We start from the raw sequence: 72089 nt of genomic DNA on the forward strand, positions 1-72089 counted from the left end.
GCTGCAAAGCCCTCCTCTGTGGCCTAACAGGACTGCTCCTCCCTTCGGGGGTGGGGAGACCAAAGAGCCAGTCATTGAGTTCCTGTTAGAAATAGTCCCTGTTCCCCTCACTTTGGGAAACCAATTGGTTACTGAGCTACCACAGGCTACATCTGAGTGGAGGTTCTAGGTTATATCCATACATGGTCCTTGGTTGAATGTCAGTCTCAGAAAAGACCCTGTGCCCAGATATATTTGGTCCTTGTGGAGCTCCTATCCTTTCCCCGTCAGACTAACTCCCCTTCTTTCTTATGATTCCCTGTACTCTGCCAAAGGTTTGGTCATGAGTCTTTGCTTTGAAAACACTGCTAGTTAGAGTCTTTCAGATGCGCTCAGTAGACTCCTGTCATACGTTCAATGCACATCCCATCTGTCTTTCTAAATGAGGATTGATCATCTTACCCCATGTCCACTCAATTGATTATCTTTTTTAGGTGTATAGATTTCATTATGTTTATCATATCTTATAGATCTATATAAGTGAGTATATCCCATGTTTGTCTTTCTCCTTCTGGGATATTTCACTCAGAATGATCTTTTCTAGATCCCACCATTTGCCTGCAAATTTCATGATTTCCTCCTTTTTGATTGCTGAGTAGTATTCCATTGTATAAAAATACCACAATTTCTGTACCCATTCCAGCGTTGATGGACATCTGGGTTGTTTCCAGGTTCTGGCTATTACAAATAGAGCTGCTATAAACATGATTGAGCAAGTGTCCTTTTTGTGTACTTGAACAAACTTTGGGTATATACCTAGCAGTGGTATAGCTGGGTCTGGAGGAAGCACTATTCCTATTCGTCTTAGAAAGTGCCAGATATCTTTCCAGAGTGGTTGTACCAGTTTACATTCCCACCAGCAGTGGAGGAGGGTTCCCCTTTCTCCACATCCTCTCCAGCATGTGTTATCGCTTGAGTTTTTCATCTTGGCCATTCTGATGGGTGTAAGGTGATATCTCAGGGTCGTTTTGATTTGCATTTCCCTGATGGCTAATGAGGATGAGCATTTCTTTAAGTGTTTTTCTGCCATTCGATATTCCTCTGTCGAGAATTCTCTGTTTAGCTCTGTTCCCCATTTTTTAATTGGATTACTTGGTTTGCTGCTTTTCAGCTTCTTTAGTTCTTTGTATATACTGGATATTAGTCCTCTGTCAGATAAAGGGTTAGTGAAGATTCTTTCCCAATCTGTAGGCAGTCGTTTTGTTTTGATGATGGTATCCTTTGCTTTACAGAAACTTTTCAGTTTCATGAGGTCCCATTTATTGATTGTTGCTCTTAGAGCCTGTGCTGTTGGTGTTCTGTTCAGGAAGTTGTCTCCTGTGCCAATGAGTTCTAGGCTGTTCCCCACTTTTTTTTCCAATTGATTTAGGGTATCTGGTTTTATGTGAAGAAAGAAATCGAAGAAGATATCAGAAGATGGAAAGATCTCCCGTGCTCATGGATTGGTAGGATTAACATTGTGAAAATGGCCATACTGCCAAAAGCAATCTACAGATTCAATGCAATTCCCATCAAAATACCAACTCAATTCTTTACAGACCTTGAAAAAAAGATTCTCAGCTTCATATGGAGAAACAAAAAACCCAGAATCTCCAAAACGATCCTGTACAACAACAGATCATCTGGAGGTATCTCCATTCCTGATCTCAAGCTGTACTACAGGGCAACAGTAATAAAAACTGCATGGTATTGGCATAGAAACAGAAAGGAGGATCAATGGAACCGCATAGAAGACCCAGAACTAAATCCACACACCTATGAATACTCGATATTCGACAAAGAAGCCAATTCCATTCAATGGAAAAAAGACAGCATCTTCAACAAATGGTGCTGGACCAACTGGATGTCTACATGCAGAAAAATGAAAATAGATCCATATTTATCACCCTGCACAAAACTAAAGTCAAAGTGGATCAAGGACCTCAACATAAAACCAGATACCCTAAATTGACTACATTTATAATACCAGATATTTAAGTCCAATTAGATGGCTGTTGGTTACCCCCAAGATGTAGTGCCATTATTTAAATCTTGGGAATACCAAGTCATTCTCATCATTATTATAGTTCTGAGGATTTATAAGATAGAACTATTAACTCCTTTTTTCAGTGCCAGCATACATAACATTTTGAATAATGCAAGAGTTAGTTCTCAGGAAGGAGGTTTTCAGGTTAGTTTCAGCTCATTCCTCCAAGTCCAATGTTCAAAGAATTGCTAGCTTCGGCAATAGGGTCTTAAACTCAAGTTATGGAAGGCAACCAAGAAAATGTCAATAGTCTATATGGTTGAGGAGTCTTTTAGATTTTCCTGACAAAAACTTTAAGGTAACTTAATTGTGTGTTTCTCTCTCTTTCACTCTCTTTCTCTGTGTGTGTTTGCCTATGAGAGAAAGAGATTACATAAATTTTTGTCCATGTCTTTTTTAGTTTTTTTTTATTAATTATAGTTTATTCACTTTGTATCCCAGATGTAGCCCCCTCCCTTCCCAATCCTACCCTCCCTCACTCTTCTCCTATGCCCCTCCCCCAGGACACTAATAGGGGAGGTCCTCCTCCCCTTCCATCTGACCCTAGCCTATCAGGTCTCATCAGGACTGGCTTCATTGTCTTCCTCTATGTACTGGTAAGAATGCCTCCCCCTCAGGTGGAGGTGATAAAAGAGCCAGCCCATGAGTTTATGTCAGAGATGGTCTCTGTTCCTATTATTGGAGAACCCTCTTTTTCAAAAGTGTATAAATAGATTTTTGTTCTCTTTTGTCTTGCCTTGTTTTCAAACAATGTCTCTAGCAGCAGCCCATACAGGCTTGAAATTTCTAGGTAATCCAAACTAGAATTTCTCCATCTTCTACCTGCTGAGTTCTTGTATTAAATGTGTGTGAAACCAGAATAGATTTTTGAAAAAAGTTCAGTGTATTTCCCTTTGACTTAAAGTCCTTGTATAGCTCCTTAAATTACCAAGATATTTAGATTTATGCAAATATCTCTCTTTTATCTTCATATATATATATATATATATATTTCTTATTCACCTTACACCCTTCTTATAGCTCCTCCCCTTGCAGTTCTCCCATCTTTTCTGCTCCATTTTTTCCCCATCCACATCAACTCATCAATTTCATCAGGATTGAGCAGGTCCTTTTTCCCTGTGGCCTGGCAAGGCAGTCCTGCCAGGGGAAAATGATTAAAATGCTGTCAAGGGAGGCTATGTTAGATGCAGTCCCCACTTCCCTTACTAGAGGACCCACTTCTCTTACTAAGCTACCCATGAGCTACTTCTTTGTAGGTGACCAAGATCCAGCTCATGGATGGTACTTAGTTGGTTTTCAGTCTCAGCAAACCTCTTTGGGTCCTGGTTAGTTGGCTCTGTTGGCTTTCTTGTGGAGCTCCTGTCACCTCTTGGTCCTTTTCTTTGTCCTCCCACTTTTCCACAAGACTCAATATACACTGCCCAATGCTTGGCTATGAGTCTCAGCATCTGTTCTGAGACACTGTTGGGTAGAGGACAACTCTATCTCAGAGGACAACTCTGTCAGGCTCCTGGCTGCAAGTTTAGCAGAGCATCATTCTTAGTGTCAGAGGTTGTCTCTCTCCCATAGGATAGGTCTTTGATTGGGCTAGACATTGGTTGGACATTCCTTCAATCTCTGCTTTTACTTCTCAATCTTTATCCCTGTACATCTTGTAGTCAGGGTAGAATTTGGATCAAAGTTTTTGTGGATGGGTTGGTGTCCCCCTCCCTCTGCTAGGAGATTAGTCTAGTTAGCAGGTGTCGTCTTCAATCTTTATGGCCTCTGCTACTAAGAGTCTCTCCTAGAGCCACCCTCATATCCTCCCAGAAGCTTACCCTGGCTTAAGTCCCCAGCTCGTCACGGAGATACTCTGATTCTCAGTATTTATTTTCTCTACAGGTTTTCTGTCCTCTTGCCCTTGTTCTCTCTAGGTCTGTTCTCTACCCTCTTAACTCTCGGTGCCTCCTCTCCTGCCTTGTTCCCCCTCTTCAGCCACTACTTCTGTCTATATTATTTCCCATTCCTAGTGAGATTTATGCATCCTCACTTGGATCTTATATGTCACTTATCTTCTTTGAGTCTGTACTGCATAGTATGCTTCTCCTGTACTATATTGCTGAAATCCACTTATAAATGAGTACATACCATGTGTGCCTTTATATCTTTATATACAGAAAAATTATATAAGCAAAGGACCAAGAAGTCCACTATAAGACAGTCTTTGATACATGACAGGGAACAGTACCCATGAAATCTTAGCAACATGGTCACCTAAACAAGATATATATGTATATCTTTATATACATACCATGTGGGTCTGGGTTATCTCACTGAGATGGAACTTTTCTAGTTCCATTCATTTGCTTGCAAATTTTATTATTTCTTTATTTTTAATAACATTGATTAAATGTGCCACAGTTTCTTTAATCATTCCTTGGTTGAGGGACATCTAGGTTGTTTCCAGATTCTGGCTATTATGAATAAAGCTGCTATAAATATAGATGAACAGGTATCCATGTTGTATGCTGGAGTCTTTTGGGTATATACCCAAGAGAGATAGATCTGGTTCTTTGGGTAAAGCTATTCCTAATTTTCTGAGAGAGGGACAGATTGATTTCCAAGTGGTTGTACAAATTCACACTCCCACCAACAATGGAGGAGTGTTCCCATTTTTCCACATCCTTGCCAGCTAGAGCTGTCACCTGAGATTTTGATCTTAGCAATTCTGTCTTGTATGAGATGGAATCTCAAGGTTGTTTTGATTTACATTTTCCTGTTGACTAAGGAAGTTGAGCATTTCTTTAAGTGCTTCTTGGCTATTCAATATTCCTCTGTTGAGAACTCTCTGTTAGGTTCCGCCCCCCCCTTTTTTAAATTGGTTTATTTTGTTTATGGATGTTTGATTTCTTGACTTACTTATATATTTTGAATATTAGCCCTTTGTCAGATGTAGGATTGGTGAAGAACTTCTCCTAATCTCTAGACTGTCATTTCATTTGACTGACAATATCCTTTGCCTTACAGAAGCTTTTCAATTACAAGTGGTCCCATTTGTTAATTGTTGATCTGCATGCCTGAGCTATTAGTATTCTGTTCAGGAAGTTGTTTCCTGCACCTATGAGCTTGAGGTTCTTTCCACTTTCCTTTCTACTACATTTAGTGTACCTGGTGTTATATTGAGTTCTTTTCTGCAGATAAATAAATATGGATCTATTTGTATTTTTCTCTGACAAAGGAGTCAGAAACATACAATGGAAAAAAGGGATTATCTTCAACAAATGGTTTAACTGATGTCTACATGTAAAAAAAATATTTATCTTCTCATTTCTCTGACTTTTCTAGAAATTTCCACCACTCCATATCATCAAGGTAAGTATTTTTCTCTTGTTAGTGTTTTGAACATCACATTTCACATTTTAGTTTTTCTCATTCTAACCACTAATGATTTACATTATTTTAGTAAAATTTGCTGATAATATGGCTCTATAATCTTTTGTTGAACAATGACAGAATATTTGAAATTTTAAAGTCATTATTATCTTATATCACAAGCATAGTATTTTTATATTAATTAGAGTTTATTTACTTTGTATCCCAGCTGTGGTCCTCTCCCTTCATTCCCTCCCAATATTACTCTCCCTCCTTTATCTCCTCCCATGACCCTCTCCAAGTCCACTGTTAGGGGAGGTCTCCTCCCCTTCCATCGAACCCTAGCCTATCAGGTCTAATCAGGACTGTCTGCATTGTCTTCCTCTGTGGCCTGGTAAGCTGCTTCTCATTAGGGGGGTGTGATCAAAGAGTCAGTCACTGAGTTTATGTCAGAGACAGTCCCTGTTCCCCTTACTAGGGAAGTCACTTGGAGACTGAGCTGCCATGGGCTCCATCTGTGCAGGGGTTCTAGGTTATCTCCATGAATGGTCCTTGATTAGAGTATCAGTCTCAGAAAAGACCCCTGTGCCTAGATTTCTTGGTTCTGTTGCTCTCCTTGTGGAGTTCCTGTCCCCTCCAGGTCTTTATATCTCCTCCTTCTTTCATAAGATTCCCTGCACTCTGCCCAAGTTTAGCTATGAGTCTCAGCATCTGCTCTGATACCCTGTTGGGTATAGTCTTTCAGAGGCCCTCTGTGTTAGGCTCCTCTCCTGTTCCCTGTTTTCTCCCTCTTCTGTTGTCTGACCAGTTTGCCTTTCTGAGTCAGGACGAATAATCTTACCCAGGGTCCTTCTTGCTTAGTTTCTTTAGGTGTACAGATTTTAGTGTGTTTATCCAATATTATTTGTCTAATATCCACTTATAAGTGAGTATATACAATTTGTGTCTTTCTGCTTCTGGGATAACTCACTAAGGTTGATCCCACCATTTCCCTGCAAATTTCATGATTTCCTTGTTTTTAATTGCTGAGTAGTATCCATTCGAAGAAAAAGTGGAGAAGAGTCATGAACTCATTGGTACAAGAGATAACTTCCTGAACAAAACACCAACAGCATAGACTCTAAGATTAATAATCAATAAATGGAACCTCATGAAACTGAAAAACTTCCGTAAAGCAAAGGATATTGTCATCAGAACAAAACAACAGCCTATAGACTGGGATAGGATCTTCACCAACCCTATATCTGACTGAAGGTTAATATACAGAATTTATAAAGAACTTAGGAAGTTAAAAGGCAATAAATCAAGTAATCCAATTAAAAAATGACGCACAGAGCTAATCAGAGAATTTTCAGTAGAGGAATATCGAATGTCAGAAAAACACTTAAAGAAATGCTCAATGTCCTCATTCATCAGTCAAATGCAATCAAAAAGACCATGAGATTTCATGGTACATCCACCAGAATGCCTGGAGAAAGGGGAACGCTTCTCCATTGCTGGTGGGAATGTAAACTTGTATAACCACTTTGGATATAAATCTGGTGTGGTGATTTCTCAGACAAATAAAATAGTGCTTCCTCAAAATCCAACTATAGCACTCCTAGGCATATATCCAAAGCATGCTCACATACACAACAAGGACAGTTGCTCAACCATGTTCGTAGCAGCTTTATTCATAATAACCAGAAGCTGGAAACAACTCAGGTGTCTCTCAGTTGAGGAATGGATACAGAAACTGTAGTACATTTACACAGGCATACTATTAATATCCAATCTTTAGTGAAACTTTCTTTTTATCCAATAATAGAATTTGAATAATTATTTTAATTAATCAGGAATTATTTGTTTTTATTGTGTACTTGCTTTTTTAGATTTTGTTAGCCAGTCCTATTACGTCTTCATTCTTTTACCTTTCCGGATTTAAATTCCTTAATTTAGGTGTTCTTTTGGAGTTTGTATATGAAAGTCTTTAATAAGTAATATATTTAGGAAGTCTTTGGGTGTTTGTATAAGAAAGTCTTCAATAAGTAATTTCTGCTTTTTTAAGATGCCTGATCTTTAAAAAAATCTTTGGTCAGTCTGTATTATTAAACTATTTTACAAATGACCACAGGATTTTTACCTTGTTAAAAACATGACATCAATTTCTGTACATTATTTTTTTTTCTATTTCTGACTCTTACTTCTCTTTTGGTAACTACCTGAAAGTGGACAAAATTAAGAGATTTGTGTTTCTGAATCATACTCATAGCTTTATGGGTTTTATGAGTTTTTATGTTTTATAAATATTGAAGCCACTATACGTATTTAGTATTTATATATTGATTTAGAAGACACAGACTATATAAGAAAAAAGTGACTCATTTCCATAAAGGTATTCTCTTTTTGGTTAGAATAACATGCTGTGATATTTTTACTATGCCCCAAGTTCAGGCCTTATGTTATAATACCTTCTCTGTCTATTTTTAGTTTCTAGTCCATCACAGAATTATTTGGAATTCACTTTGAACACTGCTGTTTTAAATAGGAATATCAGTTACACCTCTCCAACACATCCAGGTTTTAACTCTTTCTGAATACTTATGGATACTCAATATTTTAAGTTTTACATGATAAGCAAAACCTACCATGAGTTTTCTGCTTGCTTTTCATTTACCCCTAAAAAATTTCTTGTACCCATTGCGAATTTTTCTGAGAAAATTTCAAGCCATATATTTTCTTACATTGAAAAGAAAGTCCTGAGCCCTTGATTTTATTAAGATAACACCTACATATCTTGGGTAAAAACATCTCATTTTGAGTAAAAATTTGGCTTTTTATATTGCTTTTATAAATTGTTTTCATACCCTGCCACTTTTTCCTAACAGTACTTGAAGATCAAAAGAAAGAAAAATAAAAGTTGTAGTAGGATACTATAAAAGCTTTCAAAGGAGACAAAATAGTAAGAAATATGTAGAAAATACACTGCAAATGTTCAGCATATATGCCACACACACAATTGGACTTATTAAATACTACAAATTAAACAAATTATACAAAACTAATATTTTCTTTTCATGGTTCATATAATAAATAATAAAGTGTTATTAACTTTAATACATTTTTGTTATAAGAACATGATGCAAAGCATGAGTGTTCAGAAATGTTTTGAGTCATGTTACTACCTGAAGTCAAATTTATGTTTTCTAAGAAAATGGTATCCATTATTAGAATACATTTTCAGCACAACGAGAGTCACATGCCATATATGGATGATGTCTTATAAATGTGGAAAGTAGAGTTCTAGGAAGGTGCACATATTATACAGATGTCTAAGCAGTTACAATGATAAAGCCAAAATATTGACAGAAAACATCTAGTAAGATAATGATTAAGTATCAGACTCAGAGAGGAAACAATATCATCAAGACCCTTGTCATATAAGCTTTTTTACAATGAAAATTAGAGGAAGACAGAAGTTTCTATCACCTTGAAAACTAGAAACATGTATGTGACTCTAAGATATTTACTTGATTATTTAGCAATCTAACCTTAGAACCAATTGGTAGGAACTCTTGTAGTTCTAACTTGCACTTGAGAAAAAAAAATTCAAAGAAACAAACCAAAGCCATTGCTGTAAAATGAACTTCACTGATTTTTCGCTGGGATGGTTGAGATCTGTAAGCTCACACCAGGCACGTGTTATTCCTTTGTAGGCACAGAGCTACAATATGGATCACCCGTTACTGTATAATATAAAATGAGACTGAAAGTCGCTATAATGTCTACCAGTGAAATTTGATAGAAAAGAGGAAAAACTGGCTCGTTCATGAAATGGAGTATCATGCAACTATATTTCAAGATAAGGTATAATAACCAGACTGTCATCACATCTTTTTTTTTCATTTATCATTTTTATTATTTTTCTCAAACCACATTATTTAAAAAATAATATTTACCAAGAGAAGGAAAAGCAAAACCTGTTTTTTAGAACAAGACATTGCTTAAAATTGGAAGGAGTAATATAATATGTTTTTTAAAAATCTTTTATTAATTATTATTACAATGTACTCACTTATAAAATACTTTATTAATTATTATTACAATGTACTTTTATTAATTATTATTACAATGTACTCACTTACAAAATATCCCTGTTTTGGCCCCCTACCTTATCCCTCCTCTTCTTATGCTCCTTCCCTATTCCACTGACAGGGAAGGTCCTCCTCCCCTTCCAACTGACCCTAGTCTATCATGACTCTCTGCATTGTCTTCCTCTGTGTCCTGGCAAAACTGCCAACTGTGCCCCCACCCAGGGGGTGGTGATCAGAAATCTTGCCACTGAGTTCATACCAGAGACAGCCCCTGCTCCCCTTACTAAGAAATCCACTTGGAGACTGAGTCTATGGACTACATCAGAGCAGGAGTTTTAGGTCCTCTCCATGCATGGTCATTGGTAGGAGTATCATATAAAATTATGTACAAAAGTTAGTTAAGGAATATGTATACCATTTGGAAATATTTGATTAAGAAAGCAATTAGTATTTATGAATATATTAGTATTTTCTTACATTTCTGGAAATGTAATTCTAAATCTTAAAATGCATGACATTTTTTGCTTATACAAACAAGATAAAATATAGACAATAAAGGAGTAAGACCATTCCTTAGTAAGTAGTAAGAGACTATTTTATTGCCTAGAATTTACTCTTTAGATTTTATATAAGAATCATGCAAATATTTTATATAACTACAGAACAAATTTAATCATCATATAGACATAAAAACAAATGAACTTTAATTTCCATTAGGCTTATTGCTGAAGACCTTTTTGCCCAGAGTTTTTAGTTCTGTTGCTCTCCTTGTGGAGTTCCTGTCCCCTCCAGGCCTTTTTTTTTGTATTAATTACACTTTATTCATTTATTATCCCAGCTGTAGCCCCCTTACTCATTCCTTCCGTCATCTCCTTCCATGCCCCTCTCCAAGTCCACTGATAGGTAAGGACCTCCTCCACTTCCATCTGACTCTATCCTATCAGGACTGGTATAATGTCCTCCTCTGTGGCCTGGCAAGACTGCTCCCCACTCAGGGGGAGGTGATTAAAGAGCCAGTCACTGAGTTCATGTCAGAGAGAGTCCCTGTTCCCCTTACTAAGGAAGTCTCTTGGAGACTGAGCTGCCAGGGGGAACGTCTGTGCAGGGGTTCTAGGTTATCTCCATGAATGGTCCTTGGTTAGAGTATCAGTCTCAGAAAAGACCCCTGTGCCTAGATTTCTTGGTTCTGTTGCTCTCCTTGTGGAGTTCCTGTCCTCTCCAGGTCTTTCTATCTCCCCCTTCTTTCATAAGATTCCCTGCACTCTGCCCAAAGTTTAGTTATAAGCCTCAGTATCTGCTTTGATACTGAGGGTAGAGTCTTTCAGAGACCCTCTGTGGTAGGTTCCTGTCCTGTTCCCTGTTTTCTCCCTCTTCTAATTTCCATCGCATTTACTTTTCTGAGTAAAGATTGATCATCTTACCCAGGCTTCTTCTTCTTGCTTAGCTTCTTTACGTGTACAGATTGTAGTATATTTATTATATATTATGTGTCCAATATCCACTTATAAGTGAGTATATAGTAATCCAATTAAAAAATGGGGTACAGAGTTAAACAGAATTTGCAATAGAGGAATATCAAATGGTAGAGAAACACTTAATGAAATGTTCAGCATTCTTAGTCATCCAGGAAGTGCAAATCAAAACAACCCTGTGATTTTACCTTATTCCCATCAGAATGGCTAATATCAGAAACTCAAGTGACAACACATGCTAGATAGCTAGACAGGATGTGGAGAAAGGAGAACCCTCCTACATTGTTGGTGGGAGTGCAAATGCAAACTTGTACAACCACTTTGGAAATCAATCCAATGCTTTCTCAGAAAATTAGAAATAGTGCTGTCTTAAGTTCTATATCCTAGGCATATATGCAAAATATGCTCAAGTATACAACAAGAACATTTGCTCGACCATGTTTGTAGCAGCTTTATTAGTAATAGCCAGAACCTGGAAACAACCCAGATGTCCCTAGACTAAAGAATGGATACAGAAATTATGGTAAATTTACACAATGGAATACTACTCAGCAATTAAAAACAAGGAAATCATGAAATTTAAAGGATAATGGATAGAACTAGAAAAGATCATCCTGAGTGAGGTATTCTAGAAACAGAAAGTCACTTGAGATTTTGATCCTAGCCATTCTGACTAGTGTGACATGGAACCATAGAGTCCTTTTGGTTGTACGTTCCTTTTTTTTTGTCTTTTTAAAAATTCATTTATATATATATATATATTTAGCATATAAAGTAATGGCATTTTTTATTAGTTTTTATTATTATTTTTTTTTATCAGTTACATTTTATTAACTCTGTATCCCAGCCGTGTCCCAATCCCTCATTCCCTCCCAGTCCCTCCCTCCCTCCCTCATCTCCACCGTGCCCCTTTCCAAGTCCACTGATAGGGGGGACCTCCTCCCCATTCATCTGATCCTGTTTTATCAGGTATCTTCAGGACTGGCAGCAAAGCCCTCCTATGTGGCCTAACAGGACTGCTCCTCCCTTCGGGGGTGGGGAGACCAAAGAGCCAGTCATTGAGTTCCTGTTAGAAATAGTCCTTGTTCCCCTCACTTTGGGAAACCAATTGGTTACTGAGCTACCACAGGCTACATCTGAGTGGAGGTTCTAGGTTATATCCATACATGGTCCTTGGTTGAATGTCAGTCTCAGAAAAGACCCTGTGCCCAGATATATTTGGTCCTTGTGGAGCTTCTATCCTTTCCCCATCAGACTAACTCCCCTTCTTTCTTATGATTCCCTGTACTCTGCCAAAGGTTTGGTCATGAGTCTTTGCTTTGAAAACACTGCTAGTTAGAGTCTTTCAGATGCGCTCAGTAGACTCCTGTCATACGTTCAATGCACATCCCATCAGTCTTTCTAAACGAGGATTGATCATCTTACCCCAAGTCCGCTCAATTGATTATCTTTTTTAGGTGTATAGATTTCATTATGTTTATCATATCTTATAGGTCTATATAAGCGAGTATATTCCATGTTTGTCTTTCTCCTTCTGGGATATTTCACTCAGAATGATCTTTTCTAGATATCACCATTTGCCTGCAAATTTCATGATTTCCTCCTTTTTGATTGCTGAGTAGTATTCCATTGTGTAAAAATACCACAATTTCTGTATCCATTCCTCTGTTGATGGACATCTGGGTTGTTTCCAGGTTCTGCCTATTACAAATAGAGCTGCTATAAACATGGTTGAGCAAGTATCCCTTTTGTGTACTTGAACAAACTTTGGGTATATACCTAGCAGTGGTATAGCTGGGTCTTGAGGAAGCACTATTCCTAATTGTCTGAGAAAGCACCAGATAGCTTTCCAGAGTGGTTGTATCAGTTTACATTCCCACCAGCAGTGGAGGAGGGTTATCCTTTCTCGACAACCTCTCCAGCATGTGTTGTCACTTGAGTTTTTCATCTTGGCCATTCTGATGGGTGTAAGGTGAAATCTCAGGGTCATTTTGATTTGCATTTCCCTGATGGCTAATGAGGATGAGCATTTCTTTAAGTGTTTTTCTGCCATTCAATATTCCTCTGTTGAGAATTCTGTTTAGCTCTGGTCCCCATTTTTTAATTGGATTACTTGGTTTGCTGCTTTTCAGCTTCTTTAGTTTTTTGTATATACTGGATATTAGTCCTCTGTCAGATAAAGGGTTAGTGAAGATTCTTTCCCAATCTGTAGGCAGTCGTTTTGTTTTGATGATGGTGTCCTTTGCTTTACAGAAACTTTTCAGTTTCATGAGGTCCCATTTATTGATTGTTGCTCTTAGAGCCTGTGCTGTTGGTGTTCTGTTCAGGAAGTTGTCTCCTGTACCAATGAGTTCTAGGCTGTTCCCCACTTTTTTTTCCCCAATTGATTTAGGGTATCTGGTTTTATGTGAAGAAAGAAATCGAAGAAGATATCAGAAGATGGAAAGATCTCCCGTGCTCATGGATTGGTAGGATTAACATTGTGAAAATGGCCATACTGCCAAAAGCAATCTACAGATTCAATGCAATTCCCATCAAAATACCAACTCCATTCTTTACAGACCTTGAGAAAAAGATTCTCAGCTTCATATGGTGAAACAAAAAACCCAGAATCTCCAAAACGATCCTGTACAACAACAGATCATCTGGAGGTATCTCCATCCCTGATCTCAAGCTGTACTACAGGGCAGCAGTAATAAAAACGGCATGGTATTGGCATAGAAACAGAAAGGAGGATCAATGGAACCGCATAGAAGACCCAGAAATAAATCCACACACCTATGAATACTCGATATTTGACAAAGAAGCCAAATCTATTCAATGGAAAAAAGACAGCATCTTCAACAAATGGTGCTGGACCAACTGGATGTCTACATGCAGAAAAATGAAAATAGATCCATATTTATCACCCTGCACAAAACCAAAGTCAAAGTGGATCAAGGACCTCAACATTTATATTTTTATAAGTTACAGTTTATTCACTTTGTATCTCAGCTGTAGCCTTCTCCCTTATCCCCTTCCAATCCCAACTTCCCTCCCTCATTTCTTCCCATGCCCCTCCTCAAGTCCACTGATAGCTCTAAGTGCCTTCATGAAGAATTGGTGTCCACGATGGTGGCACAGGATCCAAAACTCCAAAATTTGTGATTGGAGGGGCAGCTGAAACCATATCATTGACATTGAGACTTCCTGGGAGAGGGGGTAGCAAACTAGTAGCTGGGACAGTTTGGATCCAGATCACCTGTGTGTTAGTATTTGGGGAGCCTGCTTCTGGATTACCTAGCAACCGATGATGTCATCCTGTGTCACTGGTTAGGTAACCACACCTGGCAGGCATGGTTACCTTGCTCCTTTAAGGGACCAACCTACCATTTTGTCTTCATTTTGGCTCTTCTTGGCTCTTGCCCTCTCTCCTTTCTCTGTCAGGGAGTCTGCCCTCCCTTCTTTCCCCTATCATGTCTCTCTTTCTCCTTCTCTCTCTCTCTTCATCTCTATCTAATAAACCTCTTCCATATAAAATCTGCTATGCACTCCATCGTCATTATTTTATTTGGTCTTAACATTGGGGCTTGTGTCGAGGAAGGGCTCTCTCCTGGTAGAACCTGGTCTGGTCATGCCAGGGCATTTTTCAGACCATGGATGCCTGCAACAAATTTCAAAATTCTGTTTTACAATATATGTAATTCAACCCCAGCTGTATAATGCTAAAATTTCAAAGTTATAAAGGTTTATTCAAAGTAAGCTAATTTAAAATGTACATCTATCTGCCTATGTTTTTATCAATTCCTAAATTAATAAATGCTGTTCCTACTACCATGAGCTGCCTATGATCCGGATTCACCACTAGGCTTTCTGGCTAATGGCTTTGATATATATAATTAATTCAATTATAATTTTTAAAATTGCTTTATACTATTCTACAATATTGTTGTTTATAAAATTCATAACTCAGGGTTTACTATGTACAGGTTTTAACCAATATTCTAAATTAAGATCTATTAATTTTAGAGGTATTTATGTTAAAACTTGGTCATTGTGCTGTATCTTTACTATCAAAAGGTTAAAATATGCTTGGTCTTTTTTTTCTAAAAATGATATTATTATTAATCTCTAGTATAGCCTGGACTTTTATAAGCTATAAATATTTTTTAATTTATTTATTTTTATTATTTATAAAGCATTCTGCCTCCATGTGTGCCTCCACACCAGAAGATGGCACCAGATCTCACTGTAGATGATTATGAGGCCACCATGTGGTTGCTGGGAATTGAACTCAGGACCTCTGGATGAGCAGCCAGTGCTCTTAACCTCTGAGCCATCTCTCCAGCCCAGCTATGAACTTTTATATCCTAAATCATACATAAAACTACTGTGTTCTCACTTTAATGGACTAGATTTATGACTTTTACGGCTCCAACTTAACAGGGACAAAACCTAAAGCCCTAATATTTAATAATTAATAACTGCAAGTTAATAGTCATCTCATAGATGTCCAAATATATTCATATTCCTACAGATGCAAACATGGTCTCACTGTCATCTTTAAAAAACAGCTGAGTATGGTCCTTGAGTCACCATACAGGAGTTGGTAAAAATAGTAAGAGAGCAGCTTTCCTGACAGTCTCATATACAGCAAAAAGTATGCTCTAGACCTTGGCTGCTGCTCTGATGTAGTTGACATTCCTGCACAAAAACAAACAAACAAACAAAAAACAGAAAAACAAACAACAACAACAACAAAAACACCAAGAGGTCCACAATGCCCCATCCCACAGGACTATAGCCAAGACTCAATTTCTCCAGGCAACTATTTCAAATGTAGCCAAAGGAGATACTGGTCCTGAAACTGCCTCAATAAGCCATGGCTTCCTGCTGGCAGGCTGGCCTCTGGAAGTCGAAATGTCCCTTGCAATTTTGTCCTCTGTGCCCAGCCATGGAGGCTCAACCAGCACAAGAGCCATAGACACTTCCAGTCTTCCAGATTCTTGGCCTGGAGGAGGACAAATGGCTCCTTGATTCAGTCACCTCCACCACCCTCACTCAGCCCAGGGTAACATTGCAGGTCTGTTTTGGCCTCACAATGGGATCCCACGGATATGTTGCCAACTTCTGTCTTGGGAGACTTCAGATGCCTTCTCAGTACTCTTCATATGCAGGAGACCAGGCCTTAAGCCCGAGTCCTAGGGTTGTTATTGTAAGGTCTAGACAAAATATGCCTTGTTGCCAGACTCAAGAAACAGGCCTAAATAAAACCTTTTACCATCCCTTTATTTAGCTAAAGGACAATAAATGTTCATAGCCATCTCACCTATGTCTCATGGTAAATAACTGGGTACAAAGACCCAAAATAAATGTTGTTTGAGGGTCTAAAAAATATCTTAAGGTTGGTAAATGGAAGTTATATATGTTTGAGAGTCTAAGAAAATTTCTTAAGGTTGATAAACACCAGTTATACATGTTTGAGAGTCAAAACACGTGTTCTAAGGTTGGCAAATACAAGTTTTAAAGGATGCAAGGTCTAAGCTGAGTTAAGGTATCCTAAATAGTCTAAAAGGCTTAGTATTTTCTCCTGTTGCTATGCTACTGATGTATTGACTGTCCAGGGCTTTGACCTTTATCAATAGAGCTCTAGTTTATTTATCTAACTCTGATACTAAATCATTCCACTATACCACCCACTATCATAGTTTCAAGTTCAAGATTTTAAATCCCCATAATGTATGCTTTTCCTAAAGGTTAAGGTCGAGTGAACTTTTGTTCCTTCTACTTCCTGAAAGGCTTCTGCCTTTTCAGAGCTCACCTTAAAGAATGTTTATGCTGTCAACACAAACGTGTATGTCTACTGCCTTTTCTGCAATGTATATTTCAGTGCAGATTACAATTGTGATGCTAACGTGTCTGAAGTTTTATCTCCTTTGTAAAATTTAAAAGTAATTCTTGTATGCTGCAGGAAATTGACCTGAATCCACCAGATAAGTACTGCACTATTGCCTATCTCAGAGGGTGGGATTCTTCTCTTTTCTCTGGTTTTGGGACTTCCGTTCCTGGCTACTTGATTACTCCTCCTATATACATCATGGACTGTATTGGTGAATTCCCCTCATTTGCCAGCAACTGGATTGGTTAGTTTCCCTCATTGATCAGTATACATCACCTCTTTTGGTAGGGTAAGCTTGACCGTTGAGCCTCTGGAAACTTACTATTACCTTTTGAGATGGGGGGTTCCCCCAACCATGGTCTTCACTGGCTACAGTTGACTCATTTTGCTGACCTCCATTTAGGACTTCCTCTTTCCCTTAGAAGAGATTTTTCCCCCTACGTGGACAGTTTCTTCCCCTCATGCTCGTCTACGAAAATTCTAGTGCTAGGTAAACTGTGTCTCCTAAGGGCAGCTGTGCCCTTGATCTCTGGCCAAAGCTGATAAGCTGTTGGATCAGGTAGACCCATTTCTACTGGATCAGACCTTGCTCTTGGGATGCCTTGACATGTCACTGATTCCTACCCTCCCAATGGCAATAGTCCATTCATCTGTTCCTCTAGATAATCCTCTGGGATGTCTTCTGGAGAATTTTAGGTTTCTACACTTAATGCCTGCTTTAAGGGCCTCTAAGCTTACACACTTCTGTAACCAAACTTGGTCTCAATTACCTTAGATGACAGATAGAAAACAAAGCCTTTTAAATTATTACCAGTGATTTGGTAAATGGAGGTTCCCTCAGATAAATGGAGGTTCCCATGTTCAAGTCTATTTGATCCAAACCTTCCACCTCTGTTTGCTCTCCCAAAAGTTTTAAATGTACACCTAAAGGATTTTCTCCATAACCTACTTAACTTTATCTTCTGTCTATCTACATGTTTCAGTGTCCTGCCAGACACAGAAGCTTCCTATATCTGCAACAGTGCCAAAGCAGCTACCAAAAGTCTTCCAGTCTGACAGACTTCCATCAAGCTGGACCTGCACTTTCCCTCCCAGCCATGGATGTCCTCACAGACCCTGGACAGAAGCAAAGCAGCCTATTCTTCCTGGACTTGGCCAACATTTCAGTCTTTGACCTCCCTAAATTGCCCCCAGTGTCAGCAGGAAATAGCCAGAAGAGAATCTCCACCCGTTATTCACTTATCAACAAAAGACTGGGATGGTATGCTCCAGGCTTTGACAAGTACCTCCAGGTTCTCCAAGCATTCCTCAGTCACTATTTACTGCATTGCACGGCTGTCAACCCTCTACTGTGAACTTTCCAGGGCAGGGGCTTCCCCTCTTCCTCTTAACCATGTAATCTGGACATTTTGTTGCTATTATTTTTTTCTTTCTCTCTTACCCCCTTTCATAACAACCAAGAGCTGCTTCCAATGGACCTAAACTTATATATTTTAACTTGTCTTATATGAGAAGCAGTGCAGGTTCCTCATTTATTTTTTTTTTAATTATAGAAAAAGGGAAGAATGTTAGTGTTATGGTGGCCTACTTCTTAGTTGCCAGGCAACAAATGATGTCATCATGTGTCCCAGGCCAGGTAGTTCTGGCATGCATGGTTATGTTGCTCCTTAAAGGGACCAACCCACTACGTTGTCCCTCTCTCAGCCCTCCTGACTCTCTTGGCTCTTTCCTTCGCCCCTCTCTCTATTGGTGTGCCTCCTCTTTCTTCCCCCTATTATGTCCTGCTCTCTCCGTCTCGTCTCTCTCTCTCTCTCTCTCTCTCTCTCTCTCTCTTTCTCTCTCTCTCTTCATCTTCTGAGGAAAGAGGAGTGGAAAGGGAAAAGAAGGGAGGGTGCAACTGAAAGGTGAGATAAGATGGGACTACAACCAGGATGTAAAGTGATTAAAAATAAATAAATTTAATAATTAAAAAACAGTTTGAGACATTTCTCTTCAAAAGTGCCATGTCTACTGGAAAATAGTGCTTTGTATTTTGATAGAAATTTTATTTTATAAGATAATTTTCAATGCTGATGGTACATGTTGTTCGGGAACCAATTTTTTAGAAATATTGTTATGTTTTAAAATGTAACCATGATGCAATATCTATACTCCAAAAGCCTCAAAATGCGGAGTAGTACAAAATATTTTTTCTCTATATTTCCAGATGTATTGTGTTCAGTTATCCAGAGTGCACAATACCTTGCCATCTTCACCTTGCAAGTAAAATACCAAGCTGAGTTTACTAAAACTAACCTGATGTCATATACGTTTGTTGATGGCATCTGTGACTAGACACGTAGCGGTGTTAGAGTCTTTCCCCAATAACTGACAAACAGCACAGTGCAGAATAACTACAAAGAGGGTAGAGTTATTAAAATGAACAGGGTTCCATATAATGTTATTAATTTGTAATAGTTTTCATCATGAAAATTTGTATACTAAAGCTAGTACATTTGTGTTTGTGTATGTATTTAGAAACAGGTTCTGCAGGAAACTGTGTAGGTCTTGAACCTATGCAATTCTTATATAGTATCTTCACTCCATGGGATAAATATGGATATAAAAGAAGAGAGCAGGAAGAAAACCTTTCATTTTATCTATCTGTCTATCTATCTATCTGTTTGTCTGTCTATCTATCTATGTAGCTACCTAACTATCTATCTATCTCTCAACTCACACACACACTCCTGTCTAACATTTCCCATCCACTGTTACACAGTCTTAGATTACTGCAATCTAAACAGACCAGAAATCCAATACTATCGGATTTTGAATTTGTTTATAAAATTTGTGGGATTGTGAGAAAACAAACACACTCTTGTGTGCCTAACTCATCCATGAGAACACAGCCTGATTGATACAGAGTTTAAGAGCACCAGCTATGTATTACTAAAGATATTGAAAGAAGCTGGAACTTTCTCCACAGATCCTGAATCTTCATCTTTATTCTCTGTTTTGTTGTTGTTGTTGTTGTTTCCCCGTCGTTGATTTAGTAGTTCCTAGATATATTTGACAAAGCACATTCCACAGGTACAGATCAATCACCTTCTCAGCCCTGAATATTTGAGACAACAGTCCCCTTACATTTCAGTTATTCAGAAACCCCTCTGTCTTTACTGTTTGGACACGGTGCCTGGTGATAATAGGCAGGCTATGATTTTCTGTCTTTGCTCTGAACTAGAATGCAAATGAAGGATATGCTAAACACAGCTGCTGCTGTGTATAATGACATTCGGTGTGTAGATGCCGCATCCAGATTCCATTTTAAGGCAGCCATCTGTCCTTTAGCTGGCAAAATAACGGAAGATTTATACCTTAATAAAACCACACACAGAAGTGTAACCCGCACTTCTTCCCGTGCCCTCCATGCAGTTTCACATTCATTAGTGAATTTTCTTCAGGCTTTTTCCGGTTTCAAGACTGTTTAGGGTGAGATGCTGAACCTGTTAAAACCGAATGCAGGGATTTAGCCTGATGTATTTTGGACTCATTATGGTTTTCAGTAAATCTTCACAGGCTGACATGAGTGCCATTAAATATAAAAGATTAGGAAACATTACTTCACTATTTTTCAAGACCCACACAGGCTCATTTTGTTCAGACCTGCAGAGTTTATAAAACCCTTTTTCTCTTCTTATTTAATTTAATATCTTGACCAACCTGTGGGTTGTTCAAGGTCACACAACCCATTAGCAAAGAAGCCAGAACTGAAAATATGTTTTCTTCATGTTCCTGAACCTTTTCATCACTCCTCAGAGTGACTTATTAACTATGTGTTGTGTTATTTTGTAATAGAGATATTAATAATAAAGATAAATGTTGAACTCCTAAATGCCAGACATTTCAGTTTGAGTCTCTGTATCAGAGTGATGTAGATATTATTCTCTCAAAGTGTGTTATACAATATAAAAATACAGAATATCTGTGTACAAGTAGAATATTTGTCCGTGTTTCTCTCCAAATACTAATAAACTCACCCATTTTTGTATTGCTCATTTTCTGGTTGTGTCTGCCATGTCCAATTGCTTATTTTAGTTGTCCCTTGTTTAATTTATGTTTTTCCCTACTAAAACCATTGACTCAAGATACCTATTTGTTTTTAATTTAATTTTAACCTTATTTTCAACACTCCTATTTTGAGAGTCTTATTAACAGAAAACATTATTTGAATTTCAGAAGCTTTGATGAACCATACTTTTGACTTTCAGAATTTTAAAGAATGAGGATATATAACAACTACATAGACGATGACTTTCCATTTCACATGTAAGAAAACATTTCTCCTGGTCATTCAGAAAATAAACAATTATGGAGGATTTACCATGTAATCAACATTATAAGGTGCATTGAAATTATAGAAGAAGTGATAATAAACCTTGGTTTGTGGGCTGTATGTTTTGTAATTCTTTTTTCATGTAAATGTTTCTTGTTTTGCTGACTTTTGAAAGGTTGAGTGTTGCAGTTAATTTAATGGTATGGTCTAATAATGTTTATTACCAGGCCTGTAATTATCATGGTGGTATCTAACCCATTATCATAATCACTAAAAGACACGGACACCTGCTAGATTTTAGATTTGTCTGATATCACCTGGGAGAAAGCAGATATTATCCCTCCAAATGACCTTTACCTCCCAGCCCCATCTCAGGATATCTCTCATCCATAATTCTATAAAGACTTGATGTTCTTAAACAAACCAAAATCTGTACACCAAAAGAAGCTAAGCAAGAAGGAGGACCTCGGGTAAGGTGATCAATTCTCACTCAGAAAGGCAAATGGGATGGATATCCGAAGAGGGAGAAAACAGAGAACAGGACAGGAACCTACCCCAGAGGGCCTCTGAAAGACTCTACTCAACAGTGTATCAAAGCAGATACCTAGCAGGATATCAAAGCAGATGCTGAGGCTCATAGCAAAATTTTGGAGAGAGTGCAGGGAATCTTATGAAAGAAGGGGGAGATAGAAAGATCTGGAGGGGATAGGAGCTTCATAAGAAGAACAACAGAACCAAAAAATCTGGGTCCAGGGTCTTTTCTGAGATTGATACTGCAAACAAGGACCATGCATGGAGATAACCTAGAACCCCTGCACAGATGGAGCCCATGGCAGCTCAGTCTCCAAGTGGGTTTCCTAGTAAGGGGAACAGGGTCTGTCTCTGACATGAACTCAGTGACTAGCTCTGTGATCACCTCCCCTAATGGGGGAGGAGCAGGCTTACCAAGCCACAGCGGAAGACATTGCAACCAGTCTTGATGAGACCTGATATTCTAGGTTCAGAGGGAAGGGGAGGAGGACCTCCCCTATCAGTGGACCTGGGGAGGGGCATGGGAGGAGATGAAGGAGGAAGGGTAGGATTGGGAGGAGGACCTCCCCTATCAGTGGACTTGGGGAGGGGTTACAGCTGGGATACAAAGTGAAGATAAAAGGTAATAATAATAAAAAGAAAAGACTTGCTTATTCTTCATCTGAGCTGCTTCCTCCATCCATGCCTGCCATGTGCTTCTTTACAAACTCAGCCATGGTGGCTCTCTTCTTCCTTCCTCTTCCTCTTCCTGTTTTTGTCTCTTCCCCAAATCCTCCTTTCCTCCTAGCCCTATAACAATAGCCAGGCCTACCTCATTCTGTCCTTCCCAGTACAGGCCTTTTAATCAAATAATCAGGAATAATTTTTAGGCAAGGTTACAGATATCATTTTGAGGTATGTGAGTGCCCATACTCATACTGGGCAATAACATTGGGGCCAATAATTATCATCAGAATATACAGCACCAGACAAACCCTCAATAGTTGGGGTATTTGTGACCTGCTCACCATCAACCACAGAGTTATATTCTTACTGATGTCAAACCACAGAGTGTAAAATGCATCTACTGAATAAGAATCTCTTAAGATGTAGTCACTGTTATGATTAGAAATGATGTGCTTGTTTCCATGTTGACAGTGGATGGCGTGTTGATGGTTAACTTTGAATATCAGCCCAATGGTTTGTAGCTATGGAAACGCCTCCTGAGCATGTCAGTTCTTGTGAAGGAGTTCTTACCCTAACTTAAAATGGTAATGCTCTCTCTTATTGTGGTCAGCTCTGCTCCGTGGCCTGCTATGATATATGGAATAATTTGGAGAAAGCTAATTAAGCACCAGCATGTATCTTTTCAGCTCCTTGACAGTGAACATAGGTGTCTCACACTCTTGTCACCATTCCTTATCCACTGTGATGAACTAGAAACCTCAAACTGTGAAACAAAGATAAACTCTTCCATCCTGAAGTTCCTTTTGTTAGGTCACCATGGAGCAAATGTATTTAATCACTGTGTTAGCTTTCTGTTGCTCTGTCAAATAACCCAGAAGAACAAATTTAAAGGATTTACTTTGGCCCAATGTTTGAGCTCTGATTTGATCTTTTGCCCCTGGGCTTTGGTGAGCTAGATCAACATGGCAGAGGGATATGCTCATATAAAGATCTATTGCAAGTGGCATTGAACTTTGAAGTATACATCGTATTTTCCTCCTTTCTTCATGAAGTTCCCACCCTATGTTTTCCACTAAGTGCTAATATCGTTTTAAAATTTTAGTTAGTTAGTTAGTCACTTTACATACTAGTCATTGCTCCCTCTTTTCTCTCCTCCCAGTTCCATATTCTCTTCTTACTCTCCCTATCCTCCTTTCCCTACCCCTCCACAGCACATCAAGTCACATTTTTACTGAACACAGCTTCTTCCAGGATGGCCTAGCAAGGCAGCCCAGTCAGAGGGAAGTGATTGAAAAGCATGCAACAGAGACCATGTCAGAGACCTTATTGAGGGTTCAGGTTTAAGATTTAAATAAAACTATTCTCTAAGTTTATGTTTGTGCAAATATAAAGTAGACTTCTTTTTTTCACCTAAAACAAAATTTCCTCTGAGTGGTCTTAAAATATCCAAGGTCATTGATATGTGCTTATCAAATTCGCATGTCATCTACCTGACTGCAATTCATGAGTGATAAGACTATCATTAGATTTGCAAGAGGACAGAAACAGTAATGTAATTTAAGTAATGAAGTATATGGTTATCAAACAAAATTCATTCCTACCTGGCTCAGGGATTATTATAGAAAAAGGGGCAGAGTGTAGCTCCAAAGATTACAAAATATAGAGTGCTTTCTGTACCAAAAAAGGCAATAGCATATAGGAGTTTTCTTAAGGTGAGATAGCATCCACAAGACCTGTCCTAGCACACGCCAGACACAGTCCTAACATAGAGAAAGGAAGTGAGCACAAATTTCCAGCCTAAAGATTTGTTAACAAGTGAAAGGTTCTGAAGAGGGATAGTCCAAGTTCCTGAAGAATATGGTCTCTGGTGGGCAAAATACACTCTAGGGAAGGACACATATCCAAGAGTACTTGAGCAATACAAGCTATGCTTTCAGGAATTAGAAAATAAGAAAAAAATAGGACACAAAATTGGATGGGAAGAAAGAGAAAAACATAAATGCAGGAAGAGTGGGGAAAGGCTATGAAATTATCAACATCCTATGAAAATGAGACAAATGTATTTAAAATTATTTTTGTTGCAATTTAAAGTTTAAAATGTATAATTTATTGCAATGCCAAAAATAAATTCCATGTCCATAAAATCTTCATGAATTATGGATTTCAGGCTATGACAAATGCTGCCAAAAGTTAAGCATTTTTCTAAACTTGAAAATATAGACACATAATATGTGTATTGCTACCTGCTTGTATTAAATGTTCTTTTAAAAAAAACTGGGCATTTTGAAACACACACACACGGACACATGCACACACACACCAGAAATTGACATGCAACCCAGAAAAATGCATCCATGCTTTGCCTTACCTTTTATACACTTCTGGACAAAATCAAACAAAACCACACATTCTTTCAGTGGTAGTTTTATCTATCTCTATTTTTAGAACAGAGACATTCATCTTTCTGTCCAGAATACAGAGAAACTGAATATATTGGAGATAATACAATTCTTTAATTCTGCTTAATATCTAAGAGACACACTGACAATTGAAAATAGAAAAAGAGAGGAAATAAAATTATCTTCTTCAAGAAATTACAAAGAAGTTTAGTTTTTTGTTTGTTTCTTGAATATAATTCTACTTAAACAATGAAAATGTGATTAGTGAAGACAACTGATTTATGATTAACACCATAACATGACCAAAATCTCACTCAGCTGAGGGCTGAGTGAGGTCACTCTAGTGTGAGACGTACGCTGGTACTCTGTTGAATGAACATTTTTTCAAACGGCCTTCTAAATATTTATATTGATTTCCATAGACTACATGTTCTCAGCCTTGGTTAAAGAACAGTCTCTTTACTGTGGGTAATGCTAAGGTTGAGACCCAAATGAGTCAAAGTACTGAGAATATATGACCCTTGTCCTTGTTCCGGTAAATAACCCCCACCTTGCTTATGCTATTAACCCCAATTAAACCCCATGAGAGTTCTCTCCCTCTTTCTCCCTTCATCTCCGTCTCTTTGTCTCTGTCTGTCTGTCTCTTTCTCACACACAAACATACCACAACACACACACACACACACACACACACACAAACACAAATAAAGTTATTTTGAGAAAGCGAACTGGTTCACCAGGAGTGAAGGAGGGCAGAGGAAGGATAGATGAGGTGAATATAGTAAAAAGTAAAACAACAACAGAAACTTTATATACCTTTGTGAAATTATCAAAGAATACATTTTAAAAATTTTTGAAGAAAAATGGAAAAATCACTATTCTCAATTCATTTCTTTTATTTTTCTTCCATGATTAATCAGCTCATTATGATAGATTTAATTAAAATAAAAAAGATTGAACAAAATTCATGTGACACATTGAAAATGATTCTGTTACTATTTCTAAAGTGCATGTCATTTCATAAATTAAATAGTTATGCTGTGAACAATTCTGTCTTTTCCATATTTTCAATTTCTTTAGAATTTTCTCAAATCAGCTTGTACTCAAGAATTTCCACTTATTACACTATTAAAAATGTTATATGTACTACTGAAGAGAGAAAAACTGACAGATGGAGACAGAGAAACAGAGACCTTTTCTAAATCTTTTTCCATTCATATTTATTTGGAATTATCTTTAATAAGTCATCTTCAAGTTCAATGAATACTCTGTGAGTTGTGCAGAGTCTGCTAACAAGCATTTAAAGTCCATGCATAACTGTGTTTTATTTTCCAGAATTTTCATTTATTTTTTTATTATAGTACTATATGTTGGAAATAATTAATTCAAACTTTTATATTTTTTTGTCTTTGCTGTTTAGAGCCCCTAACAAATAAACAAACTTAAGTGTTCTTATACAGTGAAGGATATTATGAAAGACAGCCCATAAAGATAGGGCATTCTAAGAAATGCAGGTTTAATGTATTTCACATTTGTAGTTTTGGTTCTTAAATGTGGTAATTAGCACTATTATATATCTAGCTACTAGATAAAGCACAGATATTTTGGGATGTAAACAATGCATGAGAAAATAATTGAAGTAATCTTTATTTAGATGTCAAAAGAATAAATCTCTACCTATATTCAACATAATGTCCAAAACAGCCAAATGAAAGATAGAAGAGGAATAAAAACCACTTTATTTTCAGTCCTACAATTAATATATTGTGCTTGGTGTTTTCTGTTTTGTAGGTTTAAATTTTTTTTAAAGTACTACCGTGGTTATGTTTTTAAAAAAGCATTCAACTGTTTAGGATGATTGGCAGGTATGGCAATTCAAATGAAAATACTGCACAGTTCAGAAAATGTTTCTTTGAAATGTGCTTGGAACAACAATATCTCTGGGCTAAATTTGTTTCATGTTGAAATTCATTTTCACATCCATTACTTTCCTGCATGCACTGAAACAATTAAATCATCCCCATCAATGTCATCCTCATCCTCTTCCTCCTCTCTATTATTTTCATCATCTTCCACATCTCTATGATCTTATCAACATATCATAATCATTACTATTATCCTCATTGTCATCATAATATGAAATAACAGCATATTTTGAAAAAAAAGCCTGCAATTTAAAAAATATTCTGTCCCAGCTGTAGCCCCCTCCCTCATTCCTTCCTAATTCCATCCTCCCTCCATCATCTCCTCCCATGTCCCTCTCCAAGTCAACTGATAGTGGAGGTGTTCCTCCCCTTCCATCTGACCCTAGCCTATCAGGTCTAATCAGGACTGGCTGCATTGTTTTCCTCTGTGGCCTGGTAAGGCTGCTCCCTGCTCAGGGAGAGCTGATCAAAGAGACAGTCAGGGGTTCTAGGTTATCTCCATACATGGTCTTGGGTTGGAGTATCAGTCTCAGAAAAGACCCCTGGGCCCAGATTTCTTGGTTCTGTTGCTCTCTTTGTGGAGCTCCTGTTCTGTCCAGGTCTTTCTATCTCCCCCTTCTTTCATAAGATTCCTTGCACTCTGCCCAAAGTTTGACTATGAGCCTCAGGATCCGCTTTGATACCCTGCTGGGATACAAAGTGAATAAACTGCAATTAATACAAAAATTTAAAAAATTGCAATAAATAATAACAATAAAGAAAAAAAATTAAAAGCAAAAAATGAAGTTCTAAAGAATAAATGTTCTTTGGTGGAATTGTAAACTGCCCCAAAGTCAAGAGTATTTGGAATAAGAGTCACTACATAATCCTTTCTATTGTGTCAATTGTTTCCACTTGTTATTGTCGTAGTTAATTTACTGTCACTACAGTATTGTTTTTCACATGGGAAACTACTTCATAATAGGTTGAAATGACATATTTTAGAAGAGACATAGAAGAAATGCTTTTATATCACATAGCCAAAACAGTTTCTCTGATCACAAACATATGCAGTGACAGTTGCAATACTAACAAACCAAATGACTAGACCTAGGCTTTTTACTTAGGGAATATTTTGACATAAATTATAATTCAGAATTATTTTTTCAAATTTTCTTTTATTTTTGAAATCATAATAAAATTATCTTTTTCCTTCTCTTTCCTCCCTCTAAATCTTTCCATATACCTCTTAATACTCTCTTTTTAAGTTCATAACCTTTTAAAATTAGTTGTTTTTTACATAATTGTATATACATATATTAATAAATAAATATGTACAACCCTATAAGTCTCTAACAGTGTTATTTGTATTTATGTTTTACTTTGAATATAATATCATAGCATGATAGCAAAAAGATTCGAGATTTTAAAAATTTTTATTGATTCTTTGTGAATTTCAAATCATGTCCCTTCATATATTTTATGTTTTACTATGAATATGCTATCTTAAAATGATAGTAAAAAGTTTCATTTGAGTTTTTAAAATTTTTTATTGATTCTTTGTGGATTTCACATCATGTACCCAGATCCCCTATCCCTACATATCTACCTTCTATCCTTGCAACCTCCCCTCCAAAAGAAACAAAACAGAACAAAAATCTCATAGTGGAAGCTGTAATGTGTCACACTGCACTTCCTTTGCCCACACTTCATTACTTGCAAATGTTCATTGCAGAGACCCTTTGGTTTCAGGCCTCTGGCTCCTGGCACATTCAATACTGGATCCTCAGCGTGGAATCCTCTTCAATATCCTGTTGTTTCCCTGTGTCATGTTGATCCTGTAGCTTTGGATCTAGAGGACTAACCCCTTCATGTGCTCCAACACTTGGTAGATAGGTTAGATGTTGGGGTGGGTCAGTGCAGAGCACAGGATCTGGTTCTTGCTCGTAACTATGTTGCTCACCCTCCTGGCTCTCCCTTAACCACACCACTAGGGAGAGTTCTCAAGCACTACTTTGGCTAGCTCACCCAGTGACACAGCTTGTGGGTGGTTGGATCTGAGCTCTTGCTCTCATACCCTTAGGGCTGGCTTACCTGCACCCAGGCCACCAGGGCCAGCTCTACTCTACTGCCTACGATAGGTGCAGTTCCCACTTTCCGTCCTGTCTCATGACCTCTAAGCCAACTCTCTCTCCTGGTTTGAGGCGGGGGGCCACTTTTTTCTTGTCCAAGGTACCACATGAGTAGTAAGGACAGATCTCCTGAACTCATGCTTTCTGGGAAGACTCACTCTTGTCCTTGCCACCAGTGTCAACTCTACTGTGTTGACTAGGTAAGGTACAGGGCCCTATCTTTGCAGCCAGTGAAGGCTGGGGAAAGCTCTCTTCAGCCTTTTGATATCTACATGGTCCCAGGAGGCAGCCAGTACAGGGACATCTGGAGGGCCTTTGGTGGTAATATGTACCATGGGACACAGACGCCCACTGCTGCATGGCCATGGACCTAGACATGGCCCTCAGTAGCAACACTTCAACCTGGACTTTAACATGGCGTCAGTGACATTGCAGGCTACTCCTATCAGGCTATTCCTCTCCACCCTTGCATCTCCAGTTCTGCCTCTCCTCACAGCTCTCCATCCATCCTGCTTTTCTTTCTCTTACCACATAGTTGCCCATTGTATTGGCTATTGCTCACTTGGAGAGGCAGCACCTGTCCTCTGGAAGTCTTCCTCCCACCTGCAGCTGAGTTTTATTCAATGTTTTCTGCAACAAAAGTGGTTAGATTTTTTAAATATTGAAAATTAATTAATAAATCTAGGAGTAGTGTCACATGTCTTTAATTCCAGTGCTCAGGAGGCAGAGACTGGTGGATCTCTCTGAGTTTGAGGGTAGCCTGATCTATATAGTGAATTCCTGGATATCCTGAACTACATAAAGAGATACTCTCAATGAAAGAAAGAAAGAAAGAAAGAAAGAAAGAAAGAAAGAAAGAAAGAAAGAATATACATGAATAACGTAAATTAAAACATAATTCCACACAACTCATAGTTAATGTGTTGATAAGTAGTTATGTCCAAGCTGTTTGGAACAAAAATCAAAAACCAAAAAATAAAACCCCAAACAGACAACAATATCAGCAACAAACTCATGCAAATAATAGCTAAATTTTGATGCTTTAGCATTGCACGCTAGAGCACTTCATTAGCTATATGTCAGAGAAATAGTGTCACAATGATTTACTTTGTTTAGAACACTCTCAAATAACAGTCATACTTATGATCAGTATTTGTCATATTGTATTCGTGAGAATCAACATCAAATTTGTCTCTAAATATAGAGTAAAATGAGGCCCTCAGTGATGATTTATCTACAGAAGACAATGGGCCTGATATTCTTGATTTAATCTACAGAACATAGGCTTTCTGAATTGAGTGCAAAGATGGTGAGTATTATTGTCAACCAACACTGATGCATCAATAATGTTTGCAGCATTGTTCCTGGTGGTGGGGAGACAATGTTGAACAAGACAGATAGCCATCTTAATGTCACAAGACTGAGATTTCAAAGTAGTCATGACGACTTCATCTAGATATACCTCCTTTCCCTGTACTTATAGAGATTAGTATAGATTTCTATTAAAATTTTCCCACTGCTGAACAGAAAGCAGATCATTGAAGAAATCAAGATTTTTTAAGTCCCTAAAATAGAATGAAAAATAAAATGAAAATACAATACTGAAAAATACATGAAATACAATGAGAGGTTTCAAGAAAGAAGTTGCTAGAATTCATTTAACCCTTCTAGCATTAATATCTAAGATAGTCTCAGAAAAGACCCCTGTGCCCAGATATTTTTTTCTCTGTCTCCTCGTGGAGCTCCTGACCTGTCCAAGTGGGTTCTTAGTAATTGGAACAGGGACTATGTCTGTCATGAACACAGTGGTCTGTTCTTTGATCACTTCCCCACAAGGTGGGTGCAACCTTACCAGGCCACAGAGGAAGACAGTGCAGCCAATCCAGATGAGATCTGATAGAGTAGGATCAAATGGAAGAGAAGACCTCCCCTATCAGAGGACTGAGAGAGGGGCATGGGATGAGAAGTGGGAAGGAAGGTGGGGTTGGGAAGGGACAAGAGAGGGGGCTACAGCTGGGATACAGAGTGAATAAGTGTAATTTTAAAAATTAATTAATTAATAAAAAATCTAATACAGTATCTCCTTGCAGCCCTTATAATTATTTCCATATTCATTGTTATTATGATGTAATCCTCCATCACATAGATACTAAAAAGAAAAGAATTAAAAAGAAATCTTAATAACACCACATTTTAGGAGGTGTAAGTATTTTTCTGTGATACTAAAACAAAATTTTATGAACTTTTACAACTCTTTGATATGTTGTCCTCTTTCTATTGTGACTGTTGTGCGGTCAGTTTACATTTGATCCCTCCCTACAAACTGGTCACTATGGACAAGTAGAACTGCTTCAGGAGGGCAAATAATATTGAAATAAGACTTTAGACTTAGGTAAAAAGATATTATGATTGTTTTCTCTCGGGATTCAGGTTATAATAAAATTCTGATCATTCCTTCCAGAAAGAATTGTTTTTTTCAAATCAAGATAATAGACTAAATAGTCTTTGTTATTACGTCCATATTAATATAAAATTATCACTTGAAAATTACTTTTCCAGCACTGAAAGCCACATGAATCATGTATCTTCTAATAAAAATTTTACTATTTGGGAGATAATATATTTGCAATACATTGTATACATAAATGTATTGAATTAACAAATAATAATGTATATTTTAAAGTAACGTTATAACTCAGATAGAGAAAATGAAAACTTCACTGACTCAGCTCACCCAATGATATTAAATTCACATTATTTAGTTTCCTTATCTACAATGTTTAAATATTTTTAATCACTCTTTCAGTTTGTTTTCTTTCTTCACATCCATGTGAACATCTAATAACATTCGTAGCCTATTCTATTCTGTTAGAGATCAGAGTCTAAAGCACATTACCTTAGCTTGAATCCTGCATGACATGTAGGTAATAAATGTCACAACAGTATAATTGCTTAATTTTACCATTATGTCATAAAGAGTGAAGTAAACTTCAGTGACAGAAATATTTTCCAATGATATTGCTCTCAAACCAAAGAAATGCCATTTCAAAAGAGGCAGTGTGAAGATAAACAGACATGACTGAAACACACCCTTGTAAATGTATAAATAGAACAAGATGTAATCATAACGTATAATGCTAAACAACAGTACAATAAATAGCAGCAAATGCATTTGCCAACCTATGAATAAAGAAACATTTTTAGTATAATGTGTTTTAGAAGAAATCACAAAGTATGAGCCTATATAAGGTTGAAAATCTGAACTAGTAAAAAGTATTACTTAGGAATAGATACTGTGTGATAAAACCATCTGGAGAAGGGATAAATTAAAATCACAACCAGCAACTGATCATTTCTAGTGCAAGAAACAGGTAACTCAAAGTTAGCCCATGGGTCTAGTACTCACTATTTCTCAAGTGAAGTAAGAGCAAGTGTGCCTTCAGTTTGTGATAATTCTCAAAAATGTATGGGTAACATTTTCCTTGATGTATGAGCTATCAAATAAAATAGTTAAGTATCCAAGGCATACAGAATAATGATTCAAAAATCTGATAAAAAGTATGGAATTTTAAAATGTTAAATCATTTGTCAGACAAAACAAATTGAGTACCAGGATGTATTCACAGAAATATTAAAATTTAATAAAACTTATTTGAAAATCACTAGAACTTCACAATTAAATTTTTTTGTAAAATTTCACAATATTTTAGGTTACTTAACTTTTAAGTAATTCTAAATTACATATTGGTAATGCAATCACACAGAAGAGAAGATGAAATTCAACAGCAATAACAGCAGGCTTTAAAATCTATGAATAAAATATTAATATTGATTTCATTATTTAAAAATATTGAAGTATATAATTAATTTGCAAAGAGTAAATAATAGTATTCCCATATGAACACAGTACATACAATAAATGTGATAATGTCTAGAAATGTAGTTATGTTAACTATGAGATCAAAACCACTTTGGTTTTTGTAACAAGTTCCTGAACAGCCAGAACTACATGGAAAGACCCTGGCTTAAAGCAAATAAACAAATAAACATAACACAATAAAGGCAATGTGGCTGATGTAGACAGAAGTTGTATTCTATTATTTTGTTTAATGGTAAAACACTTTAAGCACTTTAACTTTGTAGTTGTCATTTATTTTTATGTGATGTTAAATTACTTTAATTAACTTCTGAATTACATGGCATCCATTGGCTCAGTATTTTTTTTTTTTGAGGTGAAATGGTCTGCATAAAATTCACAACAGTAAAATCAGCAGAAAGGTTAAAATGAGATTTAGCATCTAAAGATATTATAATTTGCTCTTTCTTTAACAGAGGATTATCTGGAAAGGAAAAATGTTTCTTCAATTATTTTGAAGAAAAGACTGCTTAGTAGTTTGTGAAAGATATGTGCCTATGAAAGATGAGATTCCAGGTAATTATTTAAAAAGTATCTTTCATAATATATAACTACTGACTATGAGAAAATTGTGTTAAATGATCAGACTATATCATGCAAGTTTATTAATATATTATCTGAAAAGCCGACAAGCATGACCATTTCATGACCTTGTTTCTCATAGGAGACAGAATTCTCTATGGAAAACAACAGATCAGTTAGTGGCATGAGTGATCAGGATATTAGTGAAAATGTGAGGAGTGTTGAAATGAAAAATGGATACAGAAATAAATACAAGAATATCTAAAACATCTTTACATTAACAATTAATTACCTTTAATACTAAACATTTAACATGAAACCTTTAACACATTCAACATTCTATACAATCTATTGAGTCAATCAAAATTTCAGATCAGAGTATGTCATATGTCATTTGATTATATAATAATTTGTCTATTAAAAATTAAACTTTTTTTGGAGACCAACAGAGCCAAACAACAACAACAAAAACAAACAAACCAACAAATAAAACAGAGCCCTGGGGGCCCTGCAGAGACTGATATCCCAACCAAGGACTACACATACAGAGGACCTAAAACCCTAGTTCAGATGTAGCCCATAAACTCAGTCTCTAAGTGAGTTGCCTCGTAAGGGGAGCAGGGGCAATCTCTGGCATAAATTCAGTGACAGGTTCTCTGATCACCTCCCTCTGGAGGGTGCAGCCTTGCCAGGTCACAGAAGAAGACAATGCAACCAATCCTGTTGAGACCTGATAAGGTCAGACAGAAGGCGAGGAGGACCTCCCCTATCAGTGGACTAGAAGAGGGGCACAGAGAAGAGGGAGGGAGGGTGAGATTAGGAAAAGATGAGGGAGGGTGCCACAACAGGGATACAAAGTGAATAAATTGTAATAAATGATATCTGTGTTCTTGGAGTAGGGACTCTTCTTTTTCCTCTATCTATTCCTATTATTCTTAGGTTTTCTCTAAAAAGGGAAAATAAATAAACTTTTTAAAATGCTATACCCTTATTTAAAGGAAAAAAAAATCTTGCCAAACAAATGCATCAGTTACTTCACTTGTGGCCGCAACAAAATACCTATGAATCCTTAGTGGGAAGAAGGAAGGAAGAATTTATTTTGTCTGAGAGTTTCATAGCTGTATGGTGAGGTTACTATGGTTTCATATGTAGGAGGTGGTTGGGTTTTTGTCCTAAGTACGTAGACCTAGGACCTGGCCTCTGTGGCCATGTTTCTACTAGCCAGACCTTATTTCCCGCAAATCTCCACAACCTCCTAAACCCATGCAGCCAACTCGGGACCAAGTGTTCCACATAAGTTTGTGGGAGTGGGAGAAACTTGACATTCAAATTAACCCGTGAACAAAACCAGTAACTTAAAAAGATGGATTTTTGCATGTAACATCTTTGTCAAAAGTCAAGACGCTTTTTCAAGAACATGTACAAAATAATCGAGACATTTCCCCATCTGCCTGCATAATGTTCTCCCATTACTGATGGAACTTAACATTTCCAAATTGCAAGTGACAATATCTTAGTTCTTTGGACCCTAATTATACTTATCAACTAAAAATTGTCAATATTAATGATTTTCGTGACAATACACTAGTCAGTTTTTACCTTTTTTTAAAAAAATATTTATTTTTTATTAATTACTGTTTATTCACCTTGTGTCCCAGTTGTAGTCCCCCTTGTCCCCTCCCAATCTCACCCATTAGCTTTTTTTTAACTACAAATTGATGTATAAATATACTAGTTCTGAAACAAAGCAATGGTGAGAGGAAAGATTATTAATCTTCTATCTAGTCAATCTCTTCAGGAGAGTAAAACACGTATTGACAGCAGTAGTTTTTTTTAACAATTCATTTATTTTTTATTAATTAGTTTATTCATTTTGTATCCCAACTATAGCCCCTCTATTGTTCCCTCCCAATCCCACCTTCCATCCCTGTTCTTCATCCATGCCCCTCCCCCAAGTCTGAACAATAGCAAAAGTTAAATTCACCGAAGACATTGTTTTGTTAAATACATAAATATGATACAAGATAAAACATTGGATCTCTTAAGAAGTCTACCAAAATATTAGTGAATAAAATTTCTCATTTTGAACAGATTTTTCAATTGTGCAAATGTGCGTGTAGTCTTGTCAGTCAATATGTCTGTGAAAACATATATGGGAATTTCTTAAAATTTTGGAATGACAAAAATGTTTGGAATGTCCCAAGTATGGAGTTGAGAATACAGATGAGAAATCATCTAGGTAGTACTCATCAGTCCCAGCCTACGACTGGGATCATAATGATTATATCTTACCACATGTACCTAATTACATCTAAGATGTTGATGGAGGGTGAGTAAAATCTGTTAGTATAGCCAGCCGATTGTGTAACTAAAAATGGATAGTGAAGTTATAGCATGGCTTTAATATAGCATCAACATGCTGACCATAATGCCATACTTCTTCTTGCACAAAGATACTGGTTGCAGCATCCCACAAGCAAACAGAAATGGATGTACAACTCCAGTGAATAAAGTGGATTTTTTTGCATGTTGCATCCTCACACTCTTCGGTATACTCTCAACCATCTAAAGGTTAATTAGTATGTGCAATGCTGTATAAATCATGTAGGTAGTATCATGCCATAATAACTGAGAAAATAATCACAAGAAAAAATAAACAGCAACTATAACAAACACCCCTGTGTAGATAGGCACAATGTACATGCATCTATCATGAGCTTTAACACATGGTACATGTCTGGAATGGCTTAACTTTTTTTCTCAAATATTTTTTGATCTGCTACTGGCCATTAACTTTCACCGATTTCAGAACCTATACATACAAGCAGAAACCCATATGTGTTTATACTCATTAAAATTAAAGGATAATAGTAACCTTTAAAATAGGGTTGACAATGCTGTAGCAGCCAAATAATCAGGTTTCAAATAAAAACACTGAGTCATTTATAAATGTTGTAAACACATATACTTGGTAAATATGAAGCAGTAAAACATTATTCAGATGTGAAACAAACAAAATGTCTACTGGTCTATTATTTCAGTTAAGAGAACAAACCAGAAACACTTTTAATATTCTTCAGGTTTCTTAGAAATGATAGAAATGTCTCTTAAATATTTCAATAGCAAATCTTATAAGAAAATGTAAAATAACGTGCACAAGGACAAGAGGAACACTTTTTCCTTCTTAAATATGACATTAGCATGGTATGCTAGAAGAAATGAAGTGACTTTAAATAAAATTTATCTACGTTTGGAAGCAATAGACACCCCTAGTGGCCAGTGTCTTTGAACCTGGATCTGTTAATATTGTAAGCATGTTTTGTAGGAAATTCCAGGATATCAGTTTGTTTTTTCTATATGCCATGCAGAATAAAACATTTTTTGTTTGTTTGTTTTTTGTAAATTCAAACTTCAAGGTTCAAGTAATTCAGTAGAGCTGAGGCAGCTTTATTCTCTATTTCTTTTCCTTGTTCAAATTTATTATTTTTCTAATATTTAACAACAAATAACTCAAACATTGTATTGAAGTAGAAAAGTTACTGTGTCCATTCTCCTCTTTTAAGCATGAGACTCCTGTAATGTGTTTTAAGTGGGAAAGGATTATTTTGTATTCTCTCTTTTTTTTTAATTTTAATTTTTCTTTTTAGTTACATTTTGTTAACTCTGTGTCCCAGCTGTATCCCACTCCCTCATTCCCTCCCCAACCCCACACTCCCTCCCTGGTCTCCTCCCTGCCCCTTTCCAAGTCCACTGATAGGGGAGGAGGTTTGACCCTGTTTTATCAGATATCTTCAGGGCTGACTACAAAGTCCTCCTCTGTGGCCTAATAGGACTTCTCCTCCTCTGGGGGAGGGGGGGGGAAGGTCAAAGAGCCTGACCTTGAGATCCTGTTAGAAATAGTCCTTGTTCCCCTTACTTTGGAAAACTATTTGCTTACTGAGCTACCATGGGCCACATCTGAGCAGAAGTTCTATGTTATATCCATAGATGGTCCTTGGTTGAGTGTCAGTCTCAGAAAAGACCCTGTGCCCAGATATATTTGGTACTTGTAGAGCTCCTATCCTTTCCATATCATACTAACTCCCCTTCTTTCATATGATTCCCTGTACTCTGCCGAGGGTTTGGTTATGAGTCTTAATGAGTCTGCTTTGAAACACTGCTAGGTAGAGTCTTTCAGATGCCTTTTGCTGTAGACTCCTGTCATACGTTCAATGCACATCCCATTTGTCTTTCTAAATGAGGATTGATCATCTTCACCCATGTCCACTTTCTTGATTATCTTCTTTAGGTGTGTAGATTTCATTATGTTTATCATATCTTGTAGGTTTATATAAGCGAGTATATACCAAGTTTGTCAAAAGCCATCTTCATTGTGATCTCTTTCTCAGCTCTCAAGTGTGTTCTACGTGAGTCATGTATCACTCTCCCAGTTGAAGCAGAGATCTTCTTATGTGATTATGCTTTTCTTTGTTGCTCCGTGTAAGACAGAACAACATAATTCAATGTGTGTTTTAGCATACCATACCTTGTCTCCACCAATAGTCCTGGAAAAGTGTTGAGAACTATATCTATGTCATTTTTATTAGTTGGTTATTCGCAAACATTTTCATTTGACTTAAGAGTAACAGTAACATCAACTATACATGCAAACAGACACAGTAGCATGCATCTCAGGCATGTGGACATAAAGTACATTAGAAGATTTTGTCAAATTAGAAAATGATGGAGATAATCTCTTTCATTTCATTTCTTTCATTTCATTCATTCTTTCATAAAGAAACTGTAGCCTGATTTGATGAAAACTAGCATCATTGTTCTGAGAAAGGAAGAGAGAGTTTTCATTAGCTGCAATATACAGCATGGAATTGACGGGTAGATTTTCAAACACTCATTCTGTTTTTGGTCCTATGATAACTATTAGAAGGGTATATATACCTGTAAGGTTACTCCATAACCTAGAAACAAGAAAGTATAGTAAAATTAAAGTACATTCTTTTTTGTCAAGTAATTCATATATGTTAATGTAATATAATACCGATCTAGAAGAGTAAGGGAAAGTTCTATCACAGAGACAAATAATCCTATCAAACTGTGACCTTTCAAAGATTCATCCAGCTGCTAAAACGATGTTAGAAATTTAACCATATGCATAATGAGAGGAAATACCAGGAGAAATGGAGTGAATGTGCACACAGATATAAAGAGGTGGCCACTTTGAGAAATCTTCAAACAAGAATGTGTACCACCTGAGCCAGGGCAGGGGAGCAGTGATGATAGTCATGAGATGTAAAGAGAGAGGATAGATTGTGACTTTATCCAATATACATTTTCTCCTTTAGTTATTAAAATTTCATTGTTACAAATAAATGCAACATTAACAATAGTTTTCAAATAATTTAGTCCTCGAGAATTACATCCAACATCTTTTATAAATGACTTGGTATAAAGATATAACCACATTTTCTTACTTTAAAAAATAACTTGTCATTAACAGCAGCTTCACATTTTATATTCATTATGCCTTCATTTGTATTCACTTCTTTTAAATTCTCATTTCAGAAGGAATAGGGAAACAATTTACTGAGCTGATGTTAAGTTCCATAACAGACTACCTCTAAGGAATTTTTCTTATTACACAAAATTGCTTTGGGTAAAATGGTACAAAGGTCTCATTCATTTCAATGAGATTTTGCTTATTAAAAATAATATGCATTTACAATATGAATTCACTCTTTTTAGCAAGGGGATGCTTTTTAACTTAAAATTTCTAGAAATCATAACACTTATTTTCAAACTACACTTACTATTTTTAAACAACTTGAATTTTCACTTTACCTTAATGTCAAATGTTATTGTGAATATCATTTGAAAACAAAAAGCCAATAATAAAATACAACAAGGCTTAAAGCTACATACAAAATATTGCACAACATTTCAGAAACAAATTGACCAGATTACAATCAAGTTGATAATAAAGAAGAACAGCCAGAGCTCAATCTCATTGAAAGCCCTGTGTGAGGAAGAGACTATTAAGGAAAAAGTTTAATGGCAAGAACAAACTAGATTATACTAGTTTGTATTATTGTCCTTCAGTGACCACTTAGAAAATGCTTCTCATTCCTTAATACTATATTTTTGTAGCTTCATGACATAAAAGCTGTTCTTAATAGCTGTACAGTTTAATGTGAACTCTATATTTTTAGGATTATAATTCTCATATTGCAGACATTTGTTAGATTGACCATGATTTTTTTTAATAATTAAATTTATTTATTTTTATTAATTACAGTTTTTTTCACTTTGTATCCCCCCATAAGGCCCTCCCTCCTCCCCTCCCGGTCCCATCCTTTCTCCCCCTTCTTCATGCATGCCTCTCCCCAAGTCCACTGGTAGGGGAGGTCCTCCTCTCCTTCCTTCTGATCTTAGTCTATCAGATCACATCAGGAATGGCTGGATTGTCATCTTCTGTGGCCTGGTATTGCTGCTCTCCCCTCAGGGGTTGGTGATCAAAGAGCAGGCCAATCAGATTATGTCAGAGACAGTCCCTCTTCCCATTACTATGTAACCCACATGGACACTAAGCTGCCATGGACTACATCTGTGCAGGGGTTCTAGGTTATCTCCATGCTTGGTACTTGGTTGGAGTAAGAGTCTCTGGGGAGACCCCTGTGTTCAAATTTTCTGGTTCTTTTGCTCTCCTCTTGGAGTTCCTGTCCTCTCCAGATTTTATTATTTTCCACTTCTTACATAAGATTCCCTTCATGTTGTCCAACAGTTGGCCATAAGTCTCAGCGTCTGCTTTGATAGTCTGCAGGACAGAGCCTTTCAGAGGCCCTCTGTGGCAGGTTCCTAGGTTGTTTCCTGTTTTCTTCTTCTTCTGATGTCCATCCTCTTTGCCTTTCGGGATGGGGATTGAGCATTTTGACCATGATTCTTAGAAACAAACATTCATGTTTATATGGGCAGCACAAGTTAAAGTTGATGGAAATAAAAAATAAAAGGACACAAAATTGGGAGGGTAGAAAAGCAAGTGTTCGATCTAAAGGATTTAGAAAGAGAGAGTTCATGTAACCAAAATACTTTGAAAAAAATTCTTAGGGAGCTAACAAAATAAAGGAAACAAAAAAAAATTGATAAGGAAGTTAGAGAATATTCAAATAAATATCCACTGAAAATTTCTAGTGAAAATGAACTTGTCAGCATGGCTCAGAGGAGACAGGCACTTGTGGCAATACCTGTTGACTTGATTTTGATTTCCAGAACACACACACTTACACATACACACACACACACACACACACAGTAAAAATAATAATGAAAATGGAAACACAGTGACTCACAGATTATAAATGCCTAGGGTTGCTAAATAAAAATATTGTAAAATTTTAAAGATGTGAAGTACAGAAAACTTAGGAGAATCCAAAACAAGAAAATATTTTCAAATATCTCTTGAAAAAACACACAAAACACTATTTTCTTAAAACTCAATATGTATAAAAATACACATTTATAAATTTATATGAAGAAGTTATCAATTTTATTGACAAATGATTAACATCATTTGTCATGATTATTGACTGAGACTTTGCATAAAAAATAAAATTATTCTTTGTCATATTCTTGCCTTTTTAATCTGAATATCTATATATTTGACTCTGATAATAATATATTGAATAGCTGGCTTTTTGATCTCCCCCCCACACCCCAGGGAGGAGCAGCCTTGCTAGGCCTCATAGGAGGACATTACAGCCAGTCCTGATGAGACCTGATAAACTAGGGTCAGATGGAAGGGGAGTAGGGCCTCCCCTATCAGTGGACTTAGAGAGGGGCAGGGAGGAGATGAGGGAGGGAGAGTGGGACTGGGAGAAAGGGGGCTACAGCTGGGATACAAATTTAATAACTGTAACTAATATAAAAATAAAAATTTAATTAAAAAATAATAAATTGAAGATGTTATCATTATCATGTAGCTATACAATAAATAGAACATGGAAAATTATTCATGATGATGATTGTATTTCTACTAACATTTTTTATCTCTGCAAATATATAGATGAATTTCTCGATGTCTTACATTGTTTGAACCTAACAAAAGCCAATTATAAGTGAATACTATTACCATCTTTTGTTCTTCAGAATCACTTTGGAAGTAAAATTTCGGATCATGTTACATATGTAGGAAAGGAAGATGAGAAGAATACATGAAATTTTATTAAAATATGAAGGTATACATTTATATGGCAATAAAATATCTGGTTAACTTATAAGGATTAAGTACAACATAGATAACAGTATTAACAAGGATTAGAGAAAAGATATTCACGTAAATTAACAAGAAAATAATTGATCTTGAATATAAGCTAAGAAAAAAATTGAGATAAGAAGTTTGGTGTGATGATATTAAATTATGAAAGATATGATTTAAAATGTAGCTAATCTCTATTACGTAAAATAGGTTATATTCCGTAATTCAAAAGGAGATGTATCAAGACTAACACTTCCTGTGACATTTCAACAATGTTTTAATCAAATCATGTTTAAACAATTGATGCATATATAAACATTGGAAAATTAGATAAAGAACTTTATGTGTGCAATAAACAAAAATGTTAGAAAATAAATAAACTACCATATAAAATTTATTTCAAATTCAAACATATTGATATATCTTAATTTTTAAATTGTCAATGAAAACATATATCAATTTTCATTATTAAAGCAGTTACACTAATAGAATTAATATATGCATGGAAAAACAGGAACAAATAATAAAGAAATAGATGAAGTAAGTTCTACAGAAAATAATGGTGTGAGTAAAGAAATAAATACCATTCTAGAATTCAGATTCCTCTAAAACACACGTGTAATATAATATTATTCTTTAGTTCCCCAAAGATCCATTAATGAGTTTCAAAGAATCAAATTCTTAAAAATTATAATTTAGACAGCATATATGAACTAAAAAATTAGTGAAGAAATTAATTCTAGAAACTTTCTGCCCTGAAACTGAAAAGCATAACACTGAGTACATAAAAAAGTCAGTAGGTGCAAGGTTTCAGCACACAAGTAAGAGTCAAGATCTGGTCTGTGGAAAGGAAGCTGGAAAATGAAGTGGTACCATGTAAGTTACAGAATCTGTAACACCTTCGATGGGTGCTGTGTAGAGTGAAGGGCCTCCACGAGGTGAAGTGTAAAGGAACTGCTCAGAAATGAGGTCAAGAAGGTTTGGAGACTTAACTCTGTTGAAGCACAATTGTGTCATATGTGCAAGACCCTGTGTTCAATACCCAGGAAGGCAAAATAAAAGAAAGGAATCAGGCCAGGGAGCCTAGACTCAAAATGAACTCTGGACACTGGGTCAGCTCCCAAAGAAAAGTGGTCTAAGTCTCACAGACAGTGACACTCTCAACAAATGACACTCTCAAAAGGGTCTGGATTATGATTTTTCCAGTACAGAATTCTTTGTGGATGCATTGTAGAAGCTAGAAGACAGTAGCTATAAATTTTGAAGTCAAATCCATTTCCCTCTGAACTGATCTGAGAATATAATACTTACCAGTGATGGCTCATCACAGTCACACTGGGTGAGAGTTAATGGAACATTGATTTCCACATGGTAGGAGAAGGAGCCAGTGCTGTGAAAAGCATTAAAAAGAAAAAAAATATAAGGAGAACACCAACTTTAATGAAAGGACATGTGGTATAATTTTGGTGAAAGTATTTGCCTTTGCCATTGCATACAATGGTTGCAATATCTAAGTACACAAGAAAGAATGAATTTCAGTTGGAGTATCAACATGATCCGACACCATAAAAAAAAAAAAAAAAAAAAAAAAAAAAAAGGACCATGCACGGAAAGGACCTAGAACAGCTGCTCAGAGGAAGCCCATAGGTTGCTCATGAACTCAGCAGGGGCTGTCTCTGACATGAACTCAGTAGCTGTCTCTTTGATCACCTCCACCTGGTGGGTGCAGTCTTGCCAGGGCACAGAGGAAGATGACGCAGCCAACATTCATGATACCTGATAAGCTAGGGTCATATAGAAGAGGAAGAGGTCCTCTTCTAGCAGCGGGCTTGGGAAAGGACATAGGGGGAGAAGAGTGAGGGTGGGTGGCACTAGGAGGAGATGAGAAAGGGGGCTGAGGCTGAACTGCAATAAAATATAATAAAATAATAAAAGAAAATATTCAAAAACATTTTTCTAAAGAGCTCATCTCTGGGAATACAATAAGTAAAAAAAAAAAAAAAAAAGGACAAATATATCCACTATTATAGCCAAATAACACCCCGAATTAGTAATTTAAAATAGTTTACTTACTCAAGAACTGAAGAAACATGGCTAAACATTTCTCACTTGTGTTTCTCAGAGAGTTTCTGTTGGATGTCAGTCAGGATCCAGTCATCTGAAGACTCATTGGGGTTGAACAGCTCTATCTTAAGACAGTGGTTGATTCTGATTATTGACTGAGACTTTCATCCAGTGTATCCACGTGCTGCTTCCTGTGTTCTTTCCAGCACAGCTTCATCAGCTTTGAAAGCAATCATGTCACATGGTGTCATTCTACAACCATCTATCCACCCATCCGTCCGTCCGTCCGTCCATCCATCCATCTATTCATCCATCCATCTATTTATCCATCTATCTATCTATCTATCTATCTATCTATCTATCTATCTATCTATCTATCTATCTGTCTGTCTGTCTGTCTGTCTGTCTGTCTGTCTGTCTGTCTGTCCGTCCATCCGTCTGTCTATCCGTTCTTCTGTCCATCTATCTGTCCATTCATTTATCCATCTGTCTACCTACCTATCATCTATCTATCCATCCATCCATCTATGTATCTATCCATCTATCTATCAGCTATCGATTTTTTATTTGCTTATGCCCTCTTAGATTCTAAAGAACTGGAAAAATATCCCATATCTTCATTGGTAGGAGATAGACATATATTTGACTTGTGATTGTATTTTAAAGCTTCTAAACTGACTTATAGTTCATTAGGCTATAACAATTTATAGACATTAATAAATACCTATAAGACTATAGATGTTTAACACAGTTGTATTTTCCACTACTAAAATGTAAATCTCCCAATAACCAGAGACTACATTCACTTTAAAATATATTTTTGTTACTCTGTAAAATAGTTTAATCCAAATATAATTTTATATGAATCACAAAATAACAGAAAAAAGATATATGGTTTTGCATTTATCTCTCTTGAAATATTAAATTTAAACATTGATGTAAATGTGTCATGTCATATCAGAGTATGTAGATTTAACTTTGCCTAGGATTTAATTTACGTAGAATCATTATATCCAAATAAGAATAAAGCAATTACATAAACTTTTACAATAAACCTAACTTGTACTAAGTATGAAATAATGCTCACATGAAAAAGGAAGAAAAAACTTGGAAACAAGAGAAAATATTGTAATCAGTTGACATTTGATACATATTACTTTTTAAATGTAACATTAAGAAAGGTGGCTCAGCCTCTTGAAATTGAATTTATATTCTCTGCTTTGTAGACACTAGTACTCATATGCATGTTCCCATATGCAAACATACACAAATGTACATACTTTAAAAATAAGATGATTAAATATGACATTTATTATTCCATTGGCTGAATAATCAAGGGTGCTTTTAAGTTTGGTGTTATTGAAGATGATCAGAGGGCCTGCTGGTTCACATGCTATATAAGAAGCAAGCATGCCCTTGAATACTCTTCTTCCCTTAATTTTAAATAAATACAAATATGCACCATAGAGTTAACTGTCAGTGACAGTATCTGCACTAGTTATTGTTTACAATCTATGTAAGAAAAATGTGTTTACAGATGCAATTCTTATTTGTCACACAATCTCATTCATTTATTAAGTCCCTCATAAATACACAAAGCATTCATGTCATTATAAATGATTACATTTGTAACTTACAGACAGATTATTTCCAAAGAAAATGGTAATTTTCTTTTTAGAATACGTATAAATCCTTATGTAACACCAATCTTAAAAGAGTAAACATAGAAATAAATTTTAAAATAGGGATTAATTTCTTTTTTGGTTATTGGACAACTCTGGATTTTGTCTGAAAATTAATAGGTTTATAAACCCTATTGTTTCCTCTTTTCTTCATGTTGTCTTCCAGATACCTACCATGCCTTCCAGGGAAAAAGCTACTTCTGTAAACATAATGGGAAATTCATTTGTGAGCAATGTTTTTGCTGTGTGTAGTACTAGTGACAGAAACATTTGGTTTGAAGCCAACAGATACTATTTTGGGCTTAGTATAATTTTCCAGCTGTTGTTGGGGAAAGCATGTTATACTTCCCCACCCATTACACTGACATTCTCATCTATACATTTATTTTTTTGCTGCTTTTTTGAATCAGTAAAGCAGCTGCCACAATATGCCTCCTCTTTCCAGCAGGTGGTAAATTATTCTCTGCACAAAATGACATCATTCCCTATCTTGCAGAAAAACATGCCCTCCAAGCAGAGGAAAGGGCAGAACCATTAAAGGAAACAAGATTTAGATGATTTTCCCACATGATAGTTAGTGAAACCATATTGTAGATTTTACAGAATTAATACCTAAGGCGATGAAATCAAGTTATCAATGATACTTGAAAAAAAAATCAGTACAATAAAAGCAACTAAAAGCCACATAGCTGAGGCAGAGTTTGCCTCCTTTGGAATCACTGAACAGAAAAGAATCAATTTTTATTGCCCTGCTCCTGGCCTCCTTCATCACCAACAGAAAGGAAAATATTTGTATTATACTTAAGATAATTTCTCCGCTTAGAAATCTACACTTTACTGATGATTTTCTTATATGCTTTATTAAGCCAAACCATATATAAATTCCCATTAATGCCACACTAGCTTAAAACTTTTATTTCCTCACACAGAAACGTGCTTGATAATCAATAGAAAGAAATTTGGGGTAGCATTCAATCTTGAAAAGAAGAAGCAGTATTTCTTTTCTTTTTTTGAGAATCCAGATAAAAGGGGTGTTATAAAACCCCAAATCGATGTGGTTATTTAGCACTATGTTTTAGAGATTCAAGTCCATAAATGGATCTGTGATGTCAAAATATTTGCCATGAATTAACTCAAACAAAAGATATTAAAAATCTCTGCTGTGGAAGAATTGTCCTACATATTTGTTTTAGTATGCAGGTACTATGTAAACAATCCACAGATTAAATCATGTTCGGTTAAACTGAAAATTTTTATTAGCCTAAATACATTTACTAATTAATTATATGTAAGCCAAAAAAGGAATTCCAGGAGAGATCAGGTATGATTGCTATATTAATAATTATCAGTTCACCTATTTGAAATATGAAAAATGTACCATGAAACCTAGGTTTTAGAAAATGCTTCTCTTTCTGCACACATAGAAATCACAGCATGTAGGTATTACCTTTCATGTCATAAGAGCCTTTTTTAGAAAAAAAAAATCTTTATTCTATTTGAATACAAGGACATTTGCTCATTGATATTCATAGCAGCTTTATTCATAAAAGCCAGAATATGAAAACAACCCAGATGTCCCTCAACTGAGTAATGGATATAGAAATTGTGATACATTTACACAATGGAATACTATTCAGCAACTAAAAACACGGAAATAATGAAATGTGCAGGCAAATGCTGGGAACTAGAAAAGGTCATCCTGAATGAGATATCCCATAAACAGAAATACACACATGGTATATACTCACTTAGAAGTGGATATTAGACATGTTACATAGGATAATTGTACAAAATCTGTACTCCTAAAGAAGCTAAACAAGAAGGAGAACCTTGGGTAAGATGCTCAATCTTCATTCAGAAAGACAAATATAGGCATCAGAAGAAGGTGAAAGCAAGGAAAAAGACAGAAACTTACTAGAGAGGGCCTCTGAAATATTCCACCAAGCAGGGTATTAAAGTGGATGCTGAGACTCATAGCCCAACTTTGGGCAGAGAGCAGGGAATCTTAGGAAAGAAGGGGGAGATAGAAAGACCTGGAAATGTTTGGAGCTCCACAAGGAGAACAACAAACCCAAAAACTCTGAGCCTATGTTTTAGAGATTAAAACATAGGGGTCTTTTCTGAGATTGATACTCCAACCAAGGACCATTCACGGAATTAACCTAGAACCCCTGCATAGAGATAGCCCATGGCAGCACAGTGTCCAAAAGGGGTCCATAGTAAGGAGAACAGGTACTGTCTCTGACATGAATTCAGTGTGTAGCTCTTTGATCACCTCCCCCTGAGGGGGGGAGCAGCCTTACCAGGCCACAGAGGAAGACAATGCAACCATTCCTGATGAGACCTGATAGGTTAGGGTTAAACGGAATGGGAGGAGATTAGGGAGGATCGGATTGGGAGGGGATAAGGGTGGGGCTACAGCTGGGATACAAAGTGAATGAATTTTAATAAATAAAATATTATATTAAACATCTTTTCCAAGCCATATTAATGTTAGAAAACATTACACTCTCTAGTAGCTGTGCAGAGACACATTCTCTGATGAAAGTCTGCTGATAACCTGATGATGTGCTCTGTGATGGAAAGTGATTGCTTACTTTTCATGCCCTTTCCGAAAGATCATACAAACTTCTGTGAAGAAAATATTTTCAAAATTAAATACTTCTATCTTTGTGTGTGTTTGTGGGAGATAGCATGTGAAGGCCAGAGGAGATCACTGAGAATCTTACTCCATCACTCTCCACTTAACGCCCCTTGACTGACGCTCTAACTGACCTTGGAACTCACTGCTCTTTTGGAATGACTGGCTCCTAAGTCCTGGAGAGCCCCACTACTTCAGACTGGAACACTGTGGTTATAGGCACTCTGTGTTCATGGCAGGATTTTTATGTGAGTATCAGAATTCAAGTAAGGTCTTCATGCATGTGTAGAAAGCTCTGATCTACTGAACATTTTGCTCAGCCAGTAATATTTACATGTGCTAATAACTGTAACTCAAGATGGTGAGAGATAACAGATACTACTTACATGGTGTTGAGACAATGACCTGTAAATTGTACTTTCAAAAATTATTCCCATGTATAAATACATGTAAAAGTAAGAAATTGCACAGGGGTCTTTTCTGAGGGGTCTTTTCTCAAGGAAATTCATGAAATAGAGGGCTCAAGATAACAGAAAATTGAAGACCAAATATCAGCCTGGAAAATTAAAGAAGTAAGGTGAGGAACATTTCCATTTATTTGGGTTTGAAAGTTGAAATATGTACCAAATACAGTGGCCCTCCATCTGTTCTCTCCTTCATGTGGCTAGCCTGCCTTCCTCAAAGCACTTATAGAGTTTTCACCATACCCATGAGACCTACAGTTATATCTCTGCTAAACCAGTAAGTCAGTCTTGAATAACAGTGCTGCCAATATTTAAACAAAAAAATAAACAAATCAACAAACAAAAGACTTCCATAATCACAGTCCAGATTAAGATCACAGTTATAATCAACCAAAGACCATGCATAAAGAGGACCTAGACTCCCTGCTCAGATGTAGCCTATAAACAACTCAGTCTCATTGTGGGTTCCCTAGTAAAAGGAGAAGACAGTCTCTGACATGAACTTAGTTGCCTGATCCTTGATTACTTCTCCCTGGTGGGGTTACTTGGCCTACCCAAAGAGGAAGAAGATCCAGGCAGTCCTGATGGACCTGATAGGCTATGGTCAGACAGCAGGGGAGGAGGACTTCCTCTATCAGTGGACTAGGGAAGAGGGATAGGGGACTAAGATGGAGGGAGAGTGGGTCTGGGAGGAGATGAGGAAGAGGCTACAACCAGGATACAAAGTGAACAATAATAATAATAATTATTATTATGAAAAAGATCATAGCTATTTTACATTAGAGAATAAATCAGCAACAATTATGTTGTACATAAAATATTTGAAGTATTTTTGCACTAAGAATACATTTAGCCGCAATTTTAAACAATTCTAATAAACAAAACTAGGATTCAATCATTATTTCACCAACCATATAAATCCACTATGACCAAAGGAGCATGCATTCCTTGTGCTCGCTTTCTAAGTAATAATTTCAAATTATTAGGCTCATAATGCTTATTAGCTTTAGTTTTCATGGTAATGGCCATTATAAGATCATTTTAACCAACTCTGGCTTTTACTTTGCTCTAATTTACTTTATGCTTCTGACTCATATACCCCTTTCTTTATGGTAGCAGCATCACCCATGATACCTTGAGGTGACAGATACTACTCAGGTAAACTTAGTCACTGTACTAGTATGACTGGATGATTATTACTCAAACTCAAACTCATTCAAAGCTTCAGTTCCTGTTTTTTGACATAAGAAAATTAGTGACAACTTTTTCCTAGAACAGAAGAGAAAGAACATAAGCATTCAACTGAAATGTTTCTTACTTTTTCTGCTCCTTAACACTGGGTTTTAAGTTTATGGTGATAATGATGCCAGAATCCAACTATCCTCACTTACTTTTGGTTATGTGAATTTAGAAAACATGTTTCTTAGAAATGTTTAATAACAACATTGTGCCTTTCACATAGTTTTAGATTTGCACAGGCATCCACACCCAAATATACACATAACATACACCATTTAAAAAATAACTTCAATATTATGCAATACATAAATTTCTGCCACCTATTTTAACATTCATGTTGCCATGACATTATTCCCCACGATTCCAATGAGGTGGTGCTTTTTTTATTACTGTAATTAGGTAGTTTTCTTATCTATCTATCTATCTATCTATCTATCTATCTATCTATCTATCTATCTTATTGCAATTTATTTACTTTGTATCCCAGCTGTACCACCTTCCCTCATCTCCTCCCAATCTCACCCTCCCTCCCTCTTCTCCTCCTCCTTGCCCCCCCCCCCCCAGTCCACTGATAGGGGAGCACCTCCTCCCTTCCTTCTGAACCAAGTCTATCAGGCCTTATCAGGACTGGCTGCATTGTCTTCCTCTGTGGCCTGGTAAGGCTGCTCCTCTCTCAGGGGAAGGCAATCAAAGAGCCAGCCACTGAGTTCATATCAGAGACAGTCCATATTCCCATTACTAGGGCACACACTTGGAAATTGAGCTGCCATGGGATATATCTGTTATCACAGTACATGATCCTTGGTTGGAGTATCAGTCTCAGAAATGACCCCTGGGCCCAGTTTTTTGTTGTTGTTGGTTTTTTTTTTTTTTTTTTTTTTTTTTTTTTTTTTTTTTTTTTTTTTTTTTTTGGTTCTCTTGCTTTCCTTGTGGAACGAGTGAAATAGCATATTAGAAACTGTATAAGCAACATGCTAATTGCTTTTTTCTATTTCCATATCTCATCTTATTTAGATAAGCGATGTTAGTAGCTTCTTATGTGTACTTCCATAGCAATTTTACTTATATATATTTATATAATATATTTGCATATAGGATGCTCACTGTTTTAACTTGTTATTAGAGTTGTATGACATATGCAAGGCTTAGAAATTTCATTTAAAACACCCCTTGTGTTATAAAAAATTAATTGTCTTGAAATCATTTATTGCAAATACAGATACACAGAAACAGACACATTTTACATCCATCGATTTTTTTCTGGAAATATCATTTAGGCAATATACTTTGTTTTTCAATAATTTATATGTATATCTATTTAGGCATATTCACATTTACTTCTCATATTATTACATATAATATTCCGCCATATTTCTCATCACACACACACACATGTATAAAGCAGTAAATGTGGATATCCAGTGTATAAATTCTAAAAGCCATGCCCCCTCCCAGTCCTACTATTTCCAGCTTGTCATATCTTCACCTATATTATTTTTTCATTATCTACTAAATTCTTGAAATGGAGTTTCAGACTTTAAAATGATGTTGTTTTATATAACATTACTTATCTTCAGAGATCACTATTGTACATATAAACTAATCTTCATAATTCTGAAATCCAACTGAGAGATAAACATAAATAATATCTGATATGTTTCTCATAAGAAATTTTGATTTTCATTTGTACGATTTGTTTTAAAGATTAATTATTTAAAGCATAGCAATTTAAATATTCTTTCATTACTGTTTTTGAAGAGTATATGAATTATTTTAAAAAAGTTTTGAGTTACTTATTTCCAAATTATTAGAAGATAGGCAAAATGACATGCAAAGTCATTTTCTAACTATTCAGATTTTAATATTGAACAACAAAAATCAAACCTTACCTTCATCCCAATTTTAATTTTAGCACCACCAACAGAAATATGCACAAAATAAACAAATAAATGCTGTTCCATGTTATGTTTCCTCTTATTGTGGGTACTTACCATCTGCAGTTGTTTGCATTTAAATTTAATTTAATTAAAATAGAATAAAATTAATCAAATTTTGTTTTCTAAGCAGACTAATCATCCTGAAAATGTCCAGGAGTCAGTATAGTCAGTGACTACCATTGTAAATAGTACGAATACATAATCCTCTCATCTTTTTCCAGGATCCTACTGATTGGAATAGGAAAATTATATCATTAAGAGACAATCATAATAAGTTGCACACCTAGGAGAACAAAAAATCACATCCTTTTTATATTGCACAGATTTCTTTGCTTAGTCATTCCAATTAAAAAGAACCCTTTGGGCTCAGAAACAAACAAATACACTAATAAAAACAAGGGAGAGAGGATAAATAGATGCATACAGGAAGAGATTCAATAGATTACTGATGTGTTAGTGCTGGCTAGGCAGTATGCCTGTTTCAAGACATAACTGATCTGAATATTAATGACTCTCATAAAGTTTAAGAGTGTATAACTAAACATTTTTATGATTTTTTAATTTTTATTATTAGTTACATTTTATTGACTCTGTATCCTAGCTGTATCCCACTCACTCATTCCCTCCCAAAACCACCGTTCCTCCCTCATCTCCTCCCTGCCCCTTTTCAAGTCCACTGATAGGAGTGGACCTCCTCCGCTTTCATCTGACCCTGTTTTATCAGGTATCTTCAGGACTGGGTGCAGAGTCTTCTGTGGACTAGCAGGGCTGTTCTTCCCTTGGGGGGGGGGTCAAAGAGCCTACCATTGAGTTCATGTCAGAAATAGTCCCTGGTCCCCTTACTAGGATAGCAAACTTGGTTAATGAGCTACCACAGGCTACATCTGAGCAGAGGTTCTAGGTTATATCCATACATGGTCCTTGGTTGGATAAACAGCCTCATATAAGACCCTTGTGCCCAGATATATTTGGTCCTTGTAGAGCTCCTGTTCTCTCCATGTCATATTAAGTCCTCCTTCTTTCATATGATTCCCTGCACTCGGCTGAACGTTTGGTTATGAGTCTTAGTATCTGCTTTGATACACTGCTAGGTAGAGTCTTTCAGAGGCCGTCTGTGGTAGGCTCCTGTCCAGTTACTTGTTTTCTCCTACATCCAGTGCCCATCCCATTTGTCTTTCTAAGTGAGAATTGATCATCTTTCCCTGGGTCTTCTTTCTTGTTTATCTCCTTTAGGTTTATAGATTTCATTATGTTTATCATATCTTATAGGTCTAAATAAGTGAGTATATACCATGTGTCTCTTTCTCCTTCTGGGATACCTCACTCAGAATGATCTTTTCTAGATCCCACCATTTGCCTGCAAATTTCATGATTTCCTCGTTTTTGATTGCTGAGTAGTATTCCATTGTATAAAAATACCACAATTTCTGTAGGAATTCCTCCATTGAGGGACATCTGGGTTGTTTCTAGGTTCTGGATATCACAAAAAAATCTGCTACAAACATAGTTGAGCAAATGTCCTTGTTGTGTACTTGAGCAAATTTTGGGTGTATGCCTGGGAGTGGTATAGCTGGATCTTGAGGAAGCACTATTCCTAATTGTCTGAGAAAGTGCCAGATTGATTTCGAAAATGGTTGCACCAGTTTACATTCCCACCAGCAATGGAGGAGGGTTCCCCTTTCTCCACAACCTCTCCAGCATGTGTTTTCATTTGAGTTTTTTATCTTAGCCATTTTGATGGGTGTAAGTGAAACCTTGAAGCCAGAACAAGAGGTGCTTTCTGATAAAACAAGAAAGAACTTCACCTTCCCAAGTAGAAAGTTATTAAGACATAGAAAGCATGCATCTTCAAGTTTAATATATTTGATTATTCAACAAAGGTAAAACACATTAATCAATAGATAAACTATAATGCAAATCTCATACAAACAGGTAACAGTTATAACATACAACACCTGAATATATTTTATCCAAATTACAGAATCAATTTTTACAAGCCAGTAAAAAAAAATATCTCAAGAGCATACACAAAAGAGATCACTATATCACTATAAAAGTAAAAGAAACTGGGAGATAGTCTTCATCATATTTATTTACAAGAAAATGCAAACTAATTTTGTGATGAGATCTTGTTAAAGTCTAGATTTGCAAATGTTAAAGTGACAAAACAAAATGTTGTCATGGATACAAAGTAGCAGTGACTCTAAAACATTGCTGATAGGTTTATAAATTTTTATAAACACTGTAAAACCATCTGACAGCATATAGTAAAGGAAAATATTTTAAGAGAAAAATTTACTTTAATACAGATAAACTTTTGCATAAAATATGAAAATAAATATACACAGTAATTTTAACTGAACAAACAGGATTTTGTTGATATATCCATGCAATATAACATTATATGTGAAAAATGAATGAATTATGGTTTCACATCAACAAAGACACAATGCTGTAAGGTAATGAATGAAAATACAAAAAAAAGTTGAACTTTGTGATTTTTTTTCTGTACAAACTAAAACAACTGAGCAATATATTATTTAATGAAAGACATATATAAGCTGGTAAAATAATGGCTATTTGTTTTTTCAAAATGTAGCATTCTTACTCAGTATTCAACACATTTTTTTTGCATTTATTTATTCATTCATTCATTCATTTATTTATTTTATATTAGTTACAGTTTATTTACTTTGTATCCCAACTGTCGCCCCCTCCCTCATCTCCTCCTTGCCCCTCTCTAAGTCCACTGTTAGGGGAGGTCCTCCTCCCCTTCCATCTGACCCTCGCTTATCAGATCTCTTCAGGACTGGCTGCAATGTCCTCCTCTGTGGAGGACAGAGCAAGGCTGCTCCCCCTTGGGAGGTGTCAGAGAGCCAGCCATTGAGTTTATGTCAGAAACAGTCCTTGTTCCCCTTACCAGGGAACCCACTTGGATACTGAGCTACCATGGGCTGGATCCGAGAAGGGGTTCTACGTTGTATCCATGCACAGTCCTTGATTGGAGAAACAGTCTCAGAAAATACCCCTGTGCCCAGATATATTCGGTTATTGTGGAGCTATTGTCCTCTCCAGGTCATGCTAACTCCCCCTTCTTTCATATCATTCCCAGCATTTTGCCCAAGTTTTGGTTATGAGTCTCAGCAAGGAAAGCATGAAATTTGCAGGCAAATGGTGGGATCTAGAAAAGATCATCCTGAGTGAGGTATCCTAGAAGCAGAAAGACGTACACAGTATATACTCATTTATACTTGGATACTAGACCTATAAGATAGGATAAACATACCTAAAGCTGTACACCTAAAGAAGATAAACAAGAAAGAGGACCCAGAGTAAGATGACCAATCCTCACTTAGAAAGACAAATGGGATGGATATTGGAAGTAGGAGAAAACAAGTAACAGGACAGGAGCCTACCACAGAGGGCCTCTGAAAGACTCTACCTAGCAGTGCATCAACACAAATTTTGATTTAGTTTTACTTTCAACTCTTAAAGTAATAAGATAAAATTATTGATAACACATGTATTATATATTTGTTATATATATGTCAATAATATATATATCTGCATATGGGTGCATATATTACTGATCAGTGAAAGCTCCACTTCTAGATAGATTGTAAGCCACAATGTTGAAAGGTCTCAATGGCCTGACATATACTTCCTGATAAAGATAATTAAAGATAATTATGAACATGTGCATATATATGTATATATATATGCGAGAGGATAATAGATGCATCCATGCTTGTAGCTCCCCTTAAAAAATCATTTCCTTGCATTCAAAAATAAAAAAAAACAGATTAGTATAATAAAAAAGAAAATGAAGGGCTATAGGAATAGAAATGACAGGAGAAAAGGAAAGATTATTTAATATGCTCTTTAAGTGTAAACTATTGTCTTTCTCAAATATTTTAAATTCATTGGTACATAATTCTGTATATTGATACATAAATAAGGTTATTTTTGGTACATGAATATAAAATTTATATATTGATTCAAATATAAGGTCATTATAAATGGTATAAAATTTATAGAAGTTAATAGTTAATCAATCAGACTCATGGTCATGTCAGATACTAATCTAGTTTATCACAGAAATATACATCCTAGGTTGAACAGATAGTAAATATCTAGAAACAAGCATCATATACCTATTGAGATGATAGAAATATAGATAGGGAAATCTGATTATACTCTATGAAAATATTAATATAAACAGACAGATGCTTCGCAAATCTTTAGAGACACAGAATGTGACATTTAAAGTTTTGTTTTGTTTTGTAATTTATAGCCTTTTACTGACTTGAGACATGTCAGCTCCTGGATCATCACCAGCCTGTCTCAACAAAGATAAAAGTGCCTCATAAAGTCTCCTTTTAGAGATAGCTTCATTAATGGCAAGCTAGCCACTAGGCAAATATAGCCCAGCTCTCTCTAAAAAAAAAAATGCTATACAAAATGGACAAGACTTGGATGCAGGTTGAGTTGACTGCAAAGCTCAGCTGTAACAGGGTAAGCAAGTTCTTCATATTTATTGCTTCACAGTTAAGTCTGCAAGATATACCGGGCCAGAAGGCTGAAGATGATGCTCCAATGTTATATATATAGAATGGGTGACTGGACAGGCATTAAACTGTCTCTGTCATCTCTTAGTTTTGACAGTTTCTTGACTGTACTTTCTTCTTAACTAATTTTATTCGTTGCAAATTTTCTTTTTTTTTTTGAATTTTAGTTTTTTCGTATCAGTTACATTTTATTAACTCTATATCCCAGCCGTGTCCTGCTCCCTCATTCCTCCCAGTCCCTCCCTCCCTCCCTCATCTCCACCGTGCCCCTTTCCAAGTCCACTGAGAAGGAGGGACCTCCTCCCCATTCATCTGATCCTGTTTTATCAGGTATCTTCAGGACTGGCTGCAAAGCTTTCCTCTGTGGCCTAACAGGACCGCTCCTCCTTTGGGGGGTGTGGAGGCCAAAAAGCCAGTCATTGAGTTCCTGTTAGAAATAGTCCTTGTTCCCCTCACTTTGGGAAACCAATTGGTTACTGAGCTACCACAGGCTACATCTGAGTGGAGGTTATAGGTTATAACCATACATGGTCCTTGGTTGAATGTCAGTCTCAGAAAAGACACTGTGCCCAGATATATTTGGTCCTTGTGGAGCTCCTATCCTTTCCCCATCAGAGTAACTCCCCTTCTTTCTTATGATTCCCTGTACTCTGCCAAAGGTTTGGACATGAGTCTTTGCTTTGAAAACACTGCTAGTTACAGTCTTTCAGATGTGCTTAGTAGACTCCTGTCATACATTCAATGCACATCTCATCTGTCTTTCTAAACAAGATTGATCATCTTACCCCATGTCTACTCTCTTGATTATCTTTTTTAGGTGTATAGATTTCATTATGTTTATCATATCTTATAGGTCTATATAAGTGATTATATACCGTGTTTGTCTTTCTCCTTCTGAGATATTTCACTCAGAATGATCTTTTCTAGATCTCACCATTTGCCTGCAAATTTCATGATTTCCTCCTTTTTGGTTGCTGAGTAGTATTCCATTGTGTAAAAATGCCACAATTTCTGTACCCATTCCTCCGTTGATGGACATCTGGGTTGTTTCCAGGTTCTAGCTATTACAAATAAAGCTGCTATAAGCATGGTTGAACACGTATCCCTTTTGTGTACTTGAGCAAAGTTTGGGTATATACCTAGCAGTGGTATAGCTGGGTCTTGAGGAAGCACTATTCTTAATTGTCTGAGAAAGTGCCAGATAGATTTGGAGAGTGGTGTACTAGTTTACATTCCCATCAGCAGTGGAGGACAGTTCCCCTTTCTCCACAACCTCTCCAGCATGTGTTGTCACTTGAGTTTTTCATCTTGGCCATTCTGATGGGTGTAAGGTGATATCTCAGGGTCGTTTTGATTTGCATTCCCCTGATGGCTAATGAGGATGATCATTTCTTTAAGTGTTTCTTTGCCATTCAATATTCCTCTGTCGAGAATTATCTGTTTGGCTCCATTAGCATTTTTTAATGGGATTACTTGGTTTGCTGCTTTTCAGCTTCTTTAGTTATTTGTATATACTGGATACTAGTCCTCTGTCAGAGAAAGGGTTAGTGAAGATTCTTTCCCAATCTGTAGGCAGTCGTTTTGTTTTGATGAGAGTGTCCTTTGCTTTACAGAAGCTTTTCAGTTTCGTGAGGTCCCATTTATTGATTGTTGCTCTTAGAGCCTGTGCTGTTGGCGTTCTGTTCAATAAGTTGTCTCCTGTGCCAATGAGTTCTAGGCTGTTACCCACTTTTTCTTCTAACAGATTTAGAGTATCTGGTTTTATGCTGAGGTCTTGGATCCACTTGGACTTTAGTTTTGTGCAGGGTGATAAATATAGATCTATTTTCATTTTTCTGCATGTGGACATCCAGTTGGATCAGCACCATTTGTTGAAGATGCTGTCTTTTTTCCATTGAATGGTTTTGGCTTCTTTGTCAAAAATCGAGTATTCATAGGTGTGTGGGTTTATTTCTGGGTACTCTATGCAGTTCCATTGATCCTCCTTTCTGTTTTTATGCCAATACCATGCAGTGTTTATTACTATTGCTCTGTAGTACAACTTGAGATCCGGGATGGAGATACCTCCAGATGATCTGTTTTTGAACAGGATTGTTTTGGAGATTCTGGGTTTTTTATTTCTCCATATGAAGCTGAGAATCTTTTTTTCAAGGTCTGTAAAGAATTGAGTTGGTATTTTGATGGGAATTGCATTGAATCTGTAGATGGCTTTTGGCAGGATAGCCATTTTCACAATGTTAATCCTACTAATCCATGAGCATGGGAGATCTTTCTATCTTCTGATATCTTCTTCAATTTCTTTCTTCAGAGACTTGAAGTTTTTCTCAAACAGGTCTTTCACTTACTTGGTTAATATCACCCCAAGGTACTTTATGTTATTAGTGGCTATTGTGAAGGGTGTTGTTTCCCTAATTTCTTTCTCGTCCCTTTTGTCTTTCGTATACAGGAGAGCTTCTGATTTTTTTGAGTTGATTTTGTACCCTGCCAATTTGCTGAAGGTGTTTATCAGCTGGAGGAGTTCTCTGGTTGAATTTTTGGGGTCGCTCATATATACTAACATATCATCTGCGAATAGTGACACTTTAACCTCTTCTTTTCAGATGTGAATCCCCTTGATCTGCTTTAGATGTCTTATTGCTCTGGCTAGGACTTCAAGTACTATGTTGAAGAGGTATGGAGAGAGTGGGCAGCCTTGTCTTGTCCCTGATTTCAGTGGGATTGATTTAATTTTCTCTCCATTGAGTCTGATGTTGGCTATAGGCTTGCTGTATATTGCCTTTACTATGGGTAGATATGTGCCTTGTATCCCTGATCTCTCCAAGACTTTAAACATGAATGGGTGTTGGACTTTGTCAAATGTTTTTCTGCATCTGAGGAGATGATCATGTGGTTTTTCTCTTTCAGTTTGTTTATGTGGTGGATTACATTGATGGATTTCCATATGTTGAACCACCCTTGCATGCCTGGGATGAAGCCTACTTGGTCGTGGTGGATGATATCTTTGATGTGTTCTTGGATTCGGTTTGCAAGTATTTTATTGAGTATTTTTGCATCAATGTTCATAAGAGAGATAGGTCTGAAGTTCTCTTTTTTTGTTAGGTCTTTGTGTGTTTTAGGTATCAGGGTGGTATTGTCTTGGAATATTTTGAATTCTCCGTCTATTTTGATTGAAAGTTTTACTGGGTATAGTAGTCTGGGTTGGAAACTGTGGTCCCTTAAGGACTGTATGATTTCTGTCCAGGCCCTTCTGGCTTTCATAGTTTCTGTTGAGAAATCTGGTGTGATTCTGATAGGTCTACCTTCATATGTTACTTGGCCTTTTTCCCTTTCTGCTTTTAGAATTTTTTTTTTTTTGTTCTGTAGGCTCAGTGTTTTGACTATGATGTGAGATGAAGAATTTCTTTTCTGGTCTAGTCTACTTGTTGTTCTGTAGGCCTCTTGTATGTTTATGGCCATCTCCTTCTTTAAATTGGGAAAGTTTTCTTCTATAATTTTCTTGAAAATATTTTCCGGACCTTTGAGCCTGATGTCTTCTTTTTCTTCTACTCCGATTATTCTTAGGTTTTGTCTTTTCATGGTGTCCTTGATATCTTGGACGTTTTGTGTTTGGAACTTTTCTGATTTTATTTTTTCTTTGAGAGACGTGTCAATTTCCGCAAGTTTATCTTCGGCTTCTGAGATTCTTTCTTCCATCTCTTGTATTCTGTTGGTGATGCTTACCTTTGTAGTTCCTGATCTTTTCTCTATGTTCTCCAGCTCCTGGTTTTTCTCTATTGTGTTTTCTTTATTGATTCTAATTCTGTTTTCATGTCTTGCACCATTTCCTTCATCTGTTTGAGTGTGGAGTCCTGCTTTTCAATGACAGCTTCTATTTTTTTGTCCGTTTCCTCTCTATGTATCACTAATTGTGCCTCTACTTCTTTGGGTATAATTGCCTGTATTTCTAAGAGAGTTTTGTTTATTTCTTCTTTATTTGCCTTCATTTGTGTGGACCTTTCTTTGAGAGCGTTGTCCATTTCTTCTTTGTTTGCCTCAATTTTTGTTGTCATTTCTCTGAGAGCATGATTTGTTTCCTCTTGGTTAGTCTCGATTTCTTTGGCTATTTCTTTGAAGACTTTGTTTATTTCATCTTTATGGGCCTCTAATAGCTGGAGAAACATAGTTTTGAGGTTGTTTTCTTATATATCTAGTGAATTGAAGTGTCCATTGTTTTGTGGGGTTGTTGGTAAGATCATTTTGTCCTGATTTTTGTTGGGAGTGTTCTTACGTCTGCTCGTTATTTATAATCCTCACTGTTTGTTCCTCAAGATTGTAGTTCGGGCTATGATCCTCTCTTTCTGTTTTCTGGACTGTTTTTTCAGGAAGATGAGAGAGGTTCACTGGTTTGGGAGTGTGCACTGTGGTTTCAGTTTTGCCTGAGTAAGGAAAGTGATGCTGGCACTCTTCGAGTGCGCTTTTAGCGGGCGCAGTGTGCATGCGCAAATTCTCTGACTATTGCAGTGGCCTGCAAGCCACTATTATGCAGTTCTGTCTGAGATCCAGGGATTTTTTGCCTGGATTACACTGGTGGACTCGCAAGGCAGAGGCTTCGATGTTGGGCTTGCTATCCCAAGAATCCCTATGATGCCCACACTAGGTGTGTAGGTGGCAGGGATCTCGTCTGGTTGCTTCTGTGGAGAGGCCCTGGGTCTCGGGCAAACTCTCCCTAGAAGGCTCACTCACTCTCCTGCAGGACCAGTTGGAATGCACAGGGGTTCCCCTTGTTCACTACTTTCTGATTTTTTCCTGTTGCGGAAAATGCACGGGTAGGCTAACAGTCAGCTCTGTGACACTGTGGGCACAGGACTTGGTGTCCACCTTTCCTGTGTGCTGCCTCTTTGTCCTTTCCCTCTGCCAGGAGGGGTTATGTTGACTGGTGCTGGGGTGGTGCGGGAAAGAGTTAGGTTGAGTGTTCTCAATACCAGATCCCGGGCCCTGATCTCTCTGCCAGAAGCAGCCTGGCGGTAGAACCTATGTTTGCTGATCCCGAGAGAGTACCAGGTAGAGTTGAGTGTCCTCAGATCCAGAGCTTGGTTTTCTCTGCTAGGGGCTGGTGGGTGAGCTGGAGAGAGGGTGCTGGAGAGGTTGTGGAGAAAGGGGAATGCTCCTCGATTGCTGGTGGGAATGTAAACTGGTACAACCATTTTGGAAGTCAATCTGGCACTTTCTCAGGCAATTAGGAATAGTGCTATCTCAAGACCCAACTATACCACTCCTGGGTATATACCCAAAATTTGCTCAAGTACACAACAAGGACATTTGTTCAACCATTTTTTTTAGCAGCTTTATTTGTAATAGCCAGAACCTGGAAACAACCCATATGTCCATCAACGGAGGAATGGATACAGAAATTGTGGTATTTTTACACAATGGAATACTACTCAGCAATCAAAAAAGAGGACATCATGAAATTTGCAGGCAAATGGTAGGATCTAGAAAAGATCATTCTGAGTGAAGTATCACAGAAGGAGAATGACAAACATGGTATACACTCGCTTATATAGACCTATAGGATATGATAAACATAATGAAATATTAAATATAATAATAAAAATAATTTAAAAGTCAAGTAATGAATATTTAGAGTAGGAGCTGGAGAAAGAGTTCAGTAGTTAAAAATATTTGTGGCTGTGGCAGAGGTTCCCAGCACCTATGTCAGGTGAGTCACTGGTGTCTGTTCCTGCAATTTATGGGGATGTGATTTCCTTTTATGGCTTCTGTTGTTACCAGGTGAATATGGGCTGCACAAACCAACATGAAGCAAAGCCCTTGTGCACATAAAAAAAGTGACAGATCAAAAAAATGAAAATGTTATGTTAGAGAAGAGATATAAAAATATGAACACAATGAACATAGTTATCATATATTAAATCTTATTGGAAAAACAATTTGCATGGGGAAGTTTAGGCAGAATGAATTATTCAAGCTGAGGTGTTCACAGGGGTCTTTTTTGAGACTTTTTTTCCAAACAAGGACCATGTATGGATGTAACCTAGAACCTCTGCTCAGATGTAGCCCTTGGTAGCTCAGTATCCAAGTGGGTACCCTAATAAGGCGAACAGGGACTATTTCTGACATGAACTCAATGGCGGGCTCTTTGACCTCTTACCCCCACCCTGCCTCTGTGGGAGGAGCAGCCCTACTAGGCCACATAGGAGAACTTTGCAGCCAGTTCTGAAGATACCTGATAAAACAGAGTCAGATGAAAGGGGAGAAGGTCCTCCTCTATTAGTGGACTTGGAAAGGGGCTGGGAGGCATGGAGGAAGGAAGGGTGGGATTGGGCAGAAAAGAGGGAGCAGGATACAGCAGGATACAAAGTTAACAAACTGTAACTAATATTAAAAAAAACAAAAAAATTGGAAAAAAAAGAATAGAGGACAGGGATATAAAAAAAAAAGATGAGGTGCTCAGCAAAAATATTCAGCAAGAGGGATTGTCAGAATTGAGAGTAAATCACAGACAGAACAGAGACCTTTACTACAAAGCAAAAAATTAATGAATAACAGCAAAGACTTTCTAGAACCATAGATATCACAGTGTAAGCACCATACCCAAGTAAGAACACATCCTTGAACACCCACAAAATGTGTAAAAGAAATTAAAGTTGAGATTCTCTGAGGGATGAGAGGGGCTCTAACATGGAGCTAGCTGTGCTGCAAACTATACATTTTCCTACTAACTGACCAATATCAGTTGATTATAACAACAATACAGTGAAGAAAGAAGGTCCTAATGATGAAAACTCAGCCCACATGAAAAGGATTCTTTCTGCTGCTGCCCAGTTTTCTAAAATTGAGACTTCTCTAAAGTAGATCACTCTAGAGAACAATTATGCATAGTTACTCACTGTACTGCATAAGGATAAGCATGCAGCATTTGTGGGATATTTTTATTATTGTTTGGAAGTCTTTGAAAATATTTATTGTTGTTGTTGTTATAATTTTTATTGAGCATAAAATTCAAGGGACAAAGAGAGAGAAGGAAGTGATAAGGTGGGTTTTACACACCTACATGAACAAATATGGAGATCAGAGAAAAATATTCTGTGTTCTTCAGTTGTTCTCAGGTCTTCATGCTCACACATTGTTTTTACCTGTGATGAATCATCTCACCAGTTCTCATGATCATTAATTTAATAAGAACTTCTTTCTGATTCAGAATGTCAAATATTTAGTGATTATAAATTTAACAAACACAAGTTTTAGGAGCTCATAATTATGCATCTCAAGAATTCTTGTGAAAGATCTAAGAACATATCTGATAAGGGCTTCTGATTAAATATGCATTACAAAACTTATTCATAATAATAAATTACAAACAAATATTCAGAAATAGGCGAGTAAATGAAGAAATTATGATTCATTTCAATTTTGGTATAAGTATGGAGGATGAATCAAAGGGCAGGGGATTTCAAGATGGAAGCAACTAGCATGCAACGCATCTGAGGGGCACAAAATTGTAAACCTCAAAATTTTTGAGTGGAGGTGCAGCTAAAGCCAGAACATCAACACTGAGGCTTCCTAGGCGAGTGGAGACAACCAGTGAACTGGGCCGGTTCGGATCCAGGTCACCCCTGAATGACTCCTGGGACTGAGAATGGGTAATATTCCAGCCCCTGTACTTCCCCTTACCCCAATCACCAGCCTCTCTTCTGAGCAGGCCAGAGGTTAATCCAAGCAGGAACCTCCATGCTTGGTGACTGAGAGAGCAGACGCAGCTGTCCCAAGTACAGGTCTCCCTAGCTGACAAAAGTGGACACCACTGAGTTCACAGATCTCCTACACTTTCATTTGTCCCTGAGGGCCCAAATCTGAGAGTAGAGAATAGTGAGAATCCCTGTGCTTTCTGATAAGGTCTGCAAGTGAGTAAATGTACCTTCAGGTGAGTACATACAGAGCCACAGATCCAGGGTCCCTGTAAGCTAAGAGCCAGATTTCAGATTCCTAATACCCACACCCCTACTGTGGGCAACTTAGGGATCCTTTGGGAGAGCATTCTCAATATTGAAGCCCCTGTTTTATGGGTCTACCATTGGAGACCAGGCAAACAATTCCTGGAGCCCATATATGAATCCCAGGAGGACAGTTTGACAGGTTTGTAGGCCACTGAGGTATTCAGGGCACCTGCCCATGCACATTGTGCCCACAAACAGCACCAGGACCTGCACCCCCTCCTGTGCGTAAGCTCCACATTCAAGGCATCTACACACTTTAGCACTCTGACCTTCAAGTTACACTACCACACACATGACCACATTTGCTCAAATGTGCCCGGACCTTCCTTCATTAGTTAGAGCTGAAACACCAACACACACTAACAAACTAGTGGGTCTCTCTCATCTTATCTTCCCGAAGAACACTACACACACCAGAGAAAGACAGACCCAGTCTGAAGTACAGACTCCAAGAACAAAAGCAAAGGCTATAGACCATCAGATGGCTAGACACAGGCATAAGAATACATCCAACAAAAATCAGGATATCAAGGCTTCATCAGCAATCCCCAAAATCAATGGACATTATAATTTATCAAAAACACAGGAAAATGATTTTAAAGCTATGCTTATCCAGTTATTAGAAACACAGAAAGATGAAATAAACAAAAATCTCAAAAAATAGCAACACAAATAAAGAAGAAACAAATAAAAAATAAGTGTCATCATGGAAAGACAGGAATCCACATTTAAACAGATGAAGGAAATGGTGCAATACATGAAAATAGAATTAGAATCAATAAAGAAGACATAAGCAGCGAAAACCCTGAAGTTGGAGAACTTAGAAAAATATCAGGAACCACAAAGGTAAGCATCATTAACAGAATACAAGAGATGTAAGAGAGAATCTCAGATGCTAAAGATACAATTGCAGAAATTGACACATTTTTCAAAGAAAAAGTAAAATCAGAAAAGTTCCAAACACAAATCGTCCAAGAAATCAGGGACACCATGAAAAAAATGAAATCTAAGAACAATAGGAATAGACAAAAAAGAAGATTCCAGGCTCCAAGGTCCAGAAAATATTTTCAAGAAAATCATAGAAGAAAATTTTCTCAACTTAAGAAGAGATGCCCATTAATGTACAACAGGCCTACAGAATACCAAATAGACTAGACCAGAAAAGAAACTCCTCAGGTCACATAACAGTCAAAACACGAAAGCTACAAAATAAAGAAAAAATATTAAAAGCAGCAAGGAAAAAAGGCCAATTAACATATGAAGGTAGACCTATCAGAATCATACCAGACTTCTCAACAAAAAATATGAAAGACACAAGGGCCTGGGCAGATGTCATGCAGACTTTAAGAGGACACAGATGCCAACTCGGTCTACTATGCCCAGCAAAAATCAATATAGATGGAGAAAACAAAATATTCCATGACAAAACTAAACTTGAACAATATCTATACAGCAACCCAGCCCTACAGAAGATACTAGAAGGAAAACTCCAATCCAATGAAAACAACTATATGCAAGAAAACTTATAGATAACTTACACATAGAAAACATCACAACAAAAAATTAAAAGAAAACAAGCACTGAAACACAGTAACACCACCAATTCAGCAATAAAAGAAACTAACACTATTATCTATCAACATCAAGAAACTCAACTTTCCAAAGAAAAAGACAAAGGCTAACAGAATGATTGCAGAAACAGGATCCAACATTCTGCTGAGTCCAAGAAACACACCTCTGCAACAAACGTAAACACTACCTCAGAGGAAAGGGCTGGAAAAATGTTTTTCAAGGAAATGGACTCAGAAAAAAGCTGAGCTAGCTATCCTCATATCTAATAAATTAGACTTTTTTTTTGAAGTCATTAGTTATGATTTTATTGATGCATGAGAAAAGTATTTTCTCTCACATGCTAAGCAATGTCCCTAAAAATAACAGCACTAAATGGTGAATACCTGTCTACATAGTTCAAAACACTCTGTTAATAAATATCAAAGGCAGAGCTCGAGGGCAGAATTCGTGAAGATGGAGGTTTAATTCCCAGCACAACAATCAAATAAAAATACATATATTAAAATATCAACATATTTATGGAAATATTGCTACATTATACCATTATATTTATGTTTATATATTACATTATAAAGAAATCACTTAAATAAGTGGTAGCATACAAAAGTACTAAATAATATGATGATTCATCCTAAAATCAATGATTTAGATTTGCAGCACAGGAAAAATTCTCATGTTCTATGCTAGTGACACAAAGTCCAGCATACTTTCATTGACAGCCCGGTTGAGCCATTTGCCATAGGGTATCAATTTGCTCCTGCATGAGGACAATCCTCTGATTGAACACCATCAAGCCTCCTTTTAGTTGAGCATTAATTCCTTTTTGTAAGATGGAGCTGGTTTCCGCCTTCCACCTTCCCGATGGTGAGTGCTCTCTGTCACAAACAGCTCCACATTTGGCTAAGGCTGAGGATCTGGCTTGCTTCCATGTATGTGGACATATCTGCATTGTCCACGTGGCACGCTGGGGTTGGCTACCCAGAGGCTATTTTAAGCTGTGGGCTGGCTTTCCCCAGGGTCAGATGATTGTTCAAGGTTCCTGAATAAACTGCATTGAAAAAAAAAATCAATGATTTAGTTGAATCATCAGTCTCTGCAGGCCTCCAGGGTCCCAGGCTCTGTTGCTCTCCTTGTGGAGCTCCTGACCCCTCCAGGGCTTTCTATCATCCCTTCTTCCATATATTCCCTGCTACCGCAGAAAGCATCTGAAAGACTCTACCTAGCAGTGCTCCAAAATAGATACTAAGACTCACAACCAAACCTTCGGCAGAGTACAGGGAATCATATGAAAGAAGGGGAGTTTGATGTGGAAAGGATAGGAGCTCCACAAGGACCAAACATATCTGGGCACAGGGTCTTTTCTGAGATGGACACTCAACCAAAGTCCATGAGAGGATAAAACCTAGAATCTATGCTCGGATGTGACCCGTGATAGCTCAGTAATCAATTGGTTTCCCATAGTAAGGGGAACAAGGACTATTTCTAACAGGAACTCAATGACTGGCTCTTTGACCTCCCCACCTCCAAGGGAGGAGCAGTACTGTTAGGCCACAGGGGAGGACTTTGCAGCCAGTCCTGAAAATACCTGACAAAAGGGAGTCATATGAAAGGGGAGGAGGTCCTCCCCTATTAGTGGACTTGGAAAGGGGCAGGGAGGAAATGAGGGAGGGAGGGTGGGATTGGGGAGGGAATGAGGGATACAGCTGGGATACAGAATTCACAAAATGTAACTAATGAGAAAAATAAAATTATGGAAAAAAAAAAGAAATCAATCTGGCGCTTTCTAAGACAATTAGGAATAGTGCTACCTCAAGATCCAGCTGTACCACTCCTACGCCTATATCGTGAAGATGCTCAGCCATACAACAAGGGCATTAGCTCAACCATGTTCATAGCAGCTTTATTCATAATAGCCAAAATCTGGGAACAATCTAGATGTCCCTCAACTGAAGAATGGATACAGAAATTGTGGTTCATTTACACAGTGGAATACTACTTGCAATTAAAAACAATAAATTAGACTTTCAACCAAAATTAATCAAAAAAGATGAGAAGGGGTACTTCATTCTCATCAAAGGAAAAATCCATCAGGTGGACACCACAGTCTTGAATATCTATGCCCCAAATACAAGACCACCTGTATTTGTAAATGAAACATTATTAAAGCTGAAATTAGACATCGATCCCAACACCTTAATATTGGGTATTTCAACACCCCACTCTCACCAAGGGACAGATCATCTAGACAGAAGCTAAACAGGGAAATAATGACACAGAGGTCTTAAATCAAATGGACCTAATGGTTGCCTACAGAACTTTTTTGCCCATACTCAAAAGAATATAACTTCTTTTCAGCACCTCATGGACCCTTCTCAAAAATTAACTGTATAGTTGTGCATAAATCAAGACTCAAAAGACACACCTTGTATCATATCAGACCACCATGGTCTAAAACTAGACCTCAACAATTATTGAAATAACAAAAAACCTAAATGCACATGGAAACTAAACAACTCTCTATGGAAAGACAGCTTGATTAGGGAGGAAACAAAAAGGAAATTAGAGAATTCCTAAAATTTAATGACAATGAAGGCACAACTTAACCAAAGTTATGGGACACAATGAAAGCAGTGCTAAGAGGAAAGTGCATAGCACTAAGTGCCTTCAGAAAGAAGTTTGAGACATCTCATAAAGTAACTTAATGGCACACCTGAAAGCCCTAGAAAAAATGAAGCATTCATACCCAAGACATGTAGACAATTTGAAATAATCAAACTCAGCTGAAATCAATGAATTAGAAACAAAGAAAATAATTCAAATAATCAATGAGAACAAGAGCAGGTTCTTTGAGAAAATTAACAAGAGAGACAAACCCATAGCAAAACTAATGAAAAGGCAGAGAAAAACTATCCAAATCAGCAAAATCAGAAATGAAAAGGGAACATAAAAAGAGACACTGAGGAAATCCAAATAATCAGTAGTTAGTACTATAAAAGCCTTTATGCTACAAAATTTGAAAATCTAAATGAAATGGACAATTTTCTTGGTAGATTTCATTTACCAAAGCTAAACCAAGATAAGGTAAATAGAGAAAATAATACGATATCCCACAATGAAATAGAAACAGTCAGCAAAAGTTCCCTTCCAAAAAAGGCCTGGGCCAGATGATTTCAAGACAGAATTCTACTAAACCTTCAAAGAAGAGCTAACTCCAATTCTCTTCAAACACAAAATAGAAATAGAAGGAACATTACCAAACTCATTCTAAGAAGCCACAATCACCTTGATATCTAAACCTCACAAAGACCCAACAAAGAGAGAGAATATCAGGCCAATCTCACTTATGAACATTGATGCAAAAATACTCAATAAAATACTCACAAATCGAACCCAACAACACATAAAAGATAACGTCCATTACGTCCAAGTAGGTTTCATCCTAGGCAAGCAGAGGTGGTTCAGAATATGGATATCCATCACTGTAATCTACCATACAAAAAGAAAAACTGAAGAAAAAAAAAAGATGATCATCTCCTCAGATGCTGAAAAAGCACTTGACAAAATACAACATCCATTCAAGTTTAAACTCTTAGAGATCTCAGAGATAAAAAGCACATACCTAAACCTAGTGAAGACAACACACAGCAAGCCTATAGCTAACATCAAACTAAACAGAGAGAAATTTAAATCAATCCCACTGAAATCAGGGACAAGGCAAGGTTGCCTGGTCTCTCCATATCTCTTCAACATAGAACTTGAAGTGCTAGCTAGAACAATACCACAATTAAAGGAGATCAAGGGGATACAAATTGGAAAGGAAGAAGTCAGAGTACCACTATTTGCAGACAATAAGTTAGTATACAAAAGTGACCCCCAAAATTCAACTGAGAAACACCTTCAGCAAAGTGGCTGGATACACAATTAACACACAAATATCAGCAGCTGTCCTGTATAAGAAAGATAAAAGGTCTGAAAAAGAAATTAGAGAAACTACACACTTCATAATAGACACAAATAACATAAAGTATCTTGGTGTGACTCTAACCAAGAAAGTGAAAGACTTGTTTGAAAAACAAACAAACAAACAAAACAACTTCAAGTCTCTGAAGAAAGAAATTGAAGAAGATATCAGAAGATGGAAAGATCTCCTATGCTCATGGATCTGAAATATTAATATAGTGAAAATGGTCATCCTGCAAAAAGCAATCTACAATTCAATGCAATTCCCATCAAAATACTAAAACAATTCTTACAGACCTTGATAAAACAATTTTCAACTTCATATGGAAAAACATCAACAACAACAACAACAAAACGTAATTGCTAAAACATTCCTGTACAACAACAGATCATCTGTTCCAGATGATCTGTTCTCAAGCTGTACTGCAGAGCAATAGTAGTAAAAAAAAAAAAAAAAAAAAAAAAGAATGCATGATACTGACATAGAAAAAAAATGGTGGATCAATGGAATCGAACAGAAGACCCAGAAATAAACCCACAAACCTATGGATACTTGATTTTTGACAAAGAAGCCAAACCATACAATGGGAAAAAGACAGCATCTTCAACAAATGATACTGGTCTAACTGAATGTCTACATGAAGAAAAATGAAAATTGGTCTGTATTTATCACCCTGCACATAGTTAAGGTCAAAGTGTCTCAAAGATCTCAAAAATAAAGCCAGACACACTAAATCTGTTAGAAGAGAAAGTGGGGTAGAGCCTTGAACTCATTGGCACAGGAGGCAACGTCCTGAACAGAATACCAACAGTACAGGCTCTAAGATTAGCAATCAGTAAATGGGACCTCAAAAACTGGAAAGCTTCTGAAAAGCAAAGAACACTATTGTCAAAACAAAACGAGAGCCTACAGACCGGGAAAGAATCTTCACCAACCCTATACTTGATAGAGGGCTAATATCCAGAATATTATAAAGAACTAAAGAATTTCAAAAGCAACAAACAATGTAATCCAATTAAAAAATGGGGTACAGAGCTAAACAGAGAATTCTCAATAGAGGAATATTGAATGGCAGAGAAACACTTAAAGAAATGCTCAAGGTCCTTTTTCATCAGGAAAATGCAAATTAAAATGACTGAGATTTCACCTTACACCCCTTAGAATGGCAAAGGTTAAAAACTCAAGTGACAACACATGTTGGAGAGGTTGTGGTGAAAGGAGAATCCTCCTCCATTGCTGGTGGGAATGTAAACTTGTACAAACACTTTGGAAATGAATCTGGTGATTTATCAGACAGTTACGAATAGTGCTACCTCAAGATCCAGCTATACCACTCCTAGGCATATATCCAAAATATGCTCAAGTATACAACATGGACATTTACTCAAACATCTTTATAGCAGCTTTATTCATAATAGCCAGAATCTCAACACAACCCAGATGTCCTTCAACTGAAAAATGGGTAAAGAAATTGTGGTACATTTCCATAATGGAATACTATTCAGCAAATAAAAACAAGGAAATTGTGAAATTACAGGCAAATGGTGGGAACTATAAAAGATTATTCTGAGTGAGGTGTCCCATAAGCAGAAAGACATAAATTGTGTATACTCACTTATATGTGGATATTAGACATATAATATAGGATTAACATAATAAAATCTGTACACCTAAAGAAGCTAAGCAAGAATGAAGACCCTTGGTAAGATAATTAGTCCTCACTCAGAAAGGCAAACAGATTGACCCTGGAAGAGGGAGAAAACAGGGAACCTACCAGGGAGGACCTCTGAAAGACTACCCAGCTGGTTATCAAAGTAGATGCTGAGACTCATAGCCAAACTTTGGGCAGAATGCAGGGACTCTTATGAAGGGAGAAATATAAAGACCTGGAGGCAACTGGAGCTCCACAAGGAAAACAACAGAACAAAAAAATCTGGGCCCAAGGGTCTTTTTTGAAACTGACGCTCCAACCAAGAGCCATGCATAGACCCACTGCACAGATGGCAACTTAGTCTCCAAATGGGTGCCCTAGTCATGGGAACAGGGACTGTTTCTGGCATGAACACAGTAACTAGCTCTTTGATCACCTTCCCCTGAGAGGCAGCAGCCTTACCAAGCCACAGAGGAAGACAATGCAGCCAGGCCTGATGAGATCTGGTAGGCTAGGGTTAGAGTGAAGGGGAGGAGGTCCTCCTCTATCAGTGAACTTGCAGAGGGGCATGGGAGGAGAAGAGGTAGAAAGGGGAGGTAGCTATGCTGTGAGACACAGTGACTAAACTGTAATTTATTTAAAAATAAATAAATACAAAATTTAAAAAAATGATGAGGAAAACTATCATCAACACTATACTGAGCAGGAAAAGCAATACAAAACAGACAAAGCCTGCATTGTTTATTTCGAATAACCATTTACAAATTTAAAACATATAGTGAAAGACATACATATTTAGCACAAGCCAGGATTTGTTTGGAATCAGTAAAAAAAAAAAATGTCAGAG

Source organism: Meriones unguiculatus, chromosome 3 (genome assembly GCF_030254825.1).
Source record: "Meriones unguiculatus strain TT.TT164.6M chromosome 3, Bangor_MerUng_6.1, whole genome shotgun sequence".
Lineage (NCBI taxonomy): Eukaryota > Metazoa > Chordata > Mammalia > Rodentia > Muridae > Meriones > Meriones unguiculatus.